General features: G+C 36.0%; 3 protein-coding genes and 2 pseudogenes across 6 annotated transcripts; all 5 read right to left on the reverse strand.

Annotated features, from left to right (window-relative positions):
* Window positions 1-8,535: 8,535 nt before the first annotated feature.
* Window positions 8,536-11,285, reverse strand: LOC106395363 (annotated as a pseudogene).
* Window positions 11,286-31,092: 19,807 nt separating this feature from the next.
* On the reverse strand, window positions 31,093-33,070 carry LOC125575348. The gene is made up of 2 exons (XM_048747809.1): window positions 32,582-33,070; window positions 31,093-32,501 (listed from the first exon to the last, which is right to left on the reverse strand). The coding sequence occupies exons 1-2, from the start codon at window positions 32,804-32,806 to the stop codon at window positions 32,217-32,219; spliced, it is 510 nt and encodes a 169-aa protein (XP_048603766.1). The 5' UTR covers window positions 32,807-33,070; the 3' UTR covers window positions 31,093-32,216.
* Window positions 33,071-33,090: 20 nt separating this feature from the next.
* Window positions 33,091-37,479, reverse strand: LOC111207003. Of its 4 annotated transcripts, none has more exons than XR_007319502.1 (6): window positions 37,195-37,479; window positions 36,124-37,105; window positions 35,931-36,036; window positions 34,562-35,857; window positions 33,465-34,476; window positions 33,091-33,385 (listed from the first exon to the last, which is right to left on the reverse strand). XR_007319502.1 is itself a non-coding variant. In XM_048747808.1 (4 exons), the coding sequence occupies exons 2-4, from the start codon at window positions 36,402-36,404 to the stop codon at window positions 35,258-35,260; spliced, it is 987 nt and encodes a 328-aa protein (XP_048603765.1). In that variant the 5' UTR covers window positions 36,405-37,105; window positions 37,195-37,479; the 3' UTR covers window positions 33,415-35,257. The 4 variants fall into 4 exon arrangements, 1 of the variants encoding a protein (XP_048603765.1); XR_007319503.1 differs by lacking the exon at window positions 33,091-33,385 and having other exon boundaries at window positions 33,415-33,831; window positions 33,926-34,476; XR_007319501.1 differs by lacking the exon at window positions 33,091-33,385 and having other exon boundaries at window positions 33,415-34,476.
* LOC125582215 lies at window positions 36,497-45,876 on the reverse strand. The gene is made up of 4 exons (XM_048748791.1): window positions 38,942-45,876; window positions 37,503-38,850; window positions 37,195-37,329; window positions 36,497-37,105 (listed from the first exon to the last, which is right to left on the reverse strand). Exons 1-4 carry the CDS (start codon window positions 39,031-39,033, stop codon window positions 36,497-36,499), a joined length of 2,184 nt encoding a protein of 727 aa, XP_048604748.1. The 5' UTR covers window positions 39,034-45,876.
* An 11,025-nt stretch (window positions 45,877-56,901) lies between these two features.
* LOC106378018 lies at window positions 56,902-60,329 on the reverse strand (annotated as a pseudogene).
* Window positions 60,330-68,575: the final 8,246 nt, after the last annotated feature.

Raw genomic sequence — 68,575 nt, forward strand, 5'->3', positions numbered from 1 at the left:
ACATCTAAATAATTGATTGTTATTTATTGATATTCTTATTGTACTTCAAAATTAGTTACTTATATTTAATGTAAAAAATATTATTAAGCTATTACTTTTTGCATAGTAATAATGATTAATGATTATATGACCACTTAATAAATCTCGTAATTGCTAACAAAATGGTTTTTTCACAACATAAAAGTAAATGTTAAGATGTTAATGACAAAATGATCAAAAAAGTGAGAACTAATTTTCAAGTTTATATATATAGAAAGTGTAAAAAAAAAATTATATATAGGTAAATTTTATTGGCCATATTCGCTTTCTTTAAAACGAAACACAAATTACAAAGTCTGATAAGCCCATTTCATTCTATTTACATCCTTCGTTACTGACCTAATCAATCTATTGCTAAGGAAAGAGGAAAAAAAAATTCACGTCTGTACACGTATTGACGCATGAGAGAAGAAAATTTGAGACGGAGACGGCACCAGCAATTCTATGAACCCTCATAGTTCCGTCGTCGGGGATATCAAACATCCGTTTAGCTCGTTCTTCACTGTGTAATCCAACGTTCTTCACGGCAATCTAAATACATTTAAGAAGCATCACACTTGATCTGTTGAACATTTACGTAGTCGTTTCACCTTTCAGCCTAAATTGTGAACATTCTTGACCAGAGAAGACCTCAGGATCTCAGTCAGCTAAAGCCAAAATCTGTCCAAAACCAGAGAAGTAACTCTGACCCAATAAATTAGAGGCATGCATAGCCTGCTAGAGTCTCAGAGAATCATCAGCCCAAATGTCGCTCCCATCGTTCCTGTACATACACAGAAAGAAAAAAGACAATATCATGAGAGAACATAATGGGTTTCAGACTTGATAAGATCAATAGAGATGTCAAATGGGCTGTCCATGTCCAATGGGCATGTCCAAATGGACAAAGCAGTTTATTGGACATTATTTTTTTGAAGCCCAAATTGTACCAAGTCCAAATTGTCCAGACCAAATTGGACCATTCCAAATGGGCCTTCCGCAGAGCCCAAATAGATTTTCTACTTTAACATGCTAAGTCCATAAAAACATAAAGTTCAGACGTTTTTACACATTAAGGTTCATATGTTATACACATCCAAAGCATTGACAAGTTCATACATTAAGGTTCATACACCAATACACAATCTAAAGCATAAGTAAATACATAAGATATGAGAATAGCTTGTGAAGTTCTGATGGTCCTCTTCTTCTTTATCTTCTCAGCCTCTCGGTCTCCTTTCATAATGAAACACAGAAGTTAATCAAGTTATCATCACACAAGCAGATACCACAAGCAGATACACATCACATCAGTTCAAGTAATCACAGACATGAAGTGATCTAAAGAAAAACATGATGCATAAATCCCAATTTAGTTCATGATAACTAACCAATAAGATTACCATAAAGCTCATAACATGAATACAAGAGATATGCTTCACAGGACACGAACAACAGTAACAACATTAATTATACCTTTAGGGTTTAGTTGAGTCGGGTCTTCTTCTTCCTTCCACTTCCTTCTGCTTCCTCATTGGCATCTTCCTTACCTTCCTCATCTAAATCGCATCCAGCTATCAAAAGCAAGAAGTTCAATCAATAGTTTCACATATCAAAGCTCAATTATCAATTCAACAAACTCACCAATCACTTCAAAACCACGAAGCCAGTTTCTAGCGCAAATCAAAGCTTGGACATTTGAGGGAAGAAGGCGGCTCCTGTACTTGCTAAGAACCCGACTTCCCACACTGAAGGATGACTCAGACGACACTGTTGTTATTGGGATGCATAGGACATCACATGCCATTCGAGATAGCTCCCTAAACCGGTTTGAATTGTTCTTCCAATACTTGATGACATCTAACTTTTGATTTGCAACCATATCAAGCACAGGTTCACTCAGATACAAATCCAAAGCAGATTTCCTTGTTCCTGCTTGTTGAGAGAAGAACTCATAGAAGCCCTGCAAAGAAAGAGGTTATTAAACCATCTGTTTCTACTTCTTGTGATAACTTAAATACACATCTAAAGTATTGGTTTTAAATAACTTACCCCATAACCAGCTGGTAAAGCATCTGCTTCTACTTCTTGTGAACTATGCGCACTAGTATTCTTCTTGTAATCTCCATACAGCTTCAACATCCTTTTGCGTATGTAATCCATTCGGGATTTACAAGTTGTTGGATCTGAACTGTGGTAGCAGTACTCCAAAACCTTGAACTTTAGCCTAGGATCTAACACTGCTGCAATGGCTAAAATGTCGCTGTACTCTTCCTAGTACTTAACAAACTTTAGCCTAGGATCTTAGATCAAGACTCTTTCTGCCTTCATTGTTGTTGCCCGCCATGAGATAAGCTTATGAAGCTCGGAACTCAAGCTTTCTATCTCAGATTATCAATCTACAGAGGAAACTCCACCCATACCTAATTAAATAAGCCCACCAAAAGGGAAGACTAAGATTTTATTCATGTACGCAAGAAAATCTGAGCAGACGATCAAACAACAAAGGATTGAAAATCACATATCAGATTTCTTGTTCAAATCTGAAAAAAAAAACTGAATCTGATTTAGATAGAAGTTTATATATTCGGTTACAATCATGGGACAGATCAATTTGTAACCACGACCAAAACATCAAACTAACAAAAGGTATAAACAGTTGATTCAAAGGATGAATCGGAAGGGAAGAACAAAAAACGTTGCTTTTCTCTGTCTCGAAGATGTGTAGAGAGAGAACAGACAGAGAAAGCTCACCACCACGTTTGACGTTCCTCGCCTCCCAGAACCGCAGGAGCCGTGCCTCGACGACGGAAGAGCACTTGCCGGTTTTCATGTCGGAGAAAAAAACTCTCGAAATTAGCCATAACAACATGAATCAGAATATTGGAAGAGATAGAAAAAGAAGATGAGTTTGAAGCAAGAAGAACTCACATATTTATACAAATCCACACCACATAGGAGATACAAAGTTATAACTCCGCCCGTTTCAGTCAGAGGAAAGAATCACAGGCGTCATGCGTTGCTGTCACAGGAATGGAGAGACGGAATGCAGATCTACGATCGATCAATTAGGATTAGAGGGTTCATTCAACCGTCTCGGCTGAACAGAACAACAAAACCGGAGCCCAACACACGATGAGTAACACGTGTCGGTCTGAGAGAGCTCGACTTATCTATGTGGCAGAGGACGTGGCGCAAGGAGAAGGGATTAAACTATACTTTATAATAATAGATATAAATAATGGTATAGTTGGAGAATTTACTTTTGATGCAAATTGCATCTGTTTTGACTTCTGGCTCATACTGATGCTGTCAATGAATACTACGAGTTGGGGTGTACTGTGTGCGGTCCTTTGACCACTCTCCAGCATTACAGTAAAATTAAACTCCCCAAGCTCATTAACATTATTCACTGTAAGCTCATTAACAATAATTTTTGCTGTAAGCTCATTAACAACAATACTGCAAGCTTATTAACAATAATTTTTGCTTGGAATAGTGATAGACAATAGAATAAGTCACTGTAATATTCTTTCGGTGACTAGGTGCAAATGAATTTGGAGATGGAGCGGTTGAAGATTGTGCCAAAGCATGTTCTGCTTTCTGCACTAACGACACTACTAAGCTTGCAGTAGAAACTGCCTAAACAATCATATCCACGAAGATATACAAAATCAAAGTTCAAAGTGTTGTTCTTGTGTTCAGGGTGGGCCTCGGGCTAAAACCCATGAAGCAAGGGCTTTAGGCGCCTGAATTCACATATATTGTAAGGCACCAAACTTCAATGGTGTTGAACTAGTACAACTAGAAAAAATTTAGAGTGTTGAACTAGTACAACTAGGAGAAGTTAAAAGTGTTTACGTAGTAGAACTTGGAAAAGTTTAAAGTGTTTAACTAGTAGAACTATGAGGGGTTTAAGTTTTAGACTAGAATAACTCATTTTAGTTATAATAGTTGAACAATTTAAATTCCTTCTAGTTCTACTAGTTCAACACTTTAATATTATCCTAGTTGTACTAGTTCAACACTTTAAACTTTTTTTAGTTCAACTAGTTTAAGATCCCGCCTTGTGCCTGATGAACATTATCTATATAAATTATTTTTACGTACTATTAATCATTTTGCATTATTTTACATAATATGAAAAACAAAATAATTGAGAAATCATTAACTATTACATATATATTAAATTGGTGCAAGAACATAAATCAAAACAATCACTCTTGTTTATATACAATCAGTTTTTTTATGAGTACATCTTAACAATCACTTGAATTTAGTTTGTATGGTATAGAATTAAATTCAACTGATAAAGTATGATTATCTATTAGTAAGACTTCCTCAGCACATCATTTATATCTTTTTATAATAAAGTTTTCAATGTAGGTCTTTAGTAGTTTTAGAATTATTATCGCACATATGGATGCAAAGTTACCACATTGGTTTACAGAGTCAACATGAGTCTTTGAATGTTTGTTGTAGAAAAAAACATAAAATAATAAATAAATAAATAAAGTTTTTCTTCATGGAGTACAATCAGGTAACAACTACTATGTATGGCAGAACCATCATCAGTTTCTCATGGTGAGACGATCTGAATTTGTGGCACCAACGTCGTGGGCACATGAACACAATGCACATGACTGAACTGATCAATAAAGAAATAGTTAGTGTTGTTTCTCAGCTAACAGAAGAAACAAGATGGTGTGTGGTCCATGCAACAAAAGAAAACAAGACAAATTACATCACAATGCAGTTCAAGATGTCCAGTCCAAATACTTGCTTGATTTGATACACATGGATCTGATGGCGCATATGCAAACTGAGATCATTACCGTGAACAAGTATGTACTTTTTAATTGATAATTTCTCACGTTTTACTTGAGTTAGGTTCATTCGTGAAAAATATGATACACTGAAAAAGTTCAAGATATGGATGCTTCAACTCAAAAATGGGAAGAGAACCTAGAAGCAGATTTGCAGTGATCATAGAAGAGAATTTCAGAATAAAGCTACTTTATGTGAGCAACATGGGATCAACCATCAATTTTCAGCACTGAAAATTTCTCAGTAGAATGGTAGAGTGGAAAGGAAGAATAGAACACTTCAAAAGATGGTGAAAGTAGACTCATTCCTCTTATAAGGCAAATGAAGCATTTGCTTCAAGCCAAGCTACAACAATGTATTTTAAACTGCCACATGTCAGAAAAAAATTGTTTTATCAATTGGTTACATATGTCTTCTTTGATCATGGGCTTACTGATCGAGCTTTTCTATAACTTTTTATTTTTGTTTTTGGTATTTTATCTTTTTCTCTTTTCTTTCGTGTAACTTGTATTATGTTACATCGTTTTATTTGTATGTAAAATTTTCTGGAATACATTTCAGCTTTTGTAGAAGACCACATTTTTGTGTGTGATTTAAGCCACCATAGACTATATGGGCCAACACAGCATGAGGGAAATAATGTTCCAACACGGTTTTAGGCGGAGGTAATATTGCATGCTACCTCATTAATCGTCAAAAATTACCGAGAAATTTAAATAAATATTTATTTTTACCAGTTCATCGAATATCGATCAGAAATTTCTGAGGAATTCATCGGGGATTTCCGACGATTTCCAAAGTATTTAACTAAATATTTATTTTTAAAATCTGTAGGGAATCTGTGGAAAATTTCTGGCGAAATCCCAAAAAAATAAATAACTATTTTTAACCTGTTAAGAATTACGGTCGGTGTATGTTATTCTGAAATAATATGGCTAAACGAGTAAACAAACCTTAAAATTATAAGGTCGACCATGTAAACTTGAGAAATTGTGTAATAATTTTCCAAAAAATTCCAAAATTTCAATAAATTAGTACACCGACATACCAATTTGGATATTTGATTATTTTCTTATATAGAATACATAACTGTTTTATCAGTTTCTGAAATGTCAAAATTGTACTAGTTGTACCAGTAATATAAATCTCATATATGATGGAAAGTTATACCAGTTATACCAGCTGTTTATATGTTTAGCTTTAGGGATTGTATCAATATCCTCACATCTTAACTTTTGTAAAAATATGTTCGATATTTGCTTTTCATAATAACATGGGCAATGTAGTAAACAAATATTAAAAACATAAGATATTTAAAGAGTGTAATGTAATAATTTAATTAATTTTTTTTTTTAAAACTCAACTAAAATAGATAAAACTTTGTCACCATAAACCAATTAGGATATATGTTATCTATTTCATATGGAAAATATGATTTACTATCATGCTAGTTATAGTAGTTAGACATTGTACATGAATTATACCATTTATATACTAGTTATCCTATTTGTTAACATGGGTGGTTGTACAAGTTATACTAGTTATACCTAGCCAAAAAAGAGAAAGCTAGAAAGGACGCCGTATGAATGTGATTGAAGAAGGAAATAAATAATATTGCGGTCGAGGTTGAAGAAGAAGGTGACGGCCAAATGATCGTATGGTTCTGATTGAAAAAATGAAAAGATGATATTGAGATTGTTCAATCACTAATGGTAATTTTACTGTTTCTTGGTCCACTCAGAATAAAGTTAGTCGTATAAAATTATTTGAAGACCACTAACCCTTCGAGATTAGTGTCATTCTCTTTGGTTCTATTTGGTTACTAGAGAATAAAAACGAATTATAGTAAAAAATCTATAAATTAATAATGTTGGAACTTCGAAATTTTATTAACTTATAGAGCTATTAATTTACAAAATGTTTTTTTTTATATAATTTTTTTATTTTAAAATATATATATATTTTTTTTGCTGAATTTTTTATTTTTTTTATAGAATTTAAATGTGGTTTTAGATATAATTTTACTAAATCTCATCAAAATATATTAAGTGTTAAAAATACATTAAGGGCTAAAAATATAAAAGTATTTCCATTGTGAATATAAAACATACAATATAATAGTTGTTTCATACTTATATAAAATGTATATACATACAAATTATTAACTTATGTAAAATGTTTATACATACTTATATAAAAGTAATTACATACGATTTTCTAAAAATGTATCATTTTATTGTTTTGTGTCATATTTTGAATCGGTCCAATTTAGGACCTGAGAAATTTATTAATTTATTGTGTTTATTAATTTATATAAGTATGTATAAACATTTTATATAAGTTAATAATTTGTATGTATATACATTTAATATAAGTATTAATTTATAGAGTTACTAGGGTACCCGAAAATCGAAGAAAAAAAGTGACCAATTCTAACGCAAACCAGTAACCGAATGTCCCCAGGCCTAACCAAAACCAAATAAACAAAGCTAACAAGAATCAGATGATAAAGGAGCTTACCCAAGTACTCGGTTTATCCTCACAACACATACCAGCTCATCACGCTGAATACACAACATGATAGAACCATATTATATAAACTACGGCGAACTGACTATTGTAAAGAATAAAAATAATAAGATTATACCAAAGATTAAAAAAAAAGATGATTCAACTGCAGAGTCGATATATTATCTCTTTCCTTAACTCAAAATACGTCCCGTAGTGCGACGGCTTGATAACGTAATGAGTCTCAGGATACAACTGCAAAAAAATTTCTGATTTGCGTCGCTCTATCAGAAACTTGGCGAAACTAGTTTTGTATATACTCTCGGACTTAAGGAAAATATCAAAGAAAAAGAAGATAAAAAAAAAATGTGAGGGATTTGTTTTTCTATGCGTGTATGAACGAGCCTTACACGTTTGATATTTAACTTCTAAAGTTAAAGCTACGTTACATATTATGGAGCCAACCAACGTTTATATTGTAGTGCAGTAATGGAAATTGATTCTCCACTACGTGGACAAGACTTTTTCTTGGGTTCACCCCTTAGAGTGAACCTTTAGGTTCACCAACCAATAGAAAGTTGTCATTTTAGATCTAGTATTTTTTAATTAAGGAAATAAAATAACTTGCCAAATTATATTATGCTTTTAAAATAAAAATAAAAAATTAAATAAATAAAAATAACAATATTTCTAAGAAAAGATTATTTTAAAAAAACTATTTATTTTTAAAATTTAGAGTTTAGTGTTTAAGATTTATAATTTAGAATTTATCCAAATGTTTAGTGTTTTTCCAAGGGTTTAGGGTTTACCTAAGGGTTTAGGGTTTACCCAAGGGTTTAAGGTTTTCCCAAGAGTTTAGGATTAGAGTTTAGGGTTTAGTGTTTTGTTGACAACATGTTTAGCATTTTTCCAAGGGTTTATGGGTTTACCCAAGGATTTAGGGTTTACCCAAAGATTTAGGGTTTACCCAAGGATTTAGGGTTTAGGATTTGAGTTTAGGGTTTAGTATTAGAGTTTAGGGTTTAGGGTTTTGTTGACAACATTATTTTTTTTTTGAATTCGTTTTTTTATATATTATTTTTATTTATTTTTAAATTTTATTTTGAAAAGATAATATAATTTGCCAAATTATTTGGTTTCTTTAATTAAAAGATACTAGATTTAAAATGACAATTTTCTATTGGTTGGTGAACCTAAAGGTTCACCATAGGGGGTGAACCCAAGAATAACTCCGTTGACAAAGTAGTTATTGCTTTTTCTTTGACCAAATCAATTCAAAGCCAATGAATTACTTTTGTGGGTTTGCATTTTTATGCTTTAATAAAACATAAAAGATTATCACTAATAAAATTTGAAAGAATAAGTTAATTGATATATTGTTCAATTAACAAATTCAAATCCAAATTCAAACCCAAATATCCAAAATAAAACATTTGCTAAATTTAGCCAAATATCTTTATAAGCTTTTTCTACATTTATTTTTGGATTTTCATTTCTCATTCAAAATAACTTGGATTTTGACAATCAAATACACTAACTCATAGTGTTCATGGTTACGGTTACATCGTGCCCAAATTCCAATCTTTCCGACAGATGTCTCCGTCGAAAAACCCATCGAAAAATGGTCCACACTACTTTGTCAAAAAACGAGTTCCAACACAACACACAACAGAGCCATACGAAGATAAAGGACAGCACAGATACAAACAGCTCTAATAGAGTCTACAACTCTCTCACTTGCAAAAATCTCATGTAGCCACCTCGGGTGACTAGTTGCTGCATAAAATTGTTGACGCCCTTGAGACACTTCGCCCAATGAGACCAACACATTTATGTAGACTATAGACTTTAAATAGAGTTTTTTGTTCTCTACCATTTTATTTGTTGCTGAAAATCAAATGAAAGTCGGTGCAGTTACAAAATTTCATACAGTAAAATAACATAAATCTCTTCATGAATTTAAATGTCCATCACCTAACTTCTTTTCAGGTTTCATCGTCCACGGGAGATGAAAGAATTTGTGAACGGTAACGTCCTAATTGAATTCATAGCAAGTAGCACTTCCATTGATATTTCAGGCTGTCCTCTCAATCTCTCAGTCCTTACCACATAAAAAAGATTATCTGGAAGCTGCAAAACGCCATTCAAGATCCGCATAACCGCACTCATATCCGGTCTAACCGATTCAGCCTGATACGAACACAACACACCTAGTTTCAAAACAAGCTCAATCTCACCCCTGTTTGGTTCTTGACAGATACTTTCCACAGCTGCATCAAAAAGTCTCCCTTCTTCCCAAAGCTCTAAGATCCAATCCACAAGAACTTCTTCATTCTTCGCCTCACGTCTCTCAATCAGCCTTCTACCGCAAACTACTTCAAGCATAACCAACCCAAATGCGTAAACATCAGTGCTGGTAGTTGCTCTTCCTGTTCTTAGAAACTCAGGTGCGATATACCTGAACGTTCCCGCCACTTTAGACGTCTGAGGATCAATTCCCTGATCATACAGCTTTGCCAATCCGAAATCCCCGAGCCTTGCATTCATTTCTTGGTCGATCAAAACATTAGCCGGTTTGATATCTCGATGAATGATGACCTGTACCCATTCTTGATGCAGATACAGTAGAGCAGATGCAACATCTTTGATGATCTTGAAACGTCGATCCCAAGATAGACGTTCTTGATTCTCACAATGGTACATATACTTGTCTAGGCTTCCATTGGGCATGAAGTCATAAACCAAGAAGAGATCTTCTTTATGTTTACAATATCCCAAAAGCCTGACTAAGTTGGGATATCTGAGACGACCAATGATGGAGATCTTGGAAATAAACTCGCTCTTTCTTTGACTTGAAGCATGAGAAGTCCGTTTCACAGCAATCTCTGCATCAGAACCTGGAAGTGTTCCTTTATAAACTTGACCAAAACCTCCACTTCCAAGAACTTGCTTCTCCTTGAAATCCTTTGTGGCATTGTAAAGCTCCTTGTATGAAAACCTGTGGGATCCATACTGAACCTCCCATTCCTCAAGAACCTCTTTGACCTTCTTATGCCTCATATAGAAGAGGAAACCAATCAAAGAGGTGACAAACACAGCCAATATTAAGCAGACCGCTAAGATAATCCTTGTTCTATCAGTCACGTTCTTCCGATATGGTGGAAGGGTGGGGACTACACTTATATCAAACGATGGATAGTCGACTTCAGGACCAGAGACCGAATTCAACATATAGTGGAGTGCTCCAACCGAACCGGTTGATGCCGTGAAGCCAAGATACATCTCCTCCAAAATGTAGGGTGAGAGATCTCTTTTTAAAAACAAAAGTGGTTTCAGAGAACTCAGCAGGGCTTAGGGTTACATTGAGCTGTTTATCAGGTTAAACGATTGAAAGCCGCATAACCATTCCGCTGACTAAAGAAAGATTGTGAAACTTTCCATCATTGTCATCATAGTAACCATCAGGAGCAGAGATAACAGACCTCAAGCCATTGATGTTGATCCCAACATGGTTGTCATCAAGATCTCCAAACTCTTCATCTTTATGTATATCTAGCTCGATAGCTATTATGTTATTCGAGGTCTTACCGTTGGTTGCCTTGTTGAGTAATCCGAGGTACTGGTCGGAGGAAACTCTGGGAAGGTGTCTTGTAGGAGAGAGAACGCAAGACGTACCGTGTGAGCCGGAGTGGTTATGCTCAGACACGATTCCGAAGTGGAAGTAGAGGTTGAATACGAGTTCTTCAACAAAACGGTGTTGCTGTTGAAAACTTGACCGTATGCTTTGTGGTGTTCGTTAACTTGGTGAAACCACTGGAGTCGAAAGATGCAGATCCCTCCAGGATAAGTTTGCCATTGGAGTGGTAAGTGGATGAAGACAGAGTAAAGAACAGAACAAGAACTATATGTCATACTTTAAACTCACGAGACATCTTCTGGTTTTGCTTTTTGTTTTTTTCTTTTTATTGAGTTGCTAATTGGACGAGTTCGATCGTAGTGTGATATTTATATTTCTTGTCATAGTAGTTAAGTAGGAACATAAAAGAGATGGGAACGAACGTTCTTGTGTTATTCCTTGCTATTCATAAGAAAAACATTTGTAAAGTCGTAAAGCAATCAAAAGCAATTATAGTGGGATTGGTTGAGAGCGTTTTGGTAAGAAGAATAATTGTGGGTCAAAAACTGCATCTTAACCCTTCAAAGGATTAAATAATAACACTGGAATGCATAAAAAGTTAACAATTAAAACAAAAAAGTTCCCTTTTCACAAACAAAGTTTTGTAGAACATTACACAACCATTTTATTAGAAAAAAAAACAATTACAACAAAGCTTTTTTTTCTTTTTCACGATTTAAGTTTGGACAATAAAATATATATTGTGAATCGAGAATAAAGGGAATTGGTTAATCTTATTATTAGTCCGTAGACAACGATACCTATATAGGAATACAAAATTAGGGTTTAGAACCTTTTAGAACATGGGCTTATGGGCTTCTGATGGACATTCACATTAATATTCATAACACTTCCCCTTGGATGTTCATTATACAAAATAAGTCCTAAAGCGCGTATGATGCTGCCTCGTTAAAAACCTTACTAGGAAAACCCAGTGGAAAAAACCATGGTTAAGGGAAAAAGAGTGCAGCGCGCATCTACTTTCCCTGATAAGAACATAACTTGAGATATCTGATAGAAGACAATCCAGTGTGATGAATTAACTCTTTTGTCTTGGGCTTGGACCGTTTCACTTCTCTTGATAGATCTGACACTCTTCACTGAAACTTGAATATCTTGATGACCGTAGGACGAAATGACTTCAAACCACTTAGAAATCAAAGCTAGCATCCATGTCTAACATTAGGCACCGGTCTAGCTCTGGTAAGATGTATATTTTGGATATCAGTCGAAATAAGGTATTCTGAGACAGCTTGTACATGTTCCACAAAAACAGCCATATCTCGAGTTCTATCATTGGAAATGACTTGATTCAAATTGGAGATTAAAGTAGACTCAAAGATCTTTCTCTGGACACCAATTTTATATTTTAATTCCATCAAGAAGGTCTCCTTTTATTGGTAAACTTTCGACCTTCGATTCTTTCTCGCAAATGGAATGTGTTCATGTCTTGATTCTTTTGCAAGCATGATTGATCTTTGATCATTCTGTTCTACATCTATAAATCTCGAAAATTAATTTGGAAGATTGATAACATTCCTCTTTAGGTGTCTATCATTTGCGTGTTCTTTGTTGCCTCGTTAAAACCTTAACATAGAAAACCCAATGGGACAAAACCAATGATAAGGAAAAAGAGTACAACCACGCACATCATCATATGCTCCCCCTGGAAGCATCATCTTCGGGAGATGTATTCTCAAAATATATATCATCCTTTTAGAATTTCTATAAGCATATCCTTGGTGAATAAACTCGTTATCTTGTCAGATAATCTCTTAGACCATAAGACTTTTTGTCCATAACATACTTTCACACAAAATGTCATATTTTGGTCTATTTGGGTTCCATGTCCAAATTTTCTTTTTATAGACAATATTTTAAACTTTGATATTATACATACGGGTTATTCTCTCTCTTCTTATAAAATTTACTAGTATGACCACTCTTCTTGTCATTTGAAATCACATCTTTCAATCATGTTAGAAATTATTAAATTTCCAATAATGGTATTTCATGACCAAGAATTATTTCTTTCTTTTATATGCTCAATATACTCGCGCGGTAATGTTCTCGTGAACTAACACTTACTGCTTCTAGCAGTCCAAATCCTTACGGGGTATACTGCTTCTTGCAGTTTATATTCTTTTGGATCTTTCACATAAATTTCATTTTTCCAGTGGCTCTCAGTTCTTTTTCTTTGTTGCTAGACTAAAGAAACTTGAAAGTTGATGCTTCCACCACATGATGTGTTTCTTATAGCAATTTCAGGTCTTTGTGAGAAGTCTTGTGCAACTACTCTTTTGCATCTCATAACTTTTCATCATCTCATTCATTCTTTCACATAATGACCTATTTATGTGCTACTGCCCACTAGTTTTACACCATTAGGTGTATGGACTACTTGTCCAAATACTCTCTCTTTCCAAGAGATTTAATCCCACATCTATTGCTTATTTCCATCTTGGCCAATCATTTTGTGTACACTTTTCAATAGATGGTTCATGATCCTCATTCTCATCAACTGCTACATTGCATGCATATATATTTACGACGTCGATTTGATATCAGTTCCATATTTTTCCAGACATGACATAGCTATTGAGATTTCTTTATTCTCAGGTACCTGAATCTTTTTTTCTTGTCATGTTTTCTATCTCTTTTCGAGATCTTTAATATTTCATTCCTCGATCTTGCCATTCTCATTCATGCTCTTTTTCTTTTCAGAGGATTTTTATATTTGGAATTGATAGGTCTATCACGCTTCAGGCGATTTTTAGACTCATCAGCAGTTTGATATTTTCCTTCTAGGACATCCATTTAAACATGAGCATTTACAGCTGATACTTGTGATTTAATCACTTCCTTAAGGTCAGTAAATGAGTCTGGCAACTCATATGCTAATCTTTTTAATAGAATTATCTCCATCATTCAGTTTTGGACTTTTATCCACGCTCTTTAGTCCGAGGATCATTGATAATTCATTCAACTCATTCATTCTCCAGATGTTTATTTTTCTCCCCCTAATGTTGGGTAGACTAACTTTGAGTCTTTAATTAAATCTTAAAATCAATGGAGATCATATCCCAACATATTTATAACCTCCTTTGAGGTCCCATCTTTAGCGGTGTGGTGGAGCAACTACAACTTATCCAAATTTTCTATATGGGATCTTTGGTTCCTGACCCATAACCAATTTGATGGGGAGAGTTCTTAATTACTTTTGGCATTATGCGAATCAATGCTGCTGCATCTTACATATGAACATTAGCTACAACATGTTCATCATGTATCTCAACATGCATAAAATAATTATCAAAGGCTTGTGACTTCACCAGTATTACCAATAAATCTCGCAAACATCAGGTTGCGGATCTATGACAAGGATATATATATACGACCTTCTTGTCGATGCGTTAATTATAAACACATGGTGGATGATCAGTCCACCAGTGGGTGATCAAGCCCACAAACATCTCCTTGTATTTATAGATTCTAAATCTATGTGACTGGTGAAGAACCGTATTTTTATATTGCTTTGTAAGCAAGCAGCATATAGAATATCATCCTTAGGAATTTTCTGGTTCTTAACGAATGTCCATATGATTATCTTTCGTATCATTACTAAACCGGGATGGCATAACCGGTCTGCCAAACATTACACTTTCGGTAAACTTATGGTTTACTATTACATTTATCTCCATTTTCTAATCATTGTGTAGTACAATACAATAGTACCTTGGTGATACTTCTGATTGAAGGTATTCAACATTTCCTTTTACTTATTGTCTCAACATTATTAGATTCTAAATCTCCTGGTTATTTTTTTATAAATGACTCCTCAAGTCTATTTCCAGTGTGAACATACTTCTGGATGCTTCACTTACTAGGGATGTCGGATTCTTTAAATATCCACCTCGAGTTGATAATGCTATTGGTTTACCTTAAGAAGAATCATCCATCTCAATTTGAGTGGAAACTTAATCTTCTAGAAGTTTCACTTATTATATAAAATGTGAGATTCTTTAACGCTTTCCCTCGAGATGATACTACTAAGAGTTTATCAATCTCGAATGAATCTCATTTTTGAATCAACAACATGTATACTTTCTCATATCCTTCTAAATTTTGAGACTTAGAATATAATGCAATAAGGATTTTAAATCGCAATCTTATGTACAATAATATTATGTACTATTCTGGAGCATTCATATATATCATTCTATAAGGTTTTACTACCTTGTATTGTACTCACAATATATATATACTAGACCCTGACCCGCGCGCCAGCGCGGATATGAATTTTCAGTTTTTAATTATTTATTTTATTAAATGATGTATTTGTAATATTCGTTCATATTATATTCATTAAGTAAATATTTTTTTTTTGCATATTAAACTATCTATTTTTTTACGAATGTGTGATATCATATAAAAAATATAAAAAAATGAGTATAGAATTCATTAGATAATTTTAAAAAAAGAAATTTTTCTTTCGTGTGCGATATCATATAAATAATGATCCGCCCAATTAACAAAAATCATGATTATTTTATGTGTAATTTTTTTTATTTTGACTATTTCCTTAAAACTATTTAAATTTTACTTATTTTAATTAGAATATTTTTAATATCTTTACCTTTTTATTTAAAATGCAACTCAATATTTTTTTTAACAATTATAACAAAATATTTATAAACATATTTTTAGAATTTGTTTGAAAAATATGAAAATTACATTTTAAACTAAAATTATCCTAAAATATGATAAGTTTTGATGTAAACGAAAACTCAAATTATGTCAAAAATAATGATATTCAATGATAATAACAATTTTAATTGATTATTTTTTAAAAAATACATTTACAAAAATATTGTTTGAAAGAAAATTCATTTATCTTTCAAATATAAAATAAAAATATTATAATTAAATAATAAAAAAAAAACCCATAAATTTAGCATATAACAACTGAGTTATATTATGCTAAAATTTTCTTTCTAACAATTTATCAAATGACAAATGAGTTATGAGCAAATCATACCATATAATTTTTAAAAACATAGTCATTCTTAAATATTTTTTGAATAAATAATTATTTTTAAATTTAATCAACTGAAAATAATATCCGTACAATTGTGTGAGTCAAATTCTAGTTTTATTGATGCATGTTATATATTAGTGCTGCATGTTTTAGGTAACATTTTAATGATACACGCTTTTAAAAATCTCCATTATTAAAATTATGCACGTAAGGATAACTCATGAATTTTTTTGGTTGATTAAATGACATTATGTCCAAATTTATTTAAAGATATTACATTAAGGTAACTGAAAAAGACAAACAATAAAATAGGAAGTTTAAATTCATTTAAGCATATTTAATTAATGTAACTAAAAAGACAAGTAATAAATTAGGCAGTTTTATTCGTTTTAGGATATTTCATAAATGCAATTGAAAAAAGACAAGAAAAAAAAGGAGTTTAATTAACGAAGTAAAAATATTTTCAAATGGGTACTTCTCGTTTAATAATATATATATATATATATATTTCATCTTTAGATGATTGAATCATATCATTTCTTTATTACCATGTTTATTTTCTCAACTTCAAGTGAGCATATGAGTTCTATAAAGAAACTCTTTCGATCTTGACCTTATCCATATTCACGTCTACAACCACTTTTATGTCTAATTTCTTGACCAATACTATTTATGTTGATTTTCTTTCTCAATATAAAATGTCATATTCTCTCCAGAAGAATGATCATAATTAACTAGACGTGATTTATCATCTAACATCAATAGCTCATTATTTTTCTCAGTCTCAAAGAGATAAGATATAGTTATAAACTTCTTTAATCTCTTTTCTCAATCGTGTGTCTGTTGGACAACATCACTTATGAAAAATGTATTTTCAATATATATGCATCATTAAAATTTTCTTCGAGAAAATTTTGTTTTAAATTTAACATCCAACATAGTTGATTTTAACTACAGACTTCAGATCTTGTAATCTTTTGATGCAAAATATATAATGAGCTTTAGGTAATCACATTCAGGTGATCGTACTTTTCTTTAGATTGTTCTCCTAAACTTATGGATCTTTAAGGTCAAGTCTTAAACTTAAAACTCTCATATGTAATGGTAATGAAATATGATCATAAAACTATTGCAAAATATAGGGATATACATTATCATAATCATTTTGTTATAATAAATAAATAAATAATACTTCTATGGTAATTTTTTTTTACTAGATTTCTACTATTGTGCCAATAATCATCTCTATGTCAACTAGTTTTCAATTAAGCATTCAAATAAAAATCAGATGACATGCTAAAATTCATTTATCTTATCAGACTTTAGTTGACTCTAAATTGATGTTAAGCATAAAAATAATAATACTTATCTCGTTAAATAGAAGTGAAACGGAAACGAGAGTCTTTAAAACAACTTTTTCAGCTCTCTTATAATCTCATGCAAAACAACCTGAGATATTCATAGTTTTGCTCATGAAACATGGCACCTTATACGTTAGACATCAAAACTTTCAAGTCCATATAATTAAATTTTAAGTGTTGACCATACAGACAATTGAGCTTATTACAAAGGAGTTCAAAGCAAAACAATTCAGAGCTTGCATGTCAGACAATACTATACGTCAACATTAAGTCAATTTTCATATTATAAAAACATTCAAAAGCATTCAGTCTTAAACTTTGATTAGAAACTAGCAAACAAACAATTTTCTCAGCCGTAAAATCAAATGTGATGACAAAACATTCAATATAAAGACATGCTAGCAAAGGACTTTAACTTCATACGTGTTACTTTCCAACATATATGTAACACGTGGACACAAAAGCAAGTTTGTATTATTTCAACTTAACGTGATATTCTACACATGTTAAGAATGATTGTAAACGTGAAAAATCAGTAACGATTATAAGCAATTAATTAATCAAGCTACCAAATTCAAACTTTACACGCTTTAAACCAATAAGAATGTATATTGCAAGGAAGACAATCGTATAAAGAAGACGATGTTAAACGATAATGTGTATTACAGGAAAAATGCGAAGCAATAATATATACGGCCGAAGTCAAACTTATAAACATACGAATAGCACGTAGTAGAATATGGTATATGGATGGAGTAAAATCAGATCCATACGAATATAATTTCAGAAAAACGATTGAGTTGGAACTTATAAAGTCGACACTATAATATGGATTCGATAACAAAGCATGAAACTGCAGTTAAATCACAATTTTATTAAAGCAATACTTATCTCCCTCACGTCGAGAATAACAAGATAAACCAAACTCCAAATCAATCAAAACAACAACAAACTAGTTAATTATTCTATGTAAATTTCACTATCGTTAAATTCACGATAAAACCAAATAACATCGAAATATATGTGAATGACACTTATCTTAGTAGTGAGTGATACGTATGGTTTTCAAATAAGAGAGAAAACTTAGCTTTATCAAACGAAGATGATGTGGATCTAGCGTGAGGTGCATCATTGCCGATATATTTGTTTTTTCTTTGACGGCTAGGGTTAGGTTTTGTGTATTTGGATGCTCAGAGGGTTAGAATTTCGTGCTGATAATGTATTGTGAATCTAGAGTAAAGGGAATTGGTTAATCTTATTATTAGTCTGTAGACAACTATACCTATATATAGGAATACAAAGTTAAGGTTTAGAACCTTCTAAAACATGGGCTTATGGGCTTATGATGGATATCCACATTAATATTCATAACAATATACACGTTTTTGGAAATTTTATTATGAGTAATGACAAAATTTTCTAGTAGTTTCAGGTGGCTCAATGGATTTGTGGGAAGAGATGATTCCCAGGATTTACGTCAGACATTGAACGAGTCCAACCATGCAAAAAATGTACTAGAAAATATAAAAAAAATTATATACTTATGGTTCTATGAAAATTGAAACCGATCTCATCGCAGTTTCTCTCCGATCTCCCCCGGGGGCTGGCGGTGAGTCTCTAACCGCCGGCCACCACCCCTAAACTCTTTGCTGGGTCCAACTTCACTCCCTGTGAAACTTTGGCCTCCTCACCTCCTCCTTGCTCTTCCTTTTCTAATTTTGGCAGGATCCGATGGCCAAATCGACGTATGGGTGTGTCCCAATGTCTTCGGAGAGAGGGCGAGGTCGTGATAGTATGAATGCTTGCAGGAAGCGCTGTCGGCTTGGTAGATCAAGAGTTTGTCTAGCGCTGGTTCGGGGTCAGATCCGACATAGAGGCTTGCCGGAATGAAGCGCGTCGCTGTCTCTTCTCCTCCGGCCTCTCTTCCGCCTCCTATGCTTTTCCGTGTCTCCTCTTCGGCCACTAATATTAGAGCTTCTCTGTCTTGTTCCCATGGTCTGAGACGAAATGACGGGACTGAGGACCTCATCGGGGACCTCTCTTTTAGTTCAAGTGACACCAGCCATGGTTTCCTACGGTGGTGGGATCGACTCCTCCTTCTTGCTACCGACGTTATCTGCTAGGTTTTGAAGACAACCATATGTGGTGACTCATCTGCATATAGGTGGAGTTCTCTATCGCCTTTGGGCCCGCCTGTTTTCAAGGTGAAGGAGAGTTAAACCTCCTTCAGAGTTTTCATACCCTTGTGCTCATAGTCGCGTGGGCAGCAATGGAGCCTGTTGTGTCGCCTATGCTTGACCATAACTCGTACTTCAGTGTTAGTAGCGTCACTACGGGATAGAGCTTTTGTCTTCCACTCTAGATAGTTAGGATTTTGTTGGACGTCATCCTTCTTCAGCGGAGCTCCGGGGCCTGTGCCTCCGTCAATACCTGCTCGGAGCTACTTCGGTGAGTTCTCGACTGAAGTTTCCCTGTCTATTCTCTTGCTTCATCGGGTTTGTTTTAAGTACAGAAAGAAGCGCTTTGAATTGGGTGATTACATTGTTGTCACTCTTGATCTTATTGCCTATTAAGTTCAAGCTCTCTCTTGTTAGAAGTTTGGAGTTAATTCTTGTGTATCCTAGAGGTTTTTTATTTTTTTGTGGTCACTATGATCAAATCAGCTGTTACTTAGTCTGTGGTTTCAATTAATTTGTAGCCAAACTTTTATTTTCATTAATAATATTTACCATTTAGCAACAAATAAAAGAAACCGATCTGACTGGTATGAAGGAAGAAGTGAAGATATATGTCACAAATTTGTCATGGATTAATAGTTATATTTATATAAAGTACTATAATACTATGTAACATACTTTATGCTGTTTCATAGAATTACACATCAAAGTCGACAATAGGTTGCCTTATAAAAATAGATTTCATCTTGTCCAATCTAATTAGTTATTGGAGATATTCTAATAGAAATACTATACTTCTATTATTCATGGATCGCCTTTTTCCTTTTTTTAAAACAACACATAAATTAACAAAATAGACTTACCGGTATGACTTTACAGTATTTTGGAGGTCTCTTTGCTACTCTGATTGCAGCAGTAGCTCCAGATAACATACAAATCTAAAAAAAAAATAGCTATACGCAAAATTTCACCTTTTACACGCAACAAACACTACAATATAAATGTCATTCCTCCCCCCCCTCCAAAAAAAAAAAAAAAGATCATAGAAAAGGATCAACATAAAATCACACTTAAGCCACATATTAAGTCTTGTAGAACACAGGATTCATTATCCTTCACACTATTTTACAGTCAAAACAGAATGTGATTACTTTCAAAGAGAAGTGTAGCCATAATTTGAGTTACCTACTCTGCAATAGAATTGACTTGTCATTCAAATGCCCCTCTCCATCACAACAGATCATTCCCACAGCAAATATACTTCTCTGAAGCAATCAATAGAACTTGTTAAACTTCTTTGAAACCAAAGTAGTGTGTATAATAACCAAAGCTACCTGTGAAGCAACAGCTGGATCCACCTGTTCCTCATATAACCCCGAGGCAACAAATGCATCTGCATGCATTACGATCCTCTTCTCGAGAGCATTAAACCTGTCCTCAGTTCTATCATACATGAACCTACAACCCCGTTTAGGGCCTAACGCCTAAGCCATTGATTTTTAGAGAACACCTATGCTTTGTCTGAACTTTCTTAATAATCATATCATCCTCACTTTTTTCTACATCATTGTTAATTATCTCCATTCTCTGCATGCCCCGCCACATCACCTATGTTGAATCTCACCACAAAATTTTTGACTCGTCGCCCAAAAGAAGTCACATGTCCAACTGACTTCCCAGTGGAGTAACCGTAATCTCTCGATCTACTTACTGAATCAAATGGATTCGGAAGTAACCGTTGAGACTTGTTTGTAGGTGTAGTGACAATCTCGTCTGCTGTGTCTTCCGGAATCCCATCCAAAAGCCTGGATCAAATCAGTGTGCATGTCCTCTTCAAGCTTCTTAAAGATGACGCAAGAAAGAAGAGATCTGACAAAAACACTCACATGTCGACATCTCTGTTTGAGTAGATATGCAGACCAGCCTCCTCTTTCATCATAGATTCTTTTTGTTGGTTCTGTAGATGCAGTAAAACCCCATCCATTTCATCATTCTTTTCAGTTTGATCAACATATAATGGGTTTTGTTACTGGGTTTTTAATGGGTTTTAAAAATAAATAAATGCTTATTTAGATGCATTTAGTTAAATAGGTTTTAAATGGGTAGTTTTGTTAAGACTCAATTATTAAATGAGTTTTACTTAAAGTTAGTGGGGATGCTTTTAACCAATTTAACTTAATATAATTAATTAATTATTTTTTGTAGGAAATTGTGATTGTATAGTTTTGGCGAAAAAATCAATTTTACGATTTATATGGAAAAATTTTGATTTTGTAGTTTTGGCAAAAAAATTGGATTTTATAGTTTTGACGGAAAACACATTTTCTGGTTTTGGCGGAAAATTTTGATTACGCGGTTTTGGTGAGAAAACTCGATTTTGCGGTTTTAGCGGAAAAAACTCGATTTTGCGGTTTTGGCGGAAAACCTCGATATTGCGTCTTGGTAGAAAAACTCGATTTTACGGTTTTGGCAGGAAAAACTCGTTTGTTCAATTTTGGCGGGAAAACTCGATTTTACGGTTTTGGCGGGAAAACTCGATTTTTACGGTTTTGGCGGAAAAACTCGATTTTTACGGTTTTGGCGGAAAAACTCGATTTTACGGTTTTGGCGGAAAAACTCGATTTTACGGTTTTGGCGGGAAAACTCGATTTTTACAATTTTGGCGGGAAAACTCGATTTTACGGTTTTGGCTGGAAAACTCGATTTTTATGGTTTTGGCGGGAAAACTCGATTTTAAAGTTTTGGCGGGAAAACTCGATATTGTGGTTTTGGCGGGAAAACTCGATATTGCGGTTTTGGCGGGAAAACTCAATTTTACGGTTTTGGCGGAAAAACTCGATATTGTGGTTTTGGCGGGAAAATCCATTTTTACGATTTTGGCAGGAAAACTCGATTTTACGGTTTTGTCAGGAAAACTCGATTTTACGGTTTTGTCAGGAAAACTCGGTTTTGCATTTTGGCGGAAAAACTCGGTTTTACGGTTTTGGCGGGAAAACTTGGTTTTATGGTTTTGGCGGAAAAATTCGATTTTACGGTTTTGGCGGAAAAACTTGATTTTGCGGTTTTAGCGGAAAAAAAAATCAAATTTTGCGGTTTTAGAAAAAAACTCGATTTTACGGTTTTACCAGAACAATTTGATTTGCGTTTATATAATAAAAATCAATTAAAATTTTTTATTTGTTTCATTTAATATTTGTTAAAAGACCATAAAGTTAAAACAATTAAAAAATAAATCAACAATAGTTTAAATGGGTTAAATGGGTTAGTACAAATTTTGTGGATCTAAATGGGTAACCCCTAAGAGACTTATTTTTAAATGGGTCTAAACGGGTATGGGTTTTAAATATGGTGAGTCTTAAACAGGGTAGGTTTAAATGGGGTGGGTTTACCCATTTTAACATCCCTAGTTACAACCGACAAATACACAAAGAAAATATTTAAACTCTATCTCTTATAAACACTAGCACAAAACCCATGAACATTAAGCTATACAACATACTTACAAACATCAGTACTTTGTCTTTTACATCTAACAAAATACAAATAAAAGGTAGACTCTATCTCTTATAAACACTAGCACAAAACCCATGAACATTAAACTATACAATAAACTTATAAATATCAAAAATTTGTTTGTTACATCCAACAAACTCATTTTCCTTTTAAATTTTCATATAAAATAATGAATATTTTTTAAATATAATACTTTCATAGATTTTATGTTTGTAGGCAATTTCAATATAGTTGTCTTCTTTCTTTATTATTATTTTAATTATAAGGTTATGTGCTAAATATTTGATAACTTAATACTTTTGTAATTGTGTTGATATTTTATGTTCTTAAGTTTTCATAAATCTGGAGACATATTTTAAAATTTTGTATATTTATACTAATAATTAAGAACTAATTTTTAAGAGTTTTCATTTTATAAGTTCATTGTATTAACATTTTAATTAATTTTAAATTATTATATTTACAGATATATGACCAAATCTATTTCTCATACCATATTTTAATATTTTTGAAGGAAATAAATAGAAAAAAAAATTTAGATAAAATATATATGTTTAACATTTTTTAAAATGGGCTTTCTACTGTTTAGTCTAAAAAACTAATGGATTTAAATGGGTTTCAATTTGAACAATCTACAGAATTTATAGGTTTGTGAAACCCTGCCCAACAAACAACTTTCGGACCGTCTTCAAGAAATTAAAGAAAAGGAAAGTAAAAAAAAAGGCGTATGTCAATATTATAGGATTATAGTCATTTAGTCAAGGAAGTTCCTATATTTTGGGCGATATCGTATATGTTAAGATTGTCAAGAATATAAAAATAATAAAAAGTTGCATATCCTCAATAGAAAGGGTCCACCTCAGCTAGAAAAATCAATCTATCATAAGCTTTTTTTATGCCACTTCACATCCCTCTTTGTCGATATTGAATTGCAAATAGGCCTAATATTTTGGGTTTATAAAATTTGGCTGTGTCCCATTTGAAACCTTTCTTACTTTTTTTTCGTCTCAGACTCTTCTCTCGCCATCGTTTCCACTCTCTCCAAATCTCCGTTACTATGCAATAATCACCCACTGTACACTACAAGAAAACATAATCTTAACGAGGACGGTTTTCCTCGTTATTTCGTCGTAAAAGAGGCTTTACGACGAATTAACGAGGAAGCAATTTACGACGAAGCGCGTTTGCTCGTTACTCGTCTGTCGTAACACATATTTCCTCGCTAATTCATCGTAACTTAGCGAGAAATATATTTCGTCTTAAAGACGAAGTAGAGCTATTCGTCGTAAAGACCACGTCAATATTCTACGTAAGGACGTCGCTATATTTCCTCGTAAATACCTCGAAACGAGTTCCTCGTAATCTACACGTAAATACCTTGAAAGAGTTTCCTCGCAAAATACACGTAACAACCACGAAAGGATTTCCTCGTAAAATACTCGTAAATCTTTCCTCGTTATTTCCTCGTAAATGGTTCCTCGTAAAATACTCGTTTAGTATTTCTCGTCATTTCCTCGTAAGGTTTCCACGTAAAGAGGTCGTACATTAGCTACGAATTTACTTCGTTTTTATTATTTTACAGAATTTAAAAATATAATTAAAAAATAATTAAAATTATTTAATTTAATAATAAATTTAAATTTAAATTTAAAATAAAAATAAATTATTTTATTACCCCGAAACCCGAAACCCGAAACCCGAAACCCCAAACCCGAAACCCCAAACCCGAAACCCAAACCCTAAACCCGAAACCCCAAACCCGAAACCCCAAACCCGAAACCCGAAACCCAAACCCCCATCTTTAATTTTTCACTTCATATATTCCAAACCCCCATCTTTAATTTTCTACTTCATATATCCCTAGAACCCCAAACCCGAAACCCGAAACCCGAAACCCGAAACCCGAAATCCAAAACCCGAAACCCCAAACCCCAACCCCCAAACCCGAAACCCCAAACCCGAAACCCCAAACCCGAAACCCAAAACCCCAAACCCGAAACCCGAAACCCAAAACCCAAAACCCCAAACCCGAAACCCAAACCCAAAACCCAAAACCCGAAACCCGAAACCCCAAACCCCAAACCCCATATTCCTTATTTTCTACTTCATATATTCCAAACCCCATCTTTATTTTTAGGTTTCGTCATTATTTCCTCGTTGTCTTACGTGGTTTTTACGACGATTACATCCTACGTGGTTTTTACGACGATTTCATCCTACGTGGTATTTACGACGATTTCATCCTACGAGGACTTTACGACGATTTGTGCTTACGTGGAATTAACGAGTGTTATGTTTAAATCCCTAGAATTCAAAACCCAAAACCCGAAACCCCTACCCCGAAACCCGAAACCCCAAACCCGAAACCCCAAACACGAAACCCGAAACCCAAACCCCCATCTTTAATTTTCTATTTCATATTTTCTAAACCCCCATCTTTAATTTTCTACTTCATATATCCCTAGAACCCCAAACCCGAAACCCGAAACCCGAAACCTGAAACCCGAAATCCGAAGTCCAAAACCCGAAACCCCAACCCCCAAACCCGAAACCCCAAACCCGAAACCCCAAACCCGAAACCCGAAACCCGAAACCCCAAACCCGAAACCCGAAACCCGAAACCCGAAACCCTAAACCCCGAAAACCGAAACCCCAAACCCGAAACCCGAAACCCGAAACCCAAAACCCCAAACCCGAAACCCCAAACCCGAAACCCGAAACCCGAAACCCGAAACCCGAAACCCGAAACCCGAAACCCCATATTCCTTATTTTCTACTTCATATATTCTAAACCCCATCTTTATTTTTAGGTTTCGTCGTTATTTCCTCGTTGTCTTACGTGGTTTTTACGACGATTTCATCCTACGTGGTTTTTACGACGATTTCATCCTATGTGGTATTTACGACGATTTTTTCCTACGTGGAATTAACGAGTCCCGCGTTCTTTATTTTTATATTTCGTCGTTATTTCCTCGTTGAACTACGAGGACTTTACGACGACTTGTGCTTACGTGGAATTAACGAGTGTTATGTTTAAATCCCTACAATCCAAAACTCGAAACCCGAAACCCCAAAGCCCAAACCCCATATTCCTTATTTTCTACTTCATATATTCCAAACCCCATCTTTATTTCCATTCCAAACCACAATTCCCACATTTGCTTATTCATAAAACAAACTCCCGGCATTACCTTATTCATAAGACAAACCCCACATTATCTTATTCATAAAACAAACTCCCTCATCTTATTCATAAAACAAATACATCAATCGGATACATCGACATTCTCGTCATCACTAGAAACATCATCATTTTCATTAAACTCGTCTTCAACAGCTTCGTCTGTGGCATCATCGGTAAAATCTTCGTACTCGTGATTATGCGGATCAATGAGAAGGATGTCATCAATTTCTTGCTCAGGTTCATCGACTTCATTTATCTGTTCTTCTTGCAATGGTGGTTCTTCTCCACTGATGATTCGTCCTCGAGGTGTAACTTTGATCACTGCTAACCAATTTATACCTGAATCTCTCATCCGAGGGTATGGAAGGAAGCTAACTTGGTCTGCTTGTGAAGCTAAGATGAAAGGCTCGAATTTGTTGTACCTTCGTTCACCGTTGACATCAACTACACCGAATTTGTTAGACCGAACATCTTTGTTGACGACGGGGTCGAACCATCACATTTAAAGAGGACGCATTTCAGCTTATGTATCCCTGGAAATTCGACTTCAATAATCTCCGTCAAGATCCCGTAGAAATATGTTTCCCCTTTCACACATATTCCATAGTTACTGATCGCCCGCTGTCTACCATAGTCATATGTATGAAAAGTATAGCCTCGTGTGAAATACATCTGTGATGTGGTGACCTTTACAAGTGGAGATTGAATTACTTCGTGTAACCACTTAGGATAATCTGCATCGTCGTCATCATAATCAACCTGCAAAAATAAAGAGAATGTTAATGAAATACAGATCATGTATGAAAAAAAAGTTTTAGTTAATACCTGATTCCGCAACCACTTAATGAAGTGTTGATCTTTCCTTTTGCTACGTCAGTTGTGGATATACCAGGAAATGTTTCTTCGACTTGAGAAACAAATAGGCTGTAAAATCACATTTTATAGGAATGAATCTCTCGCAATTATACAATTAATTATACTTATATGTGTTTCGAAGTGTCAATATATGTTACCTTTCAAAATAACGCATCAATGGATCTTCGCAATTGAGTAGAATATAGGTGTGTGCACTATGAGCGTCTTGTTCACTCGACCACCAAACCTCTTTAGACTTCCCACCGAGTCCCCCAATCTGGCTAAAGATGTCTGGAACACCAGCAACTGCATATGTTGGCGCAACACCACCATCATCATATCTTCTTGGAGCTCTTCTCCGGGTACGTACTTTTGACGCAAAGTAGTACGATGTGAAGTGAGAAACTTCTTCCGTCAAACTTCCAGCAATTATAGAACCTTCAACTTTGGCGAGGTTCTTTGCTTTTCCCTTCAAATATTTCATGGCTCGCTCATACTGATACATCCATCCGTAATGTACAGGTCCACGAAGCAATGCCTCATATGGGAGGTGGACAGCTAGATGCTCCATGACGTCAAAAAATCTGGGAGGAAATATCTTCTCCAAGTTGCACAATAAGATGGGAATGTTCTCCTGAAGCTGTTCCACAACTTCTTCTTTAAGAGTGCGTGTGCTCAGATCCCTGAAAAATGCTCCAATGCCTTTTATATTCAAAAAAAAATTAAACACATTGTTAGTCATATATTATTTTGTAAATTATTGTGATATAATACACTACGTACCTGCCAGTGCTTCATGTACGCTTGTTGGAAGTAGCTCCGCAAATGCAAAGGGCAGTAGTCGTTGCATAAATACATGACAATCATGACTCTTCATCCCGGAGAACTTTTGACCCTTTTCAACACATCTAGAGAGATTCGAAACATACCCATCGGGGAACTTCACTTATGATGCCACCCAGTTGAACAACACCGACTTTTTTTCTGAAGATAATCTGAATATCGGAACGGGAACTTGTCCATTGCTTTTAATATGTAACTCGCTTCTTGAGCAAATATCCGGCAAGTCCAACCTCGATTTTATGTTGTCTTTTGTCTTCCCTGGGACATTCAATATTGTATTCATGATGTTCTCAAAGAAATTCTTCTCTATATGCATCACATCGAGGTTGTGGCGCAGAAGAAGATCCTTCCAATATGGCAACTCCCAAAATATACTCTTCTTGTGCCAGTTGTGATGAACACCGTAAGAATCTGGCATATTACGAGGCACATGCCAATTACCACCCCAACGAACTGTTTCGTTAGCTCCGTAGTAGTCGATTTGCGCTTCAATTTGTTCTCCAGTTAGATATGGAGGAGGAGTGTCTCTCACAACCCTTTTGTGACTAAACAAATTCTTGTTTCTTCGGTAAGGATGGCCAATGGGTAGAAATCGACGGTGACAATCAAACCAACTTGTCTTCCTACCATTCTTCAGTTGAAACGCATCTGTCGTTTCATTACAATATGGACAAGCTAATCTCCCATGTGTAGTCCATCCAGACAACATCCCATAGGCAGGGAAATCACTTATGGTCCACAAAAGCATCGCTCGCATCGTAAAATTCGTCTTCGTTGAACAGTCATACGTCCTCACCCCTGTTGACCACAAATCCTTCAACTCTTTTATCAGTGGTTGTAGGAAAACATCCAGGGACCTTTTTGGATGGTTCGGACCAGGTATTAATATGGTCAAGAATAGTAACTCCCGTTGCATGCACATCTCCGGTGGCAGGTTGTATGGAGTAAGAAAGACTGGCCACAATGAATATTGTCTCCCTGACATTCCGAATGGACTAAATCCATCTGTGCATAATCCGAGATACACATTCTGGATATTGCTAGCGAAATCTGGATGTACTTTGTTGAAATGTTTCCAGGCTCTTGAATCTGATGGATGAGTCATCTCACCATCCGTCTGAGTATGCTCGGCATGCCATCTCATCTTTCCAGCAGTCTGCTCTGATTGATACAATCTTTTCAATCTGTCTGTAATTGGTAGGTACCACATCCTTTGGTACGGTACCCTATTACATCCCCGTCCTTGCGGCTTGAATCGTGGCTTCTTGCAGAATCGACATTCTTCTAGCTTCTCATCATCTCCCCAATAGATCATGCAGTTGTCGATGCAAACATCTATCATCTCCGAAGGCAACCCAAGACTATAAACCAGTTTCTGAATCTCATAATAAGAATCAGCAAACACATTATCTTCCGGCAAATACTCTTTAAACAAGTCCGCCCATTCGTTCATGCAACTTTCAGGTAGATTGTGATCAGTTTTAATCATCATTCTAGCAGCTAACGACAATTTAGAGAGACCTTCTCTACAACCACTGTAAAGTGGTTGATTCGCCGCGTTTAACATTTCGTAAAACTTTTTTGCATCTATATTAGGTTCTTCATCTTTATCATGAGCTACGAATGCATCAGCTACCATATCATGAACCCTATCATAATCTACCATCTCCTCCTGATGGTAACTATGTTCATTATGCAAATGATGATCAACCGGTTCTTTTTCCTGAAAATTGCTAGTACTACTACTAGCTTCGTTCTGAACATAATTAAAACCTTCTCCATGTTGAAACCAGATATAGTAATTTGGCGTGAAACCTCTATTTATTAAATGCTTCCAAACATCTTCACGGTTTGCCAGTTTCGAATTGTTGCATTTCTGACAAGGACAGAACATCTTACCACTTTCTTGGGCGAGCGGTGTTGAATCTGCTTGATGCATAAATGTCTCCAGACCCGCAAGGTATTCTTTCGTCACTCTCCCGTTAGCATCTCTATGCATATACATCCACTTCCGCAACTCGTAAATAGTCCCGGAGCCAGCCATTTTTTTTCTTTCACGTTTTTTGTTGTTGGTGTGTTTAAAATGATGTTCAAACATCCATATTTATAGGAAAATTCGAATCTGGTAGTTGTAATTTTCCTATGAATTTACGACGAAAATTAATTAAGTGGGCAAAAAAAACGTGTAACACCTATAAAGTTGGTGGATTCAAAAATTTCCTCGCTAAATACACGTAAACTATTTCCTCGTAAATACCACGCAAAGTTTACGTCGTATTTACGAGGAAATAGTTTTTCCTCGTAAAATACTCGTAAAATTACATCCACTTTACGATGAAACACTTTTGTCGTTATGTTACGAGGAAACAACGATGACTTTAGTTTTTCACGTAAATTCCTCGTAAACTCGACATAATTTTACGAGGATTGTTTTTCCTCGTTAAATTTCGTCGTTAAGCATGTGTTTTCTTGTAGTGGTAAATCATTGATTCCTGCTCTTTACACCTTCATTTATATGAGATGTATCTTTCCATTTCCCTTTTGTTTTTCTCCTATATAATCCCTTTCTCTAAAACACTTCTTAGAAACGCCAACCTAATCAATTTAGCAGCAGCAAGCACTCCAAAACCGACTCCTCTTCACCTTCATCGTTCACATACGAGAAATACAGGTAAGAAATATTATTCTAATGATATTGATAGCTTGCCTTAGATTCTAATTCAATAATCCCTTCAGTACATGGCAAGGAAATGTCTAGATCAACGGGGAAGGCACCGGCGGCTCTGTTCTTCGATGACACCTCTGGATTAAATAGTCTGAGATGTGATTCCATTTCATTACTGGAAACCAATTACCAATCAGAGAAGATTGTGAGAATCCACATGTAGCTTCAGACTTCTCATTCACGCCACTTCCAGTATGTTACTCTAAGCCTCTTCAGAAATAGTGATCTCTGCTTGATCTATGTAGAGATTCAATCTTTATTTATGATGTAGGTGACGAATGGAGAAGACTATGTCTGTCTTTGTTTCCTTTCCTCCAAGCACCGAGTATGGTAAACGTTACTAATTTCTTAGTGCGTGTGTGTTTGATATTCTCAACGATGATATCTCAGATTGCCTTTGGATCACGCATCAATATCAAAATGTTGACAATTGGATATGCTTATCTTGGATACATTATAGAAGATAGCACAGATCATCCTTATTCATTATACCTTTGAATTTTTTTGTGTTACTGTGTATGCTGATGTTTTCAAATCCTTCTTTCATTGTGACTGCAACAAGATCCCACAACACCCCGGTTAGCTTTATTTTGAGAGATTATGAGTTTTTTCTCCTTCTATTGTTTATATATGCTTACTTTTTTTTGTAGACGCTAGAGACAATAAAATGACAGTGTCCTTTGCTTAGATGATATATGTACCGTGCAACCGTTCAGTCCTACCAATGATATAGATCTTACTCCAATTTCCGTAAGCCAATATGCTATGGACACTACAAGAAAAATGCTCATTGTTAGCGCGGGTTATATGCTATGTTAGAGTTTTGATAGCGAATTCACAACTGCTGTGTATACGGCAGCCATCATATGTAGCCCCCTTACAATAGCGTTTTTCTTTGATGCTACGAAATGTTCGTTTACGATAGCATTAATTAGCTGATGTTATTAATGAATCTACGGCACAATTATTTTTTGTTACAAATTGATTATGATACGTATTGCGTGCCATGGTAGCGACGTCTACAATAGCAATAGCTTATTTTGGTAATTGCTGTGGATAAGTGCTTTACTAAAGTTTTTAATAGCTTAGAAATATATTATGATAGTTTACATTATATGAAATATTTAATGCTATGCTTTACAAGCATAACTGTTTTTTTTAGCTATTGTTATTTGTTCACGAGCTATGAATTTGCATTTTCGAAAATTTGTAATAAAAAAAGCAGAAACTTCATAACAAACTAACCCTTTCATAAAATAAGTTTGACATACATAAGTCATTACACATAAGTGTTACTGATGCAGTTCTAAAACACAAACCAAAGTCATAAGCAATAATATCATACATCAAGTTCATTAGCCTAACTTAAACACTAGCTAAATCTGGACCTAAGTTCTTCATTCCCTTAGCTGCTGCAACAATGAAAACTCTGATCAGTTATGCAATTACATATGCAGGTTTAAACACACAAAACATAATACTTACAGCAGCTTAAAATATGACCAATTTATCAATTGGCCATGCAATTGATGAACCGTGTGCATCTTTCAAACTCTCTATTTCATCTGATTTCCTCCAAACTTCTGCATCATCTACGAGCACTGCATCTACCCACACTCTAGCTGCTTTCGGCCCCAAGCGCACAAAGTGGACCAGTTGAGTTGGGTCTGTTGAATGGATACGACCTTCAGCAACAACTTGTTTCCTCTCACCAATGTCCATCAATTTGCACTTCTGATTCTGTTTCATTGTCTGAGATCCATGCTTAAGCTGACACTTTACAATAGACATGCACACAATTCAAAACACATATATTAATCTGAGCAGATGATTGAACATATAAGTTAAAAATTTACCTGATCAGTTGCAGGAGACTCCTCAGTATGAATTGATGTTGTTGCTCCTGATTTTGCACCTTTTCTACCACTTGTATCAGTAGGCGACTTATAACCAACCGATGTAACTTTCATACCCGTAGGAGATTGTCCTCTTGTTGCTTCTGGTGGATTGTCAAAGACAACTTTGCTAGCAGGCCATGACATAAAAGAATGTAAGCAGTCCTCCAGGTAGGAATGATCCATCGTAGGCCTCCATAAATATGTTTCATGCTCGTGTACAACATCCAAGAATACTTTAACTGCTTTAGGTCCTAGAGGAAGTCCATTAACCAATGCTTTTGGTTCTTTTGTCTGCCAACGCCCTTCACCAACAACTACACTATCATCACACAAATCCAGAAGTTTGCATTTGTTGAGAGAATTTGCTCTTGAGCCCTATCAAACACATTCAGAAAAAGAAGTTATCATAGGCGAAATCATGACCTTATTAACTATGTAACTGCAAGAATGAAAAACATTTAGCAGTGGTGCAATGTCTTCATGTTCAAGCCCCAGACCTAGTTCCACGCATTTTTTCTTCGGCCATGCAATAATATGACCAACAGCTTCCTTAATTGTGCACATGTTAGTCGCAGGTCTCCAGAGGAATGCTTCAGGTTCAGTAGCTTCATCAACCAAGACTTTAACATCATTAGGACCTAATCGACTGTCATTCACTATGTCTTCAGGGTCAGAAGAAATGATACGACCCTCAGCAACGTTTCCATCTTCATCAGCCCAGTCAATGAGAAGACACTTCTTTTGTGGTATCTTGTTCACACTCTGTTAAATGTTAGTTGTTAAAGTATAAGAATAGTGTAAAGTAGAAAAAAATGCCATTGATCTCATATAAATTGCTTACTCTTGCAGCCGAGTTTTCCCCCACTTCATTGTCATCTCTCTGTAACATAAACCCAACACAAAGCTTATTATTATGTGATAAGCACTTATCTTTATGTATTCTTGGAGATGTAACTAACCTGGTTTTTTACTTTCGCAAGTTCAGACTGTAGCTCATTAACCTTTTGCATGAGATGAATTTGTGTCTGTTGCATTTCAGAAATTGACTTCTGGTTGACATTGAAGCAAGCTAATTTCGTCTTACTAATATTCCTCCCCATTGCTCTCATACGACCAGGATTATCAGGTCCTAAGACCTGGATGAGCGTATCTTCATCCAGATTTTTTCCACTCTGACTACCACCCTTAAAAATCTCAGCTGCCTTTTGCTGTATACCACATTACAATTAACAGAAAAAGTTATAAGCATATCTATCTACCGACCAGGATTAATAGGAGGAACAGATTATGTTATAAACTTACAATCTTCTCAGCAGCATTTGTGTTGATGGGAGTTCCATCTTTTCTTGTACGTGACCTCACCCAGACTTTAAGTCTCGACACTTCAGATTTGTCTTCAGAACTAGTTTTCTGTTGCAAAATTATATGTCAACAGCCTTGTCTACAGATAAAAAAATGAAACCAAAATCTGAGATAATATGCTTACCATCTCTTCTGCTAGTCTAACCATTCCCTTTCTACTACAAGTGTGAGGAATCTGTTTGCTTCTCCTCTCTTTGTAGCTATCACTCAGAACCTATCATTTCGTAATAACGATCTTATTAATCTAGTTAGTAATAGCGATGGGAGTTCCATCTAAGAATGTATACCTTGAATTCTTGGCTTGTTTTTAGCTTCACAAATTTGCGCCACTCAATTGGATTAACATTCTTAGGTCTGAGATTCATCCTTTGTTGGTTATTTTCAGCTTCATTGATTTGGGTAACAAGACGTGACTTGGATGATCTCCACAAGGCTCCCATCTGCTTAAGAACTGCAACCCTTTGGTGGTCCTCATCAAGTTCAAACCTTGCCTGCACACGTAGTTAGCCAACCAATAATCAATAACTTGATGTCTGTTCAGAAATATACATGCTGTTATTGTTTAGAAACTGTCACCTGGACTGATTTCCAAAGCACTGTCTTCACTTCTTCAGTAATTTTTTTCCAATTTTCAACTGTAACAGGCACGTGCTCCCTTACCAACGGACCCAAATATGAAGATAGCTTGACTGAACCAGGACCATAAGCTTCTCCCATAAAAGTGAAATCGACATGAACTCTGGTATTTGGATCTTTGGCTAGGTCTCTCATCATTGTTGGACCACGCTTTCTCTTACGGGAGGTTCCACCTTCAGCCTCCTGAGTATGTTCTATCTCACCTTCAGGCTCGTCGCCATTATGTTGCTCTGGTTGACGCTCCTCTTACTGTTGTTGCTCCTCCTCATGTTCCTCTTTTGGTTCTCGTTCCTCCACATGTTCCTCTTCCTGTTCCTGTCGCTGCCCACGTTCCTCTTCATGTTCTTCTTCATGTGTTTGGATTGTACAAACGAACTCAACTTCGTCATCATCTGCCTTTTTTGACTTCTTTGATTGTCTCCTTCCACGTTTAGTCTGCTTTGCACGTCCCATCTTAATTCACCTGAAACATAATAAGAAATACATAGTTAACTTCATACTCAACAGAACACTGAAACAATCACACTACAACCTCAAAACAAGAAACAACCAAACAAGCAGACAATGACCAAGCAAGTACCACAATCAAAAACAAAAACAAGCAATGATATCATCAATGTCAATAAGGCAACTTCGTCACACATATATCCCTTCACAATCAGTTCTGACATTCTCAGCATCATCAATGTCAACATCCAAGTCAACATTTGACGGTAATGGCCCAATATCTGCATTTCCCTCTTGAATATCTTCCTTACTGTATCTTCTAGAAGGACCTTTCATGACAATATACCAGTTTGATGACTCATCTTCTCTGGAGTAAAACACTTGCTTCGCTTGAGATGCTAGAATGTAAGGGTCACTTGCAAAGGAGGCTTGACTTTGATTCATGTTCACAAGTGTAAAACCATCTTCGATCTTTACTCGATTACCCTTAACTGCCCATTGACATCGGAACAGAGGAACATAGAAGACATTGTAGTCGATCAAAATGATGTCTGTCACCCTGCCGTAGTAAGATACTAAATCTACCACCTGTGATGTATCTTTTGCACTAGCTCTACACACTGCTGTAGCCTCATAATAGACCACACTATTCTGACTTTTCCTATCAACTGACACTGTGTGAAACCTCTGCCCATTAACAATGAATCCTGTATATGATCTCGCAGAACAACGTGGACCATAAGCTATCCACTTAAGTGTGTCGTCATGTTCTGCAGAATCAAGAGGCACCTGATAAATAAATAACAAGTCAATAACAAGTAGGCAGTCTATAAGAGGAGAATTGTATAATGTAATTCAGTACCTTCTCTTTTAGCCAGGAAGCAAAATTCTTAGTATGCATACTCCATAACGTTGATGCATCTCGCCGACACCTTCCATCTGTGTCTTGTAAATATTGTAGATGCTCACTAGTAGCAGATCAAAATAGAAATAAATTAGAAAAAGTTGTTGATTGTAAGTAAAAACTATGTAATGAAAGATAAATTTATACTTACTCTACATAAGGTTCGACCAGAGCCATGTTTTGGATGATAGCAAGATGAGCAATCCTCTTTTCCGTTTCAGTGAGACTTACTGAAGTAGCAGTGGTTATTGGATGACCCTCTAAGATAGAATTGTTCTCATACTCTGTGTTTCTATCCTGTTTCTCTTGAACATTTGTTGTTTTCTTCAGGAACTCACTGCAAAACCGGATACATTCCTCAGCAAGGTAGCACTCAGCTATGCAGCCCTCTGGTCTTGCAGGATTTCTAACAAAGTCTTTGAGGACTTTCATGTACCTGAATCAAATCAATAAATGTCAGTTTTGGATATGTTTGTAACAGAATGAAAAAAAATCATAATTATCTACCTTTCAAACGGGTACATCTATCTAAAGTGGACTGGTCCACCAAGCCGAGCTTCTCTTCCTAGATGGACAGTCAAATGAAGCATGATATCAAACAAACTTGGAGGAAAGTATCTTTCAAACAAGCACAGAGTCTCAACAATCTCAGCTTCCATAACTAGAAGCTTCTCCATGTCAATCACTCTCTGACACAACAGATTGAAGAAAGAGCATAATCTAAAAATTGCAAGCCTCGGTCCTTTTGGCAGCAACCCTTTAAGTGCAATCGGCAGAAGTTGTTGCATCAAAACATGGTAGTCATGTGATTTCAGACCAGAGACTTTACAGTCATCCAACGAGACACCTCTTGATATGTTAGAACAATATCCATCTGGCCCTTTGAAGTCAAATAGACGCCTGCAAAATATCTTCTTTTCTTGCTTGGACAAAGACCACGGTGCTGGAGGGAGATAGGTTCTTTTTCCTTGCACTCTAGGGTGCAAATCCGGCCTAATACCAAGCTCCTCCAGATCCTTACGAGCGGCAAGACCATCCTTAGATTTCCCACAGTGCAACAACGTTGAAACTAAGCTTGCAGCAACATTTCTCTCCACATGCATTACATCTAAGTTGTGCCTCACCGGGAGTTCCTACACATGAGAAATAAAACATCATATTTAAGTTAAGAAAATAACAGTGATGAGGAAAAAAAAATTAAGCAAATGAAATAATAATCTACCTCCCAATAAGGTAGCTTGAAGAATATTGACCTCTTCTTCCATCTAGATAACTCATCCTCATCTACTAGTACTTCTTCCTCTTCATCTGATTCACTCGACATACCCTCAATATCAGACCCTAAATCAGTTGAACCCTGCATCATTTTTCTCTTACTGCCAGACCGTTTGAAATTTCCAAAATCATTGTGAAAATTTCTCAGATTTTGAGAAATATCACGCCCAGTAAGTATTCTTCCCCTTCTCCCTTGTTCTACTTTTCCATCAAACCATTTCTTCTTTCCTCTAAAACTGTGAGTTGGTGGCAGACCTTTCTATGACCCATATACACATGCTTTCTGCTGAACTTCAACCACATGCTCTCTGTATTTTTTCCACATAACGGACATCCCATTTTTCCCTTTACTTTGCAGCCTGCTAGATTCCCATAAGCTGGAAAATCGCTGATTGTCCAAAGCAGCATCGCCTTTAGTGTAAAAGCTGATCGAGTAAGAGCGTCGTATGTTACCTCTCCAATGCTCCACAGAGTGTTAAGATCGTCGATTAGGGGTTCTAAATACACGTCTGTGCTATTACCAGGCTGATGTGGACCAGGAATCAGCAAAGAAAGCATGATATTCTCCTTCTTCATGCACAGGTCTGGAGGTAAGTTGTAGTTACCTAGCAGAACAGGCCAGCAACTGTACATCGAGTTCTTCATGTTGAATGGATTGAATCCATCTGTTGAAAGTCCCAGCCTCAGGTTCCTTGCTTCATCTGCAAACGTAGGGTATTTGGCATTCATATGATCCCATGTCACAGAATCAACAGGATGACGCAGCTTTCCATCACTGCTTTTGTTGGTAAAGTGCCACCTCAAATCCTTGGCCATTTCTTCAGACCGGAACATTCTCTTCAGTCTTGGTATTACAGGGAAGTAACGGAGAACTTTCTGTGGGACGCCTTTCTTCGTCTCACCCGTGTGGACATTAGTCTTCCACCTTGAAGCCTTGCATTTAGGACACTTATCGAGTTTCTTGAACCTCTTTCTGAATAGGCAGCAGTCGTTGCCACAAGCATGGATCTTCTCATAGCCCATGTCAAATGATTTCAAGAACTTCTTCACGTCATAGAGTGATGCGTGCAAGACATTTTCTTCAGGTAACATGTCTGGCAAGGTCTCTAGCAAATCATTGAAGCTCTTGTCAGACCATCCATTCTGAGTCTTCAATCTGAACAACGAAACAATTGCAGATAACTTGCTATGGCTTGAACAGCTCGGATACAATGGTGTTTCAGCGTCAGCTAGCTTTGCCAAGAACTCATCTTCTTTCTTGTCCTCTCCCTCTGCCATATCAGATAGATTCCCCATACCAGCTAACTCTTCATCAAAACACTCAGTAGCTCTGAACAACCCATAGATCTCATCGTTCCACTCACTTCCTTTGCTTTCATCAGCAACCTCTGCGTTCAACTCTCCATGTAGATACCAATCAGCCCGCATCTTATAACCCTCCTCCATACCCCTAGTAACAAGATGATCAAGTACCACACTTGCTGAATGTCGAACTATGTTACGGCAGTCAATACACGGACATACAATAACATCAACCCCTCCCATTGCTGAAGCCACATCCCGGACAAACTTTGAAGCCCCTCTCTCATATCCAGGATCAACTCTGCCATTAACAATCAAAAGAAAAACAAAATTAAACAAGTTAAGTCAGTAATCACCAAATGAAACATGAGATACACGCTTAAGCTCATTACCTGTTTAGATGTACCCAAGCTTTGTCCATAATGCTGTGTTCGAACCTAAGTTGAAACCTTTTGTAACAAAATGAACTTATAACATAACACATAAGAGTCAGAGGATGTAATGATATAGCAAAAATATTCAGAGCATGAAACGATACCAACCAAATAAAAAGATAACTGGAATAAAACAGGAAATTAAAGCAACCAACATATCAAAGCAACCAAGAAATTAAAGCAAAAAAAAAAAAACTTCGATTTCAGCTTAACACTGACAGAGATATCGAAATTGTGACTTCCTATACCTAAGAGATGTAGAACAGGAGTTGAATCGGAGCTGGGAGAAGCGGCGATGAAGGAGAGTGATGGAGAATCGAGGGGGAGATGGAGAATCGAGGAGGAGATGGAGAATCAGATATGGAGAATCGAGGCGGAGATGGAGAACCGGAGATGGAGAATCGAGACAGAGATGGAAACAGAGAGAGAACGATAGAGAAGGAGATGGAGAATCCAGATTGATTTCTCTTAGAGTTTTGTCGAGAAAGGGGGAAAATGAGAGAGAAGAGAGGGAACCCCGATTAGAGAGAGGGAAAACAGAAAATATTAGCTAATTTTTACTAAGTGTTTCGTGGAAAAGCTAATTTTAGCTTCCCGCTTAGCAAAACTCTATCATAGCATTTATATAATGCTAACCTATACTAGAAAAAAAATTCACTCATCAACGACAGCAGTTCAGTGAAACGTGCTATAACAATGTGCTATGAATAGCAACTTTTTTTTGCAGTGGGATAGGTAATAATGACATCTTTATGGCATTGGAAATTTATGTCTGACATTTTAGATGTTTAATCTCATGCTTTTCTGAAAACAGCCTTGCTGTGAAGTTTCCGTATTTAGTTCAAGTGAAACTTAAAAAGGCCAACAAGCAAGGTGAGTAGAACAACTGGGTTGGAGAGTAATCAAAGAAGATTATGAGAAGCCATGTTTTAGCTGCAAATTTATCATTCAGGCCACTTCCATCAAGTTAATCAAAGCCTCTTTCATGCCTCCCTGCTGCATCTATGTGGAATCTCCATCATTAGTTATGCCGTCGGTGATGCATGGAGAAGACTATGTCCGTCTTGGTTTCTTTTTTGGAGAAAAATCAAGAGTGGCTTATATATTCGATGATTCACGCTTTCCTCCCTGCACTGAGTACAGTAAGTGTAACAGATTGCTTAGTGGGTATTGTTTTTCTTTTACTCTCAAAGAAGATATCTCAGACGCTATTGTCTTTGGAGCATACAGTTATATCAAAATCTGGTGGTGGACAACTAGATCTGCTTATCTTGGATACATCATTTAAGGTTAAGACAGATCATCCTTATGCATTATAAATTGGAATTTCTTATGTTTCACACACTATGCTGATATTTTCTGATTCTTTCTTTGACTATTACTGCAGACATGATCACTCAACACCACTTATGTTTCCCAGGCCACATGTATGCTTACTTTGTTTTGTGTAGACACTAGAGACAATCGAATTTCCGTGTACTAAAAGAGGTTTTTTAGGCAGAATGACTCACGAGTTTGATCACCACAAGGACAACGAGTGTCTTGAAGAATGGTCTAGTAGGTACAAAACTTTAGAAACAATCACAAACTGTCTTAATAAACCATATGCAGAGTGTTATCTTATTTGTTTTATGCAGATAATTTTGAGTATCTTCGGGATAGTTTACTAAATTTGAACGACTTCTCTTGGTTTTGATTTTCTTCGGCAGGAAGGAGCGAACAGACTTGCAACGGTCTGCTGGTAACCTTGCTACATGAGACTACACTGCAGCAGTAGGGAAAATCACAGAGGCTCATTCAGATTTTGTGATGGGATTCATCTCGGTTAATCCTGCGTCTTGGATATAGGAGATGTGTATCCGTCTATGATTCATGCAACGCTTGGTGTTCAAGTGGTGAAAAATGGTGATGCACTTGGTCAAAAATACAACACTCCACACTCTGTGAGACTCTCGCTCCTAGCCTTAACATTCATAGTTAGAACCTTGTGCGGTATCTCTGGAAAGTATCGGTTTTATGTATGCTTCTTGACCTTCAGGAATTTTTTTATTTGAGGAACCTTTCTTTTGCGTGGTGTTCCATACTTCGTAAAGACTATCCCCAAATGCTAATACATCATAACACCACCTAGCACCGTGTGGATCAAGACTTGCATCAAAAAGCTACTTCAATGATTGAATGGGAATAAAAGATTTTGATAAGTTTGGCTTTTGTTTTTTTTGTGTTTATGGTTATCTGTATTCATGCTTATTACTGTCACAAGCAGGCTATATAGTTTCTGTAAAACCTATTATTGTTGATCTAAAACTTGCTTAATGTTAACAAAGACTACATATATACGTGTTGTAGTTAAACTTACACATCTTAAAGATGAGTTTTGTTTAGTTTTATTTATGTTTTATGTAAACTTATGTATGTTATAAGATATACTCGAATTTGAATTTAATTATATATGCAGGTGTGCATACTTTTTAAAATTGACAATATTTATAAAACAAAATGAGCAATTTTTAATGTAGTAATTTTCTTACGTTAAATAATTAGTTTTTATCTATTAAAATTCAAGCATTTTCATATTATATTTCTTATATAATAATTAGAACTAAACCTATAGAAATTATAGAAATATTATAAAATTTAAGGGAAAAATCAATATACTAAAACAGTATCCCACTTATAAGAAAAAATCAACAAAAAAAAAATAACAACTCCAACCTACTTTATTATTTAGTCATGTTACTATAATAAATTTTGGTTTTATAAATGTAAAGCGATTTTAAATTATTATTACTTTGGGTTTTACTAAAACAACAAATGATATTATGCTAAACAACAAATGATATTAAATTATCAATTGAAAATTTCTACTACCAATATTCCATGAACTCTACATATTTGAAAATATGACATATGTCATGAATACTTTCTTCAAATATAAGAATCTAAAGTTGGTTTAAAAAAAAGAATCTAAAAGTTGTGTTTCTATTGACAAAAATATATAATTACAAACCCGTTTATTATGATTGTAGATATAATAATAAAAAATTAATTTGACTTTACTCCAAATCTTTATGTTTAGTTCTTATAAAAAGTAAATGCCCCTTACCCTAAAATCCTAAACTATATACATTTAAATTAAAATATTGAAACTACGGTTAGGCGATAGTTTTGAACCAAAAAATAATATTTTTATCTAATATCTATATTTAATTTATAAAATTATGATTAATTAAAATAGAAATTTTAAATAAATTATATTACATGAACAACACTTAAAAAAATCATGAAATAAAAATAACAACAAATTACCTTTTCTATTTTTAGTTTCATATAGCTAAAATTTATTTTACAAAAACTTTATCTCCAACATATAATGGAAAAAAATTTAAAACTAAAATTATCCATTTTTCAACTGTCTAAAATTATCCATTTATATTAATAATTTAAGCACAAACAGTAAAAGAAAATCAGTTAAAATTGGTCAAAAAAATAAATTTTAAAATAAAATAAAATACTATATTTCTTTCTTACTAAATTTTCATTCACATTTTCCACACAAATTAAAATATGATTTAAATTCATGTTTATCCCCAATAATTACTTCTGTTTAACTAATATTTATTGAGATATTAAAGTATTTTAAGGATTACAAACATTTTTTACAATAAATACTAAGGTTAAAATAGGTATAACCTTTAAAATTATATTGAAATTAGAAAATGACACAATTTTTGTAATAAGAAGAAAAATATCAAACAATGTCATTTATGAAACAAAATTTACATACATGTATAAATTGGATATGTAATCATAAAAATTTTACTAGGTTCAAACATATTACTCAAAATCTTAATTAACTCTTTAAAATTATCAACAACTTCAAAGGAAAGATAAGTGTCAAGTTTAATACATGAGTTAGAACTACACCTTCTATCTACGGCTGAGAAGATAATAATCAAGGAAACACAGCTAAAACCAACTTCACGACATCATCTGTGCTGTTTTGGTATTCTAAACTCAGTTTTGATATTTTAGTAAACTAATAAAAAAAGTATTACAAAAAAAATGGAAGAAAAAATATATGCAACATTCAAACAACAACAAAGCAGAGCATATCTACCCTCATATACTATGCCCTACATAATACATAGCTTATATACATAAAAATTCTGAATTATTTTATTTTCACACCACAAAATTTATTGTAAATTTTAAAAACAATTATCCGCGCGTTGCGCGGAAAAACGATCTAGTACTCTTAACTAATCATTATTACATCGTCTAGTTAATTCCTAAAGTGTTGCCCAAATTGAATAGTGCTACCAGGTTTACCCATCCCGTTCCGTCTCATACTGTGGCAGGTTAATCGCCGAGCGGGTCACAGTGGGCCTGTCCCGCGTGGGCTGTGGTCTTCAAAATGCCGGCCCAAACCCGTATCGCATAATATATAGGCCTTCACGGGCCGATCCGCGGGACACTTCCTTATCAAACTTCCTGCTACAGCTTTTTTCATGAATGTTCAAGCTGAAGAGTTGTCTAAGAGAATTGAAGAGAGCTCATTAAGCTTAACTAAAGCCTTATCAAAATCAATGCTACAAAGCTCCGTTTGTGCTTGTGTTTTTGAGTTAAAAGCCTTCTTTTGTTATTTGCATAAGCTTTTGTTAAGTTTGAATCTGATTGAGTTGTTGTCTTTGTAATAATTTGGCTCAAGTGTTGTATGTCTTCATCAAACCATCTCTCTTTTTAATTATTTGGATTGCAAAAAAAATCGTGAATCACTTTGCCAAATTATACAAGTGACGTGATATACAACTAACTTTTCTCCTAAACAACACCATTGTAACCAAATTTAATTTAACAAAAACACCACTTCACAGTACTGAAAACAAAACCAATCAACTTAAACAAGAAATATCACATTGTAATAAAGCAATTCATAGTTGTGTGTAATAAAAAGAGAAAACCAAATCAAAACACCACCAGAGCTCGAATCGTCATCGCTGGAGCTGGAGTCGTCATCGCCGGAGCTCGAATCATCATCATCGGAGCTCGAATCATCATCGCCGGAACTCCTTATGATTTCTGGGGGAAAGTCACAAGAATCACTTTCTTCTCACTCTCTTTCTCAATTTTTTCAGGTAAAATAAGAAATGAAAAAAAAAATGCGGGTCCATGTAATCCTGCATGACCCGTTTCGGCTCATCCCAGAAAAGGCCCAGTCCCGTAAAGACCCGTCCTGCGAGGCCCACAAATTTATGGGCCTAGAAAATCTCGTCTCAATACCGTTCCACAACAGTCTTTTACGGGCCAGGTCCGCGGTCCAGATCCATGATTGCAAAATTGACATAAAACTCAAAGTCAACCACAAAACTAACCTATGTTTTTTTGAAAATATATTTTGCCCTATTCACCCCACAAGGTCAGATTATTCACGAAAATGCCAATAATTTTTTTTCTTTTCGAAAATAGCTTTTTTGCTCTCTCAACCTCATCATCTTAGTATTTACAAGATTGTCATTGTCATTAATACAACAACCACCATGAACAACCAATTTGAAGCTTTTAATGCACCTAAAATCGATTTACACTCCTTCTTTCTCAATTGTTATGAGCTAAAAACAACATCCCTTTCACTTTCTCTCCATATTCATAAAAAAACCAAGATTTTGATTCTAAAATTTTTATGGTTCATAGAGCCATTGAAACTTACGATTCTCGGTGGGTCACTTTCGTTTGAGCTTCTGTGTGCTTGGAGAAGACTTCTGTGTGATAAACATGTTAGTTTTGCCTTTGACCAGATTGTGTAGAAAATTTAACTTTTCCTGGACGACTTCCAAGTTAGTCGTTTCAGCTTAGTTTTGCAATTGGAAAATAAAACTTAAATATTTTTTTTCTAGACGACTAACACGGAAGTCTTCAGTCAGATGACTTATACGGAAGTCGTCCAAGATAAGCAAGGTTTGACCAGAATCTCGGAATAAAATCTTGGACGCCTTTCGTGTAAGTCGTCGAGCGGAAGACTTTCAAGTAAGTAGTCTAGAAAAAATTAAATATTTAAGTTTTATTTTCTAATTGCAAAACTAACCTGAAACGACTAACATGGAATTCGTCTAGTTATAATAAAATATTGATTTTTTTGGTTTTCTACTGGACGTCTTATGTGTAAGTCGTCCAGGAAAAGTCAATTTTCTGACACAATCCGGTCAAATGCAAAACTAACTTGTTTATCGTAGACGACTTACATGGAAGTCATCTCTGGTTTTCTCGAGATTTTTTATTAAACAAACAAAAATGGACGACTTCAATATAACTGGTCTCTAAAAATACATTTAAAAGTCAATTGCAAAACTAACCTCTGCATTGACCAGAATACTTCGATGTAAGTCTTCTACAGCTAGAAGACTTACCCGGAAGTCTTCTTGGCGAAGAGATCTGGATAAAATCTTGATTTCATACCTTAAATTAGTGAGATAACTTCCTTAGCACACAGAAGCTCAAACGAAAGTGACCCACCAAGAATCGTAAGCTTCAATGGCTCTATGAACCATTAAAAATTAGAATCAAAATCTTGAATTTTTTTTGGATGAATATGGTGAGATAGTGAAAAAGACGTTGTTTTTAGTTCATAAGAATTAAGAAAGAATGAGTGTAAATTGATTTTAGGTGCATTAAGAGCTTCAAAATGGTTGTTTACGGTGGTTGGTGTATTGATGGCAATGTCAATCTTGTAAATACTTGAAGATGATGAGGTTGAGAGAGTAAAAGTGTCATTTTCGAAAGAAAAAAATTTAATGGCATTTTCGTGAATAATCTAAACTTATGGGATGAATAGGGCAAATAAAATTTTCAAAAAAAACATACGTTAGTTTTGTGGTTGACTTTGAATTTTGAGTCAATTTTGCAAATAGCCTATTTATATATACCATCACTACAAGAAAACAGCGATATTCTGACGGACATTCCGACGGAAAATGAAATCCTCGGAATATATCGAGGAATTTCCGAGGAAATTCCGAGGAAACACAAAATTGGGTTTCCTCGGAATTTCGTCGGAATATACCGACGGGATTCCGAGGAAACTACAGTCCGTCGGAATATTCCGAGGAAATTCCGAGGAAAACTCTGTTCCTCGGAAAAAACCGATGAATTCCGAGGAAATATTATAGCCGTTGGAGAGCCGTTGGGGGATTTTACAAAATTCCGAGGAAATTCCGACGAACTAGTTTTGTCCGTCGGAATTCCGTCGGAATTTCCTCGGTATGTCGGCAGGATTTAAACTATAAATACAAGCACTCCTCTTCCTCTTCATTCACTTCATATCTTCATCCTCCCTCTTACTCTATTTACACACGAATTTGATTCATAAAAAATATGTCTTCTTCAAATTATTTTCGTTCTTGGATCGATCGACCTCATTTGGATCCGAACACGAGATTGCTTACGGAAGAATACCAACGAGGTATAACTGAATTCATGGGGTTAGTTCACCGACAACCGGAAGCAAAAACAGGTATGTTAAGATGTCCTTGCTCTAATTGTAAAAATAGAAAGGTTATTAAAGAGTGGGATGTTTGGACTCATCTATATTTGAGTGGGTTTACACGAAGTTACAAAATTTGGTATCATCATGGGGAAACTGATTATGAACATGGTAGTACTAGTGAACCTCAGCCAGCGGTTAGATTAGAAGAACCAATTAGAACGGATGTAGATTATGGTGTAGGTACTGAGCAGATGGTAAATGATCATTTTAGAGGGGAAGATTTACCCAATGCAGAAGCTAGGAGATTTTATGATATGTTGGATGCTGGAAAGCAACCATTGTACGAAGGTTGCAGAGATGGTCATTCAGCTTTATCATCTGCTACAAGATTGATGGGCATTAAAACAGATTATAATTTGGCTGAAGACTGTGTGGATGCGATTGCTGATTTTGTAAAAGGTATTCTACCCGAGGATAATGTAGCTCCTGGTTCATACTACGAGGTTCAGAAACTCGTAGCTGGTCTTGGTTTATCGTATCAGGTAATAGATGTATGCAGCGACAACTGCATGATTTATTGGAGGGTGGATGAACAGCGGGTTACATGCAAATTTTGTGGAAAGCCTCGTTATAAAGATACAATTGGAAGAGTTCCAGTGCCATATAAAAGGATGTGGTATTTACCTTTGACGGAAAGGTTGCAGAGGTTGTATCTGTCTGAACGCACAGCGCAACCAATGAGATGGCATGCGGAGCACTCAACAGATGGTGAGATCAGACATCCTTCAGATGCAAAAGCGTGGAAGCATTTCCAATCAAAGTATCCCGACTTTGCGTATGAGAGAAGAAATGTCTACCTTGGATTATGTACTGATGGTTTCAGTCCGTTTGGCAAGAGTGGAAGACAGTATTCTCTATGGCCCGTCATTCTTACACCATACAACCTCCCCCCAAACTTGTGCTTGCGACGAGAGTTTTTGTTTCTCTCGATTCTCGTTCCCGGACCAGAGCATCCTAAGAGATCACTTGATGTGTTTCTTCAGCCACTAATATATGAGTTGCAACAACTATGGGCTCAAGGTGCTGAAACATACGATGTTTCGTGTAAAGAAAACTTTCAAATGCGGGCAGTACTAATGTGGACAATAAGTGATTTTCCAGCATATGGTATGTTGTCTGGATGGACAACGCATGGAAGGCTATCATGTCCATATTGTCAAGATAACACTGATGCTTTCCAACTAAAGCACGGAAGGAAAACGTGTTGGTTTGACTGTCACAGGAGATTCCTACCACCTGATCATCCATATCGTAGGAGTAGGAATTTGTTTACGAAGAACAAGAGGGTGTTTGACAGTCCACCTCCGGAAATTTGTGGGAAAGATTTGAAGATACAACTAAGAGATTTTGGTGCAGAAAGGACGCCAGAAGTCGGTGGACATGAGCGTTTTCCGGTAGATGCTGTTGGAGAACTACATAACTGGCACAAAAAAAGTATTTTCTGGGATCTGCCATACTGGGAGGATCATCTGCTAAGGCATAATTTAGATGTCATGCATATTGAGAAGAACTTTTTTGACAATCTCATGAACACGATCCTTAATGTTCAAGGTAAAACAAAGGATAATTTGAAGTCAAGACTGGATTTAGTCGATATATGTGCTCGTTCAGAACTTCATGTTGATGAGAATGGTAGGGCTCCTTTTCCCATATACCGACTTGATGCAGCGGGAAAAGATGCGTTCTTTGATTGGATTTCAAACGATGTGGAATTTCCAGACGGTTACGCATCAAATTTGCGTAACTGTATCGACAGAAAGGAAGGAAAGTTTACTGGCTTGAAAAGCCACGATTGCCATGTAATGATGCAGCGCCTCCTTCCGTTCGCCTTCAAGGAAATATTACCACGAAATGTTCATGAAGCAATTGCAGGGATAAGTGGTTTCTTCCGCGATTTATGCACGAGATCAGTGACTCTTGAAGGTATTGAAAATTTGAAGACTAACATAGCCGTGATTCAGTGCAACCTTGAGAAGATATTTCCTCCCTCATTTTTTGATGTTATGGAGCATCTTGTTATTCACCTGGCAAGAGAATTGGAACTTGGTGGTCCTGTGCAGTATAGATGGATGTATCTGTATGAGCGGTATATGTTCCATTTGAAGAAGATGGTGAAAAATTTAAGTAGGGTGGAAGGTTCTATAGTCGCACAGATGATCAATGAAGAAACTTCAAACTTTGCCGAGTACTACTTTCCAGCAGAAGTTCAGACCAAAAACAGAAGACCTGCTCGGCATGATGATAGAGGCGAACGGGCAACATATCATGTTACGGTTCCAGACATTTTCACAGACGTTGGACGACTTAGCGGAAAACCAAAGGACCGTCGACTTACTGAGCAGGAGCGCAGTCATTTGCAAACATATTTGCTCACCAACTGCGAAGACGTTCTTCAATATGAGAGGTAAATAAATGAGCTTACAAATTTTTATTTTAACAAGTTGAAATTTAAATCTTAATTAATTACATTATTGTCATCATATACAGGATTTTCATGGCAGAAAAGCGGTTCGAGTATAGATACGCCACAGAGGACGAACTAGAAGAAATGAAGCAGAGAGAATTTACTGGATGGATGTTTACTTATGTGAGTGCTTTAAACAAATTAAAATATATTTTATCACATATTTATACTAATTCACATTTATTGATATATATATATATATATATGTGCTATTAATAGGTGTCTGCTGGTTTGGCCAGAGGTGAAACATTTGACGATTGGATACGTGAGATGGTCGTTGGACCAAACTTTGTTGTGAAGTCATATCCGAGATTTTGTACTCGAGGATATGCATTCACAACTCAGAAGAGGAGACGTTCGAGTACGACTTATGATGCTGGCGTTTGTTCTGCATCAGGAGATGATGTATACTACGGACACATACATGAGATTTTGGAAATCAAGTATTTGGGCATGGTTGGATTGCGCTGTACTGTTTTCTATTGTGATTGGCACGACAACACCCCAGATCGAGGTGTGAGAACAGATGCATTTGGTGTTATATCAGTAAATTCGAGGCGAAAGCTGCAATATTATGATCCTTTCATTCTTGCTTCCCAGGCCGATCAGGTAATTAAATGTTAATTATTCAGAATGATTCATCATCATGTGTATTAATTTATAATTTTTCTAAATGTTACAGGTTTGTTATATCAAGTACCCCCGGGTAAGGAACAGAGATGATCCATGGGTTACTGTTACAAGACTCAACCCGAGAGGCCGAGTTCAGGGAAGTTCTGAGCTGGAAGACCCACTACAACCAAGCACATCCGGCAACTGTAGTGCAGCAGAAGATTTAGCTGGAGTTGGCCTTGTAGTCGATTTAACCGACTTTGGAGAGGAAGCCGTCGTTCACGTAGAGGATGAACCAGTAATTGGAGAGTTTCACCAAGATCCAGATTCAGATTCATCTGGTGATGATGACTCGGAAACAGACTACCATTGAACTTATTTTTTTTTTTTTTTAAGAAATACCGAGGAAATTCCGAGGAACACTTGATATAACCTCTTTCCTGGATAATAGTTATTTGGTTTATCTAGCAAGGCAAAGCTGAATACGAATTAAAAGCTACACAAAACACAACCAAATAAAACAAAGAAACCATGTAAAAGAAATACGAACTCATAATTAAGAAACCTAAAAAAAAACTCAGTTCAAAATTAACAGAAAATAAGACCATAAAACGTTAGAATAGAAAAGAAAATAAAATAGCCGGTGATAGCTCCTACTCCTCGTCTCCTGCTCCAGATGTTCCTGCATCGTTGGGTCTCTTGGACCTCTTTCTTACCATGTGTGTACCACTCGAACCCGAACCAGAGCTGGATGGAGAGTTGTCCCGATGAACTACATCATCCTTTTGGCAACGACACGGCCTGATACGTGAAATGGCAGCCCAGATCTTGTGTAGCATGTCGTTGTTTGTCTTTATGCTCTGATCTCTCCAATGTTGTTGCTGGCGCGAAGTGGCGTTCGGTGGAAGCTCTTGCAGCTTGTACTGGCTGGAGTCTGATGGGAGTAGCTGATGGGGTTGTGAATCATCTGGAATGGCTTGTGCAGCCTCATCTTGTCCTTCTTCATCAACCACGCCCTTGCCTTTGGTCTGATATTTTGGCGTGAAGAAGGATGGCTTGTCTACTAGTGCGGTAGCAGGGGGTAGAAACTCAACTGCAGCCTCTGAAAGTAGAGCAGTCAGGCCGATCTGAGGCAGGTGGCAGTAGAGTGTTTTCTTCGCTCGGTCCTGGAATACGTAGACGTAAGGACCATCCCGATCGATCCTCGAGTGGGGACCAGCTATGAACTCCTTACTTACTAGAGAAATGACATCCAGGTAGTTCCAAGCAATGTTGTTCGATCTGTCCAGTGCTACCTGGTGGTTCTCACAGTCTACACCCACATGTCTAAGGATCCGAGTAATCACTGCACCAAATCCACATGCATTGCTCTTGGATTTGGTTACTTTCCCCTTGTATCCTGCTAAGTTTGCGGCCAGCACCGCTCCCATGTTGAAGGCAGTAGCAGGTGGGAATGTAGAGTTTCCAAATGCCGGTAGCAAATGCCTCACACCTTGGTACAGGAGGCACAACTCCCATTGCGTGACTGATGCGGCTGTGGTTGTCCCGTATAGCAATGAGCCAATGAGGCGTGTCGCATATCTCAGTACTGGGCTCCGGATAAGTGACTCCTTTGCCTGAGAAGATCTATAAACCCCTGTGCCAATCGTTTCCCAGAAGTTCAACAGCTCTGAAGTCCAATAAAGACCATATGTCCTCTCCCCCGCACTCAATCCAAATAGTCCGCAGAGGTCTGTGAAAGATACCTCATAGTATACTTTCTGCACTACGAATGCCAGAAAACCTTCCTGATGGCTATCATCGGGACGGGTGACGTATGCGGATGCTATGAACTGGCGTACCAACTCCGGATAAGTGGGTTCCTTGAGGTTGCATAGTTGGCCTAGACCCATGTTCTGGAACAGTCCTTCAATGTCTGCTTTGATTCCCAATATTGTCATCGTCTCAGGACATGCTAGTTGTGTAGCCGGAACGGCTACCTTCTTCATGTTGTTGTAGTGGGTGGTATCAGACTTATCCCACTTCTTTGGCCTTTGCTTCTCTCGCTGAGACGAACCCTCTTCTTGTGTGTTCTTCTTTGCTGATGTTTTCGTGCGCTTCATTCTCTACAAAATAGAATCATTGCTCTCAACATGGTTATAATCAATTAAGAACTCAAAGCAACATGAAAATGAAAGGCGAAATCGAGTTGTGATAAAAAAAAACGAAATTGAAAAAAATTCTCAATCCCTAAATCATCTCAATTGTGTTCCAAACTCGTTGATCACAGACAATTGTGTTCTATTCCATGTTTAAACATCTGTTTCATGCATATTTGATCAAGGAATCAACACGGAAATAAGAAATTCACAAAACCCAAAAATTGCTCAAGAACACGATTTCAGAATGTGGAGATTCGCGGAGTATACCTGTCTTAGGGTGAAGACGAGTGTAGGAATCAGGTAGAGCTCGAAAAATCAAGTGGAATAGAGCCCAAAATTGTTCAAATCGGATGATTATAGAGAGAGAAAAGGGGGGGCGAATTATAGGGGAAATCGGAGGGGATGAGAGTTCTAAGGTTTAGATCCAAAAAAGGTCGGGTTTTGCCTTATAATTCTGTTTTCCGAACACGCATCGATCGATGCGTTTTGTTTCTATAACGCATCGATCGATCACATTCTTACGGCCCGGGCCATCTTGGTAATCGATCGATGCGTTTTTGTTCTATAACGCATCGATCGATGCGTTTTTAAAAAAACATACAAGATTTTCCGAGGAAATTCCGAGGAACAATTCAGATTGTCGATCGATCGATGGGATACTCTCATCGATCGATCACAATCTTACGGCCCGGTCCATCCTTGTAATCGATCGATGCGTTTGTGTTCTATAATGCATCGATCGATGCATTTTTAAAAAAACATACAAGATTTTCCGACGAAATCCGAGGAACAATTCAGATTGTCGATAGATCGATGGGTTACTCTCATCGATCGATCACAATCTTACGGCCCCGTAAATCCTAGTAATCGATCGATGCGTTTTTGTTCTATAACGCATCGATCGATGCGTTTTTAAAAAAACATACAAGATTTTCCGAGGAAATTCCGAGGAACAATTCAGATTGTCGATCGATCGATGGGATACTCTCATCGATCGATCACAATCTAACGGCCCGGTCCATCCTTGTAATCGATCGATGCGTTTGTGTTCTATAACGCATCGATCGATGCATTTTTAAAAAAACATACAAGATTTTCCGACGAAATGCCGAGGAACAATTCAGATTGTCGATAGATCGATGGGTTACTCTCATCGATCGATCACAATCTTACGGCCCCGTAAATCCTAGTAATCGATCGATGCGTTTTTGTTCTATAACGCATCGATCGATGCATTTTTAAAAAAACATACAAGATTTTCCGATGAAATTCCGAGGAACAATTCAGATTGTCGATAGATCGATGGGTTACTCTCATCGATCGATCACAATCTTACGGCCCCGTAAATCCTAGTAATCGATCGATGCGTTTTTGTTCTATAACGCATCGATCGATGCATTTTTAAAAAAACATACAAGATTTTCCGAGGAAATTCCGAGGAACAATTCAGATTGTCGATAGATCGATGGGATACTCTCATCGATCGATCACAATCTTACGGGCCATCTTAGTAATCGATCGATTTGTTTTTGAAAAAAATTACGTTTTGAAACCCCAAACACTAGTTCGTCGGAATTTCCTCGGAATATTCCGAGGAAATTTCGAGGAAGAAGAGGGTTTCCTCGGAGTTCCCTCGGAATAATCCGAGGAAATTCCGAGGAAATAGGGTTTTTAAACCGAAAACAACGTTTTGCCGTTTGAATAACACCTATATAACCCTTATTAAGTGTCTTACGTTCATTATGAAGTCAAAAATTTGTTCCTTACCGTATAATTAACACTTTTCCGATTGTATGAACGAAATCTCGCAACATAAGAGAAACACTTATACCTTTTAACGAACGGTAAAGGGAATACTTTCAATTAGTTTTGAAATTTGTTATTTCATGGTTTATGCTCATGTATACAAAGAATCCTCAATGGTATGCATTACAATTGTATAAGAAATGAAATACGGCAAAAAAAATTGATGTTTTGAAACCCCAAACACTAGTTCCTCGGTATTTCCTCGGAATATTCCGAGGAAATTCCGACGGATATTTTACTATCTGTCGGAATTTCCTCGGAATATTTTCATTTTACCGGGCAAATATTTCGCGAAAATTGAAATTAGAATTCCGACGGAATTCCGACGGATAATGTCCGTCGGACCCTAGGTTTTATAACCACGAGCCCTTCTTCTTCCCCATTTCTCTCTTCTTCCTCTGTGCCTCCTCTCCCTCCTCTCCGGCGAAAACCCCCTTCTCTCCGACGATATCTCCGGCGATCTCCCTCTTCTCTTACACAAATCATGTAAGGACCCTATCCCACTCTCTTAGGTTCTATTTGTTAGGTTTTTGTGTAGTTTTGATAGATTTTTGTTAGGGTGATTGGTTAGGATTGTGATTTGGTTGTATAATAGGTTTAGAATTGTGATTTGGTTGAATAATTTGTTTTGTTGAATTGATTTAGAATTTTTTTATAATTTTTTTATTTTTTGTATTTATAAAATCGATTTTTGTATATAAAATCGATTTTTGTATTTTACAAAACGATTTTTCTATATAAATTCGATTTTTTGGATTTTACAAAAAAAAATTCTATATAAATTCGATTTTTTGGATTTTACAAAACATTTTAAATATCTATAAAACTTTTTTGTGATTAAATACTATTATTTGGGATTTAAAAATATTTTTCATATATATATATATTATTAAAACTATTTTTTGTAATTATTAAACAATTTTTATTTATTAAAACTATTTTTGTTTATTAGAACTATTTTTATATATTTATTAAAAAAATTTAATATATATAAATTTTTTCTGTGATTAAATTATTTGGGATTTTTTTTTAATAAAAAAATTAATTTATATATTTCTGTATTTATTAAATATATTTTTTTAATTTACAGGTCTCATGATGATCAGACCCGGCCTCGACAGCGTCGTGGTCGTGGTGGTACGGGGAGCCAGTCTCGGGATTCCAGCCATTTTCAGGATTCCCCTTCGCCCCACAGCTCCAACCATACATCTCCCTCTGCTGCACCCGCTCATGCTCCTCTCGCTCCCGCTGCTGCATCCGCTCCTGTTCCTCCGGGTCCTCCGGGAGTGATGAGGGTTGCGGAGTTGGTTCAACAGCCCGGTCGTGACCATCTTCCGTATCTCACTCCGTATCCACATGGACGGGGTCAAACATGGTAATTAAACATTTTTTTTCTTTAAATTTGGATTCATTATTAACCGTTTGTTCTTTTAATAAGGTTCAACCGATCCGGGAACGGGATCAGCGCATGGATCAACCGTATGATGTACTCGGCCCTCGACAGTGGACATCCGACTTTCACTCACTTCCCAACCGACAAGCAGGTTCTGTGGTTTCGTCAGTTTGCGGTAAGTATTCTAATTTTTTACTTATATTTTTAATCTTTAATATAAATTTTCTACTAATTGTGTTTTTTTTCAGCAAGAGTTCAACTGGAATTCCGATGAGACGCTCTTTATCTATCACCACTTCGTCCATAAAGTAATGGACAACTATGGGAAGCAGATCCACGAGTGGAAGAAGAAGTGGGAAATCAATAAGGTTCGATTTAATTTATTAAACAATTTTTTAATTTATTAAACTATTTTTTAATTTATTAAACTTTTTCTTTTTTTTTTAATTAAAAGGTCCCAAAGTCGATGAACGATACGGTCTGGAAGGAGTTGTGTGCGCATTGGGATAAGGAGGAGACGAAAGAAACTTCTTCCACCAACTCCACCAACCGCAGGAGCGACCGTAAAGGGAAGGGCATCTACAAGCATAACTTGGGTGCTCAATCTATTGCCACTCTCGGAGATCGCATGGTAAGTTCAACCGCTTTTTCTTCAATTATTTGAGTTTCAGAATTTAAATTTATTGTGCATTTCTTCTAATTTCTAATGTTTCTTTAATTTTATGTTTTTTTTCAAGGCGGAAGAAAATGATGGCGAGCCGGTCGATGATCTCGCCCTAATGAGGAGGGCGTATACCAACAAGAAGACCGGCCAGATTGATGACGGTCTTGTGAGGGACGTGGTCGACCTGGTCCAAACTCAGGTGGTAGACGAAGTGTCTCAGCTTCAAACCGAGGATGACGCTTCGACGGCTTCGACCAACTTGTCCCGGTTTCGAATCAACGAAATCGTTGAATCCGTAAGTTCTTTTTTTTTTAAGTTCAATTCATTTATTTCTTGGTTTAAATTTCTAAATTTGGCTTTTTTCTATTCAGTCGGTTCCAAAGAAGAAGGGACGTTTGTTCGGTTTGGGTCGTCGCACCCGGTCGGTTCCTCCTTCTTCTGCACCACCGCCCTTTGTTGATCCAGAAGTACTTACGGCTCAGTTGAAGGACAAAGATGATCGAATATCTTTGTTGGAGACCCAGATGGCGGCTCAACAGGCGGGCTATGAGGCACAGAGGAGGCTGAACCAGCAAATGATGGAGATGATGCAGAGGATGTACCCGAACGAGGTGTTCCCGGACGTGCCAGACCCGTAGTTTTTTTTTCCCCAATCTCGGAATGTTTTATTTTTATTTGTGAAACTTTGAATATTAATTAGTATGATTTCAATTTTACTTTTAATTTCATATTTTCGAATTTAAATTTCAGAAATTTTATTTTTTCAAAAAAATTAATATTTTTTACATTTCGAGGAAATTAATTATATTTTTCACTACATCGATCGATGCGTTTTTGAACAAAAACGCATCGATCGATCCGTTTTTTTTAAAAAATATAGCGAGGGACATTTCCCTCGGAATTTTCCGAGGGACAACTCCCTCGGAAAATTCCGAGGAACGGATCCCTCGGAATATACCGAGGGAACAGTTCCTCGGAATAAACCGAGGAAAAAGTCCGTCGGTATACTCCTATCGATCGATGTATATATGTCCAAACACGCATCGATCGATGAACTTCCGAGGAATTATCCCGACGAAGTTCTACCTCGGTATATTCCGAGGACTTTTCCGACAAACAAGGGATCCTCGGAATTTCCTCGGAAATTTATTTCCTCGGAATTCCGTCGGAAAATTCCGAGGGATTTCAGAGGAAAAAAGAAATTCCGAGGAATTATTTCCGACGACGTATTTCGTCGGAATTGCGTCGGAATAACGATATTCCGACGAAATTCCGACGATTTTTTCCCTCAGAATCCTTGATGTTTTCTTGTAGTGCATGTTGTTTAGGATAATAAATATAGCCTCTTTTACATGTATTGTATATAGATTTTTTTTGGTAGAAACGACACATCTGATTAAGATTGTATATTTTTTTACTACAATCAAATTTAACATTGGACGTAATCGAGTTCTTTTAGATGAGTTTTAAATATCTCGTAATATCATATGACAACTAGATGATGATTCATCCTGTCAGTTTCACGTTGTGTAGTTATGAAACTGGTTAAAATCATGTAACACAATTTGTCTTAAATGGGTCGAAGACAACCAAAACTTGATATAAATAAATAAATAAAAGTTGTTTCGTTCATTTCCTAGACTTCCTTTTGGCGGCTGCACTCTTAATGGCCGATTGGTTTGACTTTGAAGTTGCAGGAGCTGCTTCTTGCTTTTCTTGCTTGGTCACTGCACCTTGCGAGCCAAGGATTTGAGCTGCTCGCTTGTCCTTTCTCTTGGGCCTATAACTTGACCTCTCCCTCCTCGGAAGCCACCTTTCAGGGTCCGGACGTGGACCCGGGTTTGCCGAATCAAATCCTTTGGGATACCTTGGTTTCCTCTTCCTTGTCCTCTTTGCCTTGTCTTTTCTCTTCAATTCTTCCTGCATAGCCGCAGTGCCTTCCATGGGTTTTGCACCAGACGTCTTCTCTAGGTTATCCACATCAACAGCCTTCAACCCTGGTAACGGCTTTAACTGTTTCTCGTAACTTTCTGCTTTCTCAACATCGACACGAGCAAGTGTAGTCACAAGACCAACCAGAGCATCTATGCTTTTATGTTTTTTCACAATCTCCTCGTACAGCCGTGAAGCATCCTCTTCTTGACCATGTCTTAGCTTGAAGGAAGCAGCCTCCGGCATCAATATGCTAAGCTGCTTACTGTTGTTCTCAGTCTTTAAATTTGACCACCACTTAATTGCTGAGTCAAGAACAGCAGCAGCACCATCATTGTCCCCAGCTCGCTCTTTGAGGGCAACGATGGTGGCAACAGTTGCTGGAAAATGCTGAATATCAGTTATTCTGGACAGGGACTCTGCTGCTACATGAGGATGGTTGGCAGAAGCAGCAATTTGCGACCTGACCAAGAGAACCAACTTAGAATTTTCCGGAAACTTTTCAGCACACTGTCCAAGAAGTTCTTCGGCTTTGGCAGCCTTGTTCTCTCTCACCAAAACAGCAGCTTGAAGCAATGTAGGAACAACACTCTCAGGAAGCAGGCTCGGCAGTGTAGTACAAAGTTGTCGTGCCTGTGTTAAAGATTCTCTTAACTGGTTAAAGCCAAAATAAGCAAACAAGGAAAAAAGAAGTACAAACTATATATTCTAAGTTAAAAATAGTTTTGGCATTCAAAATGTTTTTGAGGCTATTTACATGAGTTTAGGCCTCCAAATTATGGGAAAAAAAAATATTACAAAAGTTCTTAAAAAATATTTTTAACCCCCCAAATTCGCTGAAAGTACCTGATCAATTTTATTTGTATGGAGGAGAAGAAGGACGCGATTAGAATATATAGCTTCCTTATGTTTCTGTGAAAGTTTTGCGTCAAGTGTTTGAGAAAGCTGAAAGGTTTGTGAGTCTTTTTCTTTGAGTTGATCAAGCTTCCCCAAGCTATCAGAAATATCTTTGTAACATTTCAAGGCAATAAGGTTGTTCACAGCAACAGCAAGTGACGGTTCATCGGCCAGGTTTCTTTTAATAATGTCTACATAAGAGCTGGTGGATTCTTGAGTTTGTCCAATTACCTGATGAAAAAAAAAACTACGTTATTAAAGACAGGAAGATATCCAGACAAAAGGTTAAGGGTAAAAAAATACCTGTTGGACATATGCTAATTGTACAGCAATTGGGGCAAGCTCTGTCTCAATATCCTCATCAACAAAACCTTCATCCCTGAGGGTTTCATGACCAATTCTGCCTCAAACCAACAATATTGTAAATCAGGAACTGATGTACATTGTAAAAAAAAACTTGCAAAATCAGTAGTCAAATGAATAATGTACTTAAATTGTTGATAACATAGAAAGAAAATAGTTTATACATCCCTACGTACTAGAATGATGTGATTGATCAAAAGCATGATGTTCAGTATTAACAACTGATTAACAAAATTAATTACTCTTATCGTATATATAGTACGTTAGAGAAGATTATATAGTGTTAAGTACCCCTTAGCAGCGAGCAAAAGTTGTTCTGCATCAGCATAGTTACAGTTTTCAATGAAAGAGCAAGCAGTGTTAAAAGCCAACTCAAAGCTACTAGTTGGCTTTATCCTCCTAGACTCCAATGCTCCTTGCACTTGAGAAGATTTACAAGCTGAAACCAAACCCGCCACGAAATTGACCTCTGCCTATTTAAGAGAACAACAAGTCAAAACAATAGAGAAGCCATTAGAGCTTTACAGTAAACACACTGTTGAGATGAAATGTAGTTCGATTAGACTGCCTTATGAAACCCTAGATCGATGGGAAGCTTATGGAAGGAGTGAATGACAGAGAGAGCATCATCGATCTTATTGTCTTTCACAAGAGCCACAACTTTGCATCGGATTGCGTCCTCATCGGCAGGTGCAATCGCCAAGACTGAAAACAATATCACAATCTCAGTTTCACCGCTATAAGATCAAGAATTATGGAGGAAGGATCGATGTAGAATACCTTGATCAGCGACCTTGACGGCTTGTTCATATTCAGATCGTTTGATATGAATACTGAGAGAAGTAAAGAGATCTTCGATTGCATGAGATGGCATGCTCCAAGCCCTTTCGTGGTGCTCTAGCTTGTAAGTTGAGAAAATACAGAAAATTATTTGAAATCCAAACTGATAATTAAATACGTTTAGCAAAAGAAAAGATTATATCAGTGGAGAAGGTTTATGATTATTATTATTAATAAATGGATAATCACTAAGCAGATTTATCGAGTGTTTAAACTTTTCTACAGCAGATAAGAAAAAGAGATTAAATAATTAAATCGGTGAAAAAATAATATAGACTATTAATGATAAAATACTTGACATTACGTGATATGTTGTGAATGAAGTGTTGGGGAAAATACTTCTGTTCTCATTACTGTCGACCAGAAGGTCCATATATATACAAGGTATTAGACCGTCATAAGGTCATGTTTATCCTAACAAGATAAGGATAAGGATAAACACTATGTTATAGATATACATAGAATATATACTAGATAAACACATAGTCTCTGGTTGTCTTTATCATGTCCCGGATTGGGCCTGCAGTACGGGCTGGTCCATGGTCGATCATCATTTGGTTTATAACACTCCCCCTTGATCGACACATCCGGTACAGGTTCGTTGCATGCTTAATGTTGCCTCATTAAAACCTCTCCTGAAAAACCTCAAAACCAATGTGGCAAAATGGGAAACAAAGGACAGGAAAAAGAGTACAACACATGAACTCCCTCAGATGAATGCATCACTGTAGTAGACGCATTCCCATCTGGTATCCGAGTCTTCTTGAACGTTGAAGTTGCCTATGACTTGGTGAAGATGATCAGCTAGATTCTCCTTGAATGAACTTGTAAGTCTTGGACGTTGGTATGTCTTTTGGAACTCCATTAAGATGTGGTCAGGATGTACATCTTTGCTGCTGATCACTCCATGTCTTGGTTGAACTGATGGTGCTTCAAACGGTGCTCGGATGGACTTTATAATCTGCAATAAAACTTTACTTGCAGGTCCTTTTTCATGTCCCACGGATTCTCTTTGGTTATATGGCTTTCCCAAAATGTGGACATTCAATATATATTGAGTCATAGACCCAGAACACATACGAACAACTTTACTTCATATCTTTCGTTCATTCGGACTTATATCTCTTCGTATGTGCCAATGGCTTTATCCATTGTAACCAATCATTCTTTATTTTCTTTTGTCGATCCATGTTGAGCTATAGACCTTGTCTATATTCGTTCATAATCATGAGTGTCTAAGGTCATACCATCAATAATTACTTGCTGCAATGAAACTCATCACACAATGAATTCGCAGTCATACACTCATGTCCTTTGTACATGGTTATCGATCTTTTCTTGCTTTAGGAATGCTTATAATCATTAAGCCACGACCAGACATCCTTCTGGTCACTATCCTGGTTTATGGTTCTCACTTAGGCGTGCTGACTTAATCATACACACACACACTGCTATGATTTTTCTACAGACTTTCCATATGTAAAACATAGCCTGTTTAATCAATCGATAACTTGTATCATTGAACCTTTGAACCATTAAACCTTTTTCTCTCAGTTGTTCTTTATTATGATCACAAGGAATTATAATATTTTCTGTATGGACTGACTGCACTAAGTAAATACTTAGTCTTTTATATTACTTACAGCTACTGTATATTAAAATCCATAAACAACTTAGGAACAAAACTTGTTCTATGAGAATTTCTTTCTCATATTTCTATGGTACGTTGATACCTTTATCCAGTGATCCATTTGCTGCTTACTACACCATTATTTCTTTAGTAAATATCCAGACAAAATCAAACTTGATTTTCTGTAATAGCATCCACCATATAGGAGCATATCTCTTTATAAATTGTTCATTGGTCCTTGTGAGTATCCTTGTGTAACCAAGCTATACTTGAACGTTATTTAGAAGGAACATGGACACACTATACCATGTGGTCATGTCCTTTAATCTCACGGAATTTCTTATCTCACAAGATCCATTCACTGGTTTCTTTCTTAGATGGCTTTTCTGTATGTACATGGTTACTACGCCCATCTGTTTTATAATTACTTTGAATTCTTTGAACACCCCACGTCCCTATATAGGTTTTATGAGTACTCTACGTGGGTTCATTATCCTCAGGTTATATCCTTCAAATCCCAAGTATTACAATCTTTTATGAGCTCTTATGTATGTAAATACATCTTTGGTGTTAACACTCTTTATCTTCAATTTCATACTGTTCCAGACATGATCTAATTAGATTTTGAGATCTTATTATCCAAGACCTTTATACCTTGCAGTTTGGCGTCCCAAACTACATGGTCTGGTACCTTAGATGTGTGGTTGCGCAACCTTATTTCTCTGTCTGAACTGGTTTCTCTTATGAACTCCGATTTGTACGATTCTGAGCATCTTTCATTACTTTCCGAGGTTCCTTATTATTTGGAACTTATTTGTCTATCTCTAATAGACATTGTAGCAACTTGATTGTGTCTCTTAGACATCAAATTCGTGGTGCTTAAGCTGGTATGACATAGTCATTTTTTTTCTTTTCAGGTCAGTGTGTCTGGCATATATTTCTGCTAGCTTTTATATCTTTTGATCATATTCTCTTAGAACGTCTAGATCATAATCTTTGGTCTGGGGATCTTGCCAAGACAACTATGGTTGATACTATTATATTTCTCTTTTACTCTTTACTCTTTATCAGCCTGATAACTTTCTCCTTTCAAAGTTGGATAATCAGATTACTATCTTTTGTAATATGTGTTCTTGGCCACTTGATTAAATCATCCATGTTTGGCACAAGATACATTATAGTTTCGTGGAGGAATTCTTATTTATCTATTATATATTCTCAATCCTCATCTGAGGTTCCATCTTAAATGGCACACATATATGTGGTGGAATATTCGTATTTTCTTAAGATGGTTTGTGTATATGCCTGGTTTATGACCCTTAATCATTCAGAGGTGGGAATGTCTATGCTTACATGTATGGCCTGATGTAAATCAATATTTATATACATAATGTCCTTAAGCTTTAGGCTGGACGTGGGTGATGTACCATTAGTGAGAGCTTTAAAGCTTTCCAGCCGTGTATATTATGGTTGTAAACCATGGAATCTGAATTTATGATATGATCATGGACTGTGGGTTTTAGTCCTCTCTCCCCCTCATGAACATACTCATAATTTCGTAGTGCTTAGGACAGTGGTGCCTTATTTATTTTAGTGATTTTCCCTTTTGTGTACTTATAACACATTGTGAGATTTTATGGGATCACTTTTGTGCCTTAATTAATTTTTCATCACGTTTTGGATCAAGATGGCTAATCTGGTCATGCCATAAGTGTTTATTTCGTGGTGAACCATACTAGTTACCATGGCTTTATGCCTCTTTCATACTGATCCTTAGCATAGAATAAATCAGTAGAAAATATGGGTATATGTATTCATAATGTTTTTAGGCGATTTTTCAAAAATCTGAAAGGAATCGTATTTTCTTTGCTCACTGGTTCAATGTAGAAAACATTGAATTTTTTTTTATATAACTCAATGGGTCTGAATAATGTCGTGTCTTTTGCCATTGTCAGTACCAATTAATTGATTTCAAGTGATTGTAGGAAGGTAAAGTTGAACCTATACAATCAAGATGAAGTTAAATCTATGCGAGAAATCAATCTATCAGTGAACTGACTCATTAGTCTACACCCAACAATTGATTTTATGTGATTGCAGGAAGGTAAAGTTAAACCTATACAATCAAGGTAAAATTAAACCATGCATGAAATCAACTATCAGTGGACTGATTATCCTTTTATTAAGGTTTTATTTGTTATTTAATCAAGAATCATCAAGCAAGACCAAGCAAGATAATATATAAAAACAAAATCATGAATCATCAAGTAGGTCAAAAGTAAATCACTAAATCATAGACTTAAAATAAAATTATCATGTCGAGATCTTTCTTTTAGTCAATGTATAAGCCGGCCTCACAATCTATATTACTCCACACGGCTTTCTTGGATTCATCCTGATCCAATGCCTCAGGATATCTCATCTCACTGTTTTGTTCCTCAATGCATCTTTTCTGAAGTTTCTCAAATCTGTCAATGGTATCTTTAATTTTCTGCTTTCTTTGCTCAGTTGCCAATATGTATGACAATAGGTCATTATAGGTTGTGAAACCTTTAGCTGTATATGATAGCAACCGATCCTTTGGATTGAATGTGGAATATGTTTTATACAGTAGATCATTATCTGTAACCACTTCATCACATAGTTCAAGACTATGGGCGATTTTCATTAGAGCAGAATTGTATTCTTCCACGGATTTAAAATCCTGGAACCTGAGTATCTTCCAATCATTCATGGTCTTTCGCCATAATTCCATTGAGTATATGGATTTTAGTTTTATCCAAAGATCATAAGGATCCTCAATACTTTCGTACTTATTTCTCAGTTCCTCAGTGAGATGATAGCGCATAATTGTTATGGCTCTATGCTTTTCACTTTCAACTTCATCATTTCTTTCAATGATACATTTCCCGAGTCCTCTAGACTTCAGGGCAATTGAAGTGTTCATTTCCCATTCTGGATAATTATCTCCAGAGATATCTAGGGCAGCATAATCCGAAGGCTCAAATCTCGACATCTGAAATCATTAATAAATTCATGATTTAGAATTCTTGCAACCAATTCAAATAATTAGTGCATATGATTTCATAAGTCTATCTATAATACTTTAGGCTACACGGCTCATGTTTTGTGATGCTTAGGCCTTACGGCTTTAATCTCAATCAAGGGCACAAGGCCGCATGTATGAACCAATGCATTATGCCTCACGGCCATTCAGTATGATTGATAACAAAAACACAATGCCACACGATCCATATCAATCAAATAATCTAGCAACCTAACTCTCATTCAATATGTAAATTCTTTAAATCAATCTTTCAGGTTTTAAGTAATGAGAGATTTAAGGTTTCAAGGCCTTTAGGAATATCAATCAAGATTAAGGGTTTCAAGGCCTTAAGGATTTCGAATCTTGAGATTAGATCTATTAATCAATTTATCAATCCTAACATCTCAGATCATCAATCATCAAACAAAGACATTTTAAAACCGATTTAAACTTTTAGGGTTTCAGTTTGAGTGATTTAGATTCGAATTTAAACAATCTTATCAATAGCTCTAGGTGATCAAACAATCAAAGTTTAAATCAAACAATTTAAAACCGATTTTCCAAAATTAGGGTTTTTAGGAGATTTCGAAAAACTTTGATCTTTGATCAAGGGGATTTGATTTGAGATTCAAAATCATTAAGACTTTGATTTTAATTGATCAATGGATCAATCTCGAATTATGGTTTAGGGGATCGGACTTATTCGAGCTCCGATTTACTCTTTAGGGTTTGATCTATTTTTCCTATGGCTTTCATCTTTAGAGTTCTGATTTTAGGGTTTCAATCTTTACAAAACAACCATGTTCAATTCATGTTCTCAGAATTAGGATTACCTTTGTTTTGCAGATTGTAGAAACCGGACCACCAAGATGAACCTCGAACGGACGCGAGCTGGCTGCTTCGGGATCGCGAGCTGAGAGGATGCGATCGGGTTAGGTTTGTTAGGTCGCGATCGCCTTGGTTGTCTCTCGCGAACGGGTTGAGGCTGATCGTCGGATCGAGCTGAGGCAGTGACGGGAACGCGAGACGGGATTGAGTTCAAGGGTTCGTTCTGAGCTGAGATCGGGATGGAGCTGAGACAGTAATGCTTGCTGGAACGGAATCAAAACGAATTAGGGTTCTTCGGGATTAGGGTTCCAAAAGACCAAGGCGGCGCCGTCTATTGTTTCTGCGAGTGTGGGCGCGTCTGAGATCGGATTGACGAACGGTTTTCGCTGATAGATTCGTCTTGTCCAGAGCTTCAATTTGATATGTGTCTCGTCGTCTGGTTCCTCAGAGTTTGAGAGATAGATTGATTTTAAGTTACGCCTGGATTAGGGTTTATGTGTGACGGATTTTAGGTTAGGTTTTGTCTCAGGATTTTGGAGTCTATCGTGTTGACAACGTGTTGTGAATGAAGTGTTGGGGAAAATACTTCTGTTCTCATTACTGTCGACCAGAAGGTCCATATATATACAAGGTATTAGACCGTCATAAGGTCATGTTTATCCTAACAAGATAATGATAAGGATAAACACTATGTTACAGATATACATGGAATATATACTAGATAAACACATAGTCTCTGGTTGTCTTTATCATGTCCCGGATTGGGCCTGCAGTACGGGCTGGTCCATGGTCGATCATCATTTGGTTTAATACATGATATATATTGTTTCCTTTTAATTATCTTTTTTTGTAAGTGGAAAAGTTAAGGATTTTTAATTAAAGTTAAAACCCTCGGCTATGTTTGTTTTGGATAAAAAATCTCAAACTAAGTATTTAACGGAAAACTCTCAAACTAATTTTATTTAATGAATTAAACCCTATCAGGTCATAACTACCATTACTACCGGTAAATCTTTACTTTAAGAGTTTTTATATTAAGTAATATAATTGAGGGGTTTTACCGTTTAAAATATAAAAAAAAAATCAAAATTTTATAATATTATCAAAAAATTAGTAACTTAAATTTTCAAAATTAGTATTTTTAATTTTTTTGTAAATATATGAGGTTGATTTGGTTTTAACATCAACATTATATATAATAAATTAAAAATGTAAAAACCCAGAAAATATAATAAAAATTATCTAAAGATTTATCTGTAATAAAATTACTAAAATATTAAAATTTAAAAAACAAGAAATATAATAAAAATTATATCTTATCTAATAAAAATGTAATAATAAATATTTAGATAATTTTTATTATACTGGGTTTTTACATTTTTAATTTTATACATATATAATGTTGATGTTAAAAACACAGCAAATTCATATCTTTACAAAAAAAAAATGCTAATTTTGAAAATTTAAGTTACTAATTTTTTGATGATATTATAAAATTTTTATTTTTTAGATTTTTAAATTTTTTTAGATTTTTAAATTTTTTTAGATTTTTAATGGTAAAACTCCTCAATTATGTTTACTTAATGTAGAAACCTCTAAACTAAAGATTTGCCGATAGTAATGATGATTATGACCTGGTAGGGTTTAATTCATTGAATAAAGTTAGCTTGGGGAGGAGTTTTCGTTAAATACTTAGTTTGAAAGTTTTTACCCGAAACAAATTTAGTCGAGGGGTTTTAACATTAAAAATCCAAAAGTTAATAACAAAGATATCATTATAGTTATGTCATTCTTGGTTTCATAGATGAATGTTATTCAAGATATGGATGATGTCTACAATAAAACATGTTATCTCCCAGTACAACAAATATTAATGGACTTATCGTTCTCAGTACAATGGATTAGGATGGATTACAGAGAGGAATTAGGAAAGGAATAACTTTAAACTTAAGGAATCGAAGGAAGCGTTTGTTATCTTTGCAGATGGAACTAGAACCACTTATCTGGATTATGAAAGCTGAAAAGTATGTTCAACACTTGACATGTCAACTTTTTGGGACGGGCTGTACGGATCTATTTTTGATAGTTCAAAAACTGACAGCCCGACCTAACTTTTCAACAGAACTGAAAGAGTTATTTCTCTACAAAAAAAAACATTTCACGATTCAAACTTTCCTATCTCCACGAACTTTAAACCGGACAACCAGCTCATTAGTCAAGATTGTACCTGCTTCTCTTATAGATTTATGTTTGTTGATTGTATATTCCAGTATAGATTTTTAGACCATTTGTTGTTTGAGAAATAAAACAGATGTAAGAAAAACATGTTATCTCTTAGTCCGAAAATATTGTACTAAAGGGATTGTATCCAATAATAGATGAGAACCAAGATCTAGGTCATATAAAAAACCTAGAAGAAATTACCAAATCACTCTTTTTCTATGGATGAGTTAGGAAACATCTTATAATTTACTTATTTCATGTTCTTAAAAATGTTTTGTTGTAACTTATATTCATGTAAATTTACTATACTCATTTGAGATTAATAATATTAATTGGGAAGCATTGTTTAAATAGCCACGAAAATAGCTAATTCCATGGCTTTTGCACCAGAGGTCTTTTCTAGGTTATCCACATCAACAGCTTTCAACTCGGGTAACGGCTTTAGCTGTTTCTCGTAAGTTTCTGCTTTCTCAACATTGATACGAGCAAGTGTATTCACAAGACCAACCAGAGCATCTCTGCTTTTAAGTCTTTTCACAATCTCCTCGTACAGCCTTGAAGCCTACTCTTCTTGACCATGCCTGAGCTTGAAGGAAGCAGCATCCGGCATCAATATGCTAAGCTTATTGTTCCAGTCATCGAATTTGACAACCACTTAATTGCTGAGTCAAGAACAGCAGCAGCACCATCATTGTCCCCATCACGCACTTTGAGGGCGACAATGGTGGCTACAGTTCCAGGAACCAACACCCTCCTCATGAGTAAAATTAGGAACCAACACATCCTGCCCTTCCCTTTAAATTAATCCTTCATCCTGAGACACTCTCGTATAGTACATAAGTAACCACGTCCATCGCCTCAGCCATGTTACTTGCCTTTCTTTCCGTAAGCTGATCATCAGTCTGCTCCTCTGAAATTTGAGAAAATGTTAGTTTTCTTTGTTTTCACCATCACAATACATAAATCATCCAAACTCTTTAGACTAATACCCCATTTCCTTATATTAATTGAAAACGCTTAATTTACTCCAGATTCATTGTGAGTTTCGTTCTCATACTAGAAATACTCCATTTCGTCATAAAAGTTTCTTTATGTTTACAAATAAAATATCTACAATTTTCTTTATTTTTCAAGTTTTAATATTAACTAGATCTCGACCCGCGCAACTGCGCGGATTTTGTTTTCATTTATTTTATTATAAACATTTTGT

The sequence above is a fragment of the Brassica napus genome, chromosome C2, assembly GCF_020379485.1.
Source record: "Brassica napus cultivar Da-Ae chromosome C2, Da-Ae, whole genome shotgun sequence".
Lineage (NCBI taxonomy): Eukaryota > Viridiplantae > Streptophyta > Magnoliopsida > Brassicales > Brassicaceae > Brassica > Brassica napus.

Excerpts from the sequence above, each read along its gene's own strand:
- LOC125575348 (XM_048747809.1), bottom strand. The coding sequence starts at position 32,806 with ATGGATCATTCCTACCTGGAGGACTGCTTACATTCTTTTATGTCATGG. Across the intron at positions 32,502-32,581 it reads AGTCTCCTGCAACTGATCAG|TGTCAGCTTAAGCATGGATC; the intron begins GTAAATTTTTAA and ends TCTATTGTAAAG.
- LOC111207003 (XM_048747808.1), bottom strand. The coding sequence starts at position 36,404 with ATGAAAGTCCTCAAAGACTTTGTTAGAAATCCTGCAAGACCAGAGGGC. Across the intron at positions 36,037-36,123 it reads CTGGTCGAACCTTATGTAGA|TGAGCATCTACAATATTTAC; the intron begins GTAAGTATAAAT and ends ATCTGCTACTAG. Across the intron at positions 35,858-35,930 it reads CTTCCTGGCTAAAAGAGAAG|GTGCCTCTTGATTCTGCAGA; the intron begins GTACTGAATTAC and ends TTTATTTATCAG.
- LOC125582215 (XM_048748791.1), bottom strand. The coding sequence starts at position 39,033 with ATGTGTTATGTTATAAGTTCATTTTGTTACAAAAGGTTTCAACTTAGG. Across the intron at positions 37,330-37,502 it reads TGTATATGGGTCATAGAAAG|GGTTCAACTGATTTAGGGTC; the intron begins GTCTGCCACCAA and ends AAAATGATGCAG. Across the intron at positions 37,106-37,194 it reads TCAAGCTACCTTATTGGGAG|GAACTCCCGGTGAGGCACAA; the intron begins GTAGATTATTAT and ends TCTCATGTGTAG.